We start from the raw sequence: 58044 nt of genomic DNA, 5'->3' as shown, positions 1-58044 counted from the left end.
GCACTTAAATTTAATTTAATTAAATTATGTATAAATCATAATATGTGTGTGTGTGTGTGTGTGTGTGTGTGTGTAATATATAAGGTGTCTATAATAACTATGAGCAGATACAAAGCATATAACAAAAAAGTTGTGTCTTTGCCCATCAAATGAGATTATATAATATATAACTATAAACGCTACACATATTAAAGAGCCAATTGGCTTGGTGGCAAAATGACTTGTTGATACTCCTACGGTGATCTACACGTTGTGGGTCTACTGGTAGAGGCGCAAGCCTAGCGCTTGACCGTATCCGGTTCGTATTGAACCATTCGGTTTTCAGCGAGTTTGACTGTCGTTCATTATTAACGGTCTAAATAACAAACCGAACCGACTGGACCATCGATTTACCGATTTTTTGATCGAACCGATCAGTCCGATCTGATTTTGATAACTATGATAGTAGGTTTTGGGGATTGGAAAAGTGGTGTTGTAGAATAAATTAGAATTTAAAATTAAATTAGATTACAAGGAGTTTAGAAATTTTAAATAATTTTTTAGCGTTAAAATAATTTTGTCAGCAAAAATCAATTTTTATGGATATAACGTCAATTTTATTTCTTATGGGTAGATTTCTTTTGTTTGGTGATAAATTAGAACAAATTATAAAAATTTAATTTATTCTCATTTTTTTATTTAAAAATTTGAGATAAAAAATATAATAATAAAAATATAATTATAAAAAATTAATAAAAAAATAAAAAAATAAAAAATAAATTATATCCTTTATTAATATTTCTGTATCTTTTCTGTTAAAAAAAATATAAAATATATTAATTTAATGTCATAAGACATGATCTTGGTTATGTGTCCATATAAACATTAGCAATCTTGGTTATCCTTCTTCATATTTTTATAATGCTTTTATCTAAGCAAATATATATGTAGAATGCCAATGAGTAATAACTTAAATAATATAGTCTCTTCATCCTTATTTAGAAGTCTCGATTTGAGTCTTACTCCTAATTTTAAGAAAAAAAAATTTAGATGAAGAATGACTATCTATTTATGTATTAAAGTTTTTTCAAATACATATCCAATAAATGAAGACGACGACGTTATCTTGTTCTGGATGTTGTAGTTTTGAAAAAAAATTTCTTTGTAAGAAACATTTTTTTAAAGAGTTGTCCATTATTTTTTATTTATGATATATACTGTATTTTTAAATAGAAGGAATTAGCGACTTAACAAGCACGTTTCATCCACTTTTTCTATTGTATTTAAAATTGATTAATTTAATAAATTTTGAAATTTTAAATTTGAATAATATAATAGAGTAGTTAATGATAATATGAAAATAATAAAATTAAAATAAACATATATCACTTATCTACAAATAATGATAATATGAAAATGTGTTTAATTAAAATAAACATATATCACCTATCTACAAATAACAAAATTCATAAAATAGTTATCACAATAGTATTTTATCTTCTTCTATCTAACTCAAAGTAAAAAAAATAAATATAAAAATACGATAGTTTATAAAAGATGAGCTATATTCAAAAGTCATATATATTTATTTTTGTTTAAAGGCCTTTTTTTTAAAGTGGTAAGCCAAAGTACGATTTGTATTTGAAAAATCTTTCATGTGCCTACAAAAAGTGTAAAGAAGAAAAATAATTATGTCTTTTTTTTGGGGGGATTATAGATAAAACTATAAGTAAAAACGTTAAGATAAACCTAAAGTAATTTCTAAATTTGTACCAAGTAAAAATCTTTCACAATTTCTCATACATCTTCTTATCAATAAATTCTTGAGCCTTGAAGAACTACAAAATTTAGAAATTAATAAATATATCATATGTTAATACAAATTTCATTATATTTGAATGACAATTTAACAAAAAAATAATAAAAACTGTAAAATTGAAATTTCTTGTTTGACATTGAATTTCCTACACATGCACAACAAAAGAAGCCATTAAACCCTCTGTAGAGCATTCAAATATATCATATTACCTCTATTTTGTGTATTTTATTAATCTAATGATAGGTACTTACAATGTTGTTCTTTACTAACATGAGTTGGTTTGCTCTTGTGAGTTTGTTACTGGAAAAAGAAAAAAGTTTAATTATTATCACTGGTATAAATTTATGTTTTGCAACCTTATTCAACATGGAAAACAATCTCTGTTGCAATCTTAAAGCAACCTTTTAACATTTTAGGCATCAACTTTTTCCCTTTATATAATAAGAGGAGGAGGAGGAGGAGGAGGAGGAGAAGAAGGAGAAGAAGAAGAATGAGAATGAGAAGGAGAAGAAGGAGAAGGAGAAGAAGAAATAGAAGAAGAATGAGAAGGAGAAGGAGAAGGAGAAGGAGAAGAAGAAGAAGAAGAAGGAGAAGAATGAGAAGGAGAAGAATGAGAAGGAGAAGAAGAAGGAGGAGAAGAAGGAGGAGAAGGAGGAGAAGGAGAAGGAGAAGAAGGAGAAGGAGAAGAAGAAGAAGAAGAAGAAGAAGAAGAAGAAGAAGAAGAAGGAGAAGCAGAAGAAGGAGAAGGAGAAGGAGAAGGAGAAGAAGCAGAAGGAGAAGAAGAAGAAGAAGAAGAAGAAGAAGAAGAAGGAGAAGGAGAAGGAGAAGGAGAAGGAGAAGGAGAAGGAGAAGGAGAAGGAGAAGGAGAAGCAGAAGAAGGAGAAGGAGAAGGAGAAGATAGAAAGGGATAGATAATAGGCATATATATAACATTCTGATTACGATGATTGCATTACCTTGTATGTTTTTTAGAGCAGTATTTTCTTTTTTATCATCTTCCATAATTGAGTCTTGTCTATTTTAACTGTACCTCCCCAACCAATAGAATAAATTTGAAGGGGATGAACCTATTAGATAATATATGATTATGATTACTAACATAGAAATAGAAGTATGTATATTTAATATAATTTTCACAGTAATTAATTAAAAAAATTACTTTATTGTCTATCGGTTCAATTGATGCAATTGATTGTTCATCTTTCCATGCACTCCAGAGACTTTGGAATCCTTCTTCCTGTAGTTGATATTTGTTCATGTATTTCTAGTATATCTCAGTTAATGATAATTACTACGTACCTGTTGTGTAAAACAGATATTCAAGTTCGTTTTCCTTATCTCTTGGCATATATTGATGAGCACCTTTGAAATCAATTTATCTATTAAAATAATATAAGTCATTAGTCGTTAATAAATTAAAGTTTGTACACAAAAATATCTATATCAATGAAAAAGATTTAAAGATTAAAATTATATAAAGACTGAATTGTACCAAGAAGTAACTACACACACATTTACTAAGAACATAAATTACTTGTGGTAAAGGTAACAATATTTCTTTGAAAACCACATTTTTGGTAAATTCTCCACTTATTCCATCTATCTTTCCTTCTTTGACTAAAACTTTTGCAGTTGACTGAGAAACACGTCGAGACAGAGCAACATATAATTGGCCATGGATAAACACATGTTTAGGGAGATAGATCCCTACTTTAGGAATGGTCTGTCCTTGTGATTTGTTTATTGTTATTTCAAAACTCAACCTTACAGGAAATTGCTTCCTGATAAGTATAAAAGGTAGTCCTGAATTCTCTGTTGTTTTGTGTTTTATCCGAGGCAAGAAAGCTCTTTTGCCACAGTGATGGTTGGTTAAAATTTTTACATCCAACATGTTTTGAAAAGTTCCATGACATATTAATCTTGTACCATTGCATAAGCTGGCCTTAGGGTCTATATTTCTCAATAACATCAAAGGTGCACCTTTTTTTACCTTGAACACATGAGGTGGCAACCCACCTGTAGAAATTGTGTTAAAGGTATTCTTGTTTATATAAATTATTAGCATCTCCTTCTACCTCATCAAATGATACTAAATTTCATTCTTCTCTTGGAAATTGGTTGATAATTATATCATTAAGCTGTTGTACGTCGTGATTTTTTGGCGTCAATATTTCCCTTTCTACCATGTAAGAAGCGTCCTACATGAGATTATAAGTTTGGAAATATTTCTTCTATTAACTTGTGTAATGATGTTTCACTTTCCCACGAAATTGCCATATTTGCTTGTATTCATACAAAATCTTCATGTATGGTAGGCTCAATTCCATCACCAATGCGCATAAGATACTCAGAAAAACATGATCATTAGAATATCGCATATTTTGTCGCAAATGGATAATTTGAGTGGAAGCCCATAAATGAGACTTAACTATAGAAGCCAAAATCATTTGTGACTTACTACCTTTCAGCATGACAGGTAGTACTTGGCCGAAATCTCCTTCCATCACCATCACTTTTTCTCTAAATGGCATATCATTTGATAATATGTCTCTCAAAGTGTGGTATAATGATTGCACCGATTCTTTATTTGTCGTTGGTGCTTCATCCCAAATTATTGTCATTATTTGTCTAATCAGCTTTGAAAGATCTGATTGTTTGCTTATGTTGCAAATGGATGATGGTTCTGCATTAATTGGGATCTTAAAACCTAGAATGAGCTGCTCGACCCCCAGGCAATAATGTTGCAGCTATTCCTGATGATACAATTACCAAGACAATATGACCTTTATTTCTTAATTCTGCAATTATAGCTCTGTAAAGAAATGTTTTGCCTACTCCTCCCGGCCCATCAACAAAGAACAATCCACTTTATCTTCAATCAATTATATTCATAATGCACTTGAAAGCTTTAGATTGGTCATTGTTCAATCTTTCTGTGGAACACAGGTCTTCCCTGGGTACTTCGACGGACAGTTCTTCTTGGATAACTTTGGGTATCAAGTTATCATTGTCAGTTTTAGGAGTTAGAGCTGGCAAATCGTATTGTGTAATCTGTTTTCCGTGCTGAAGGAGGATATCATTTATATCCTTGTGTAGCCAATTTATTAACAATAAGGCTGTTGTAGTGCTGGTTGACAGATAATCATCCACCATATATGCAAAAAATTCATCCCATAAGCTTCTTATATCTGTAGGCTCACAAAATATTAAGATGGTTGCAAACAACCTTCGTAAAGCACATGGCAATTGTAAAACAGTAGCCTCAACCAAACACGCACGGATGCTATTGTCACTCTATAACAATCCTCGGTGTTGAGCAGATTTCTTGAAGGACGAATATTGGACCCCATTCACTATTAGCAAGTTATCCCAACTGGTTGGTCCTCTGCCATTAAATAATAGAATACGCAAATAGAAATTTTCTCCTTCTGAAGGTGATACAATATAAATTCCACCGATAGATCTCCTCTGTGTCTTGTGTCGATGCCATTCCTTTTCCTTGTTGTGCCAAGTATAATACTCTGGAATTTTTCTATACAGAAGATGCCTAGATTGTTGCTCCTCCTTACAATTTAAGGAAAAGAATTCAGTAAGCATTGTTCTAGAGAAATAATGATCATTAAGTATTTAAGGAATGGTTTGGTGATCATAGAAGCTCACTTAATGTTGATTTGGCAAATGAATTTGTAACCTTTCCACAGATGGATACATGTGGTAAAGGTTAAACTTAAATATTTTCCAACATGCCTCTGGAGCGGTGATCCATCTTGCATCAATAAACTGTTGGACCTCGTCAACATGAGAACCTTTGTGAACTTCCATTGCAATCCAGTTTGGACCCTTGTAGCAATACTTGTAGAGATATTTTATACTCTTGATGCTACTACATATCTCAACATTAATATGGCAAACATACTTTAGTAGTAGCCAAGGGTTGTATGAAACTACCCATCTATTGTCAACGGTTACATTTTGGTTAATCGGTACTGGAGTGTCAAATCGTCGCTTATATTGCGGATATGAGTTGTCACCTCTTCGTGTCTCTGCTGTGAACTCTTTTGGGTAGTTTTATTTACATTGGCCATTTTTTATGCAGGGTGAAGATTGATCAAGTGTTTTGCAAGGATCATGGATCATATGTTTTAGCACTGCATCATGTAGGTGTGGTTCTACTTCTTTAGATGGTATCTCTCCACGTACCAAACTATTATAATGCTCCGAGTCAATTAACTGGTCAGTGTTTTCTAAGATTAGCAACATATGTACATGAAGCAATCCTCTTTTTTAAAACTCAGTGACATAAATATAACTCTTCACCTTTTCCAAGATACCCTTAGTAATTACATCCTCTTTTAGCTGTTCGAATTTGGCTCGAAAAATTCTAGTTGTTAGATTTGGACAATCTTGTGGAGTTTGAACTGGGTTGAGTTCTGAATTTATTTCAGTCCAAGATGGATTGCATGTCATTGTGAGGAAAATATCTGGCTTGCCTCTTTAAGAACAATAGCCATTCCATATTCATATTGTTGGGTCATGTCTCGACGGCTACGAATGAACGACAATGGTAATATTGTTCTTTTTCTTTCAACATTTTCTAAAGACAAATATAGAGAGAAATATTGTTATTTTTAATAATTATTTTGGATAATTCATAATGATTTACGAAGTAGCCAATAGATCCAACAATATTTACCTACATTGGTTTTTCCTGTGTGCAAGGCATCTTGTAAGCCTTGGTATAATTCAGTCCGTAATTTCTTTTGTCTAGTTCGAATCCATCTTAACTTTTCGGTTTAAATTCACATAGTTATCTACAACATATTATTGTAGAAGTTGCCCTGCTTGCAATATGCTGGAATGATCATTGAGGCGGATTTACAAAATTTTAAGATTTTGGAAAAAAGGTTAGATACATTGAACAATTTTTTAGCAGAATTTTCAGGAGTCTATACTGCACAGGTAATGGGGATTTGTACCTGGAGCATATAACTATAATATGCTTCGACATGAAACTTTGCCACCACTTTGACTTCGAGTATTGATATCCCATCTATGAGCTCCAAATGAAAAAGAAGAGGATATTGCAGTGGATCATAATAACCAACAAATTCTTGAATCCTTCGTAGGCTATCAGCATAAGTTTGTACCTTAATATCTCATCCACGAATCATTGTTTCAACGTCATTACCAACAATTATAGCTACTACCTGCGATGCAGTTGGAAGACTATATTATGGCTAATTAGCAAGTCGCTCTCTAATGACCAAACTAAACTCATGTACATTTGACCGCTGTGCAAGCAAGCGAAACACGTGGAGAAAAGGATTATACCTGTAAACCCCACGAAATAAATAAATAATTAGCCAATAAATTAATTATTATTCAAAGGAATTAGGAAAATTAATTTTTATAATTTAAAGGAGTAGAAATATTAGAATATAAATTTTGACACTAATTTTAAAGATTTTGTCCCAAAATCGGGCCAACAGGCCGAACCGGTTGGACCGAGCCCAAACCGGCCCAAAGCCCAACCTATAAAACCTATAAAATGAGCAATCCCCATTTTCATTTCCGTAAATATGTTGAGGAAGAGAGTGAGTTATGTGAAAACTCTAACCCTCACCACCGTTAACTTCCGTCGTCCGTAACTTTCAATCCGAAGCTCTGATTGATGAGCCGTCAGCGACTACGTGTTCGTCTTGGAATTTTCTTCAATTCTTTTGGAACAAAGTGGTAAGAAATTGGTGTTTCTCTTCCAATTCTTCCTCTCCCTAATCTCGTGATTTTAGGTTTTGGTTATTGAGATATTGAATGATTTTGTTGGTTTAGGTGAACTCTAACAGCGAATAATCACTGGGTTTTGTCCAATAGATCTATGGATAAGGTAAGAAATTGTTAAACCCTTGGGAATCATTGAATTAGTGAACTTTATGATGATTATAGTGATATTGTGTGAAATAGATTGTGTTTTGGTTGATTTGGAGTTCAATTGGGGCTGATTGGAACGAAATCCGAGTAATTAGGTTTGAAGAATTGACGTTTGGAGGCTAGGAGCTTGTGAAAGGAGAGGTTTTTGAGATGTTTCAAGCTTAGAGAGGAATCGGCTAAGGTATGGTTTTGGTTTCTCGTAGTTAATGTTTAATGTCATGTGAAAACTTAGGCTAGAAAACCTTAAGATAGAAATGAACTGAATGAATTATTGATGGATTGTGAAAATGGTATATGATATGTGATTTGATTTTGTGAATGGTTTGTTATTAGAGTTGGTTGATATTTTTTTAGAAAATATTTAATATTGGGATTATTTTGGTGTTGAAATAATTTGATACCGAAAATGATTTGAATGACTGAGAGGTGCTTAGTTTGGTTGTCGAGACCCTTGAAGGGTAGCAAAAGTATGAGTTTTAGAGGAGGTGCTATCGAAGTTTTTATGGAAATTGGAGGTTTTGTTTGAAGTTGTTATTTAGAAATATTTGGGTTTAAGGATTTTAGGATTTGAGTTTGAGTTATTAAGAAAACGAGTACGTTTTGAGTTTAATTTACTTAGAAGGGAATGAATTAAGTTTTGAGTATGAATTTTTTATGAATGATGATGATATTGAGACTATTTGTTGACCCTCTGTCACAAGATGACCAGGCACTTTAACTCTCCGGGTTCCCCCATGGGCATGCATATATATATTGAATATTATATTTGAGCTTGGATTTTGACTCCATGGAATTTTATTAAGCTTGGAATTTGACTCCATGAAATATTATAATATTGCGCTTGGAGTTTGAGTCCATAGATATTATTTTGAGCTTGGGGATGCACGCACATAGGGACTGTCTAATGGTTAACTACCAGGACATGTCGGGTTGGCTGTATAACCGACAGATGAGACTCATCAGCCGTAGAACAGGCATACATCATTTGCATTTGTTTGTTTTGTTTGAGTGTGTATTGTTTTGGTTTGCTTAACTGCTTAACTCTGCTTATCTACTATTTGTTCTACCTGCTGTAATTGCTCCTCTATCTGTGTTTTCCTTGCTTGAATTATATGTGTATATTTTTTGAGAGACCCCTCTTGGTGGAGGTGGGGGGGGTTGTCCCACCGGTGATTCGGAGGATTGGAGGAGACAGAATGTGAAGTGTTAAGTTAAAGTTAGATTTAGAACTTGAATACTTTAGATAACTTACCTAATTTGCTGGTTTAGTTGGATCTTTAAGCTGAAATCTGAGTGTCAGAGTTCTAGGAATGCCTCTGACTTTCTCGGGTTCTTTTATATTAACTATGTGGGAACCTTTACCATATTGAAAACCCCCGATTCTCATTCCATATATATTCTATTATTTTTCAGATGCAGGTCGAGAGGGGCCTCACTGAGCATTTGGAGTTTCCTGTGCAAGCGAAGTTTGGTTATTTTAGGATGTTGTATTTTGTATTTACGCTATGTATATATGTTTATAGAATCTCCACATGTGTATTTTGTATTTTGTCCCTCTTAGAGATTGACTTGGAGATACAGGTGTACATTTTATTGGAGTTTTATTTTGGATTGTATATAAATATATAATTATATACTCTGGCCGGCCTTAGCTTCGCAGGTCGAGTCTGGAGCTTGATATCTGTGTTTTGGAACTCTGATATGTATATTACATTTTCATCTTTCTTTGACCTTGTCCATTCTGTTTATCCTCATACGTACGAGTGTGATATGATTTTCTATTTTTGATTTTTGATTAGCTTATTCTTCAAGGCTCCTCGTTATAAAACTATTTTCAACTATATTTATATAACTCTTCTTTTAGAGGTCGTAATACCTCGCCACCTCTGCTTTACGGCTTAAGCTTAAGGCTCTGTGTGGTAGGGTGTTACATTATGGTATCAAAGTAGTTCGTTCCTGTAGAGCCTGAGGGATGGACTGATTATGCTTTTGGGCATACTCTGGGTGTGTGTATATGCTAATTAGGATATCTAATTGATACACACACACAGAGTATGCCCAAAAGCATAATCAGTCCATCTCTCAGGCTCTACAGGAACGAACTGCTTTGATAATATATATATATATATGACATTGATAAACCACTATTTTATGGTTTATCTTATGCTCAATTGAGTGGTTTATATCAATCCTTTACTCACTTATTCATATGATTTGCATGAGTTTACATTTTTCCTTCCTGATTTTGTGCTATGATTAAAAACATGCTTCTTTGGCCTTATATTTGCTAATATTAATCCTCTCTTATTACCATTCGATGCCGTGATATGTGTGTTAAGTGACTTCAGGGATTACAGGGCAGGAATGGCTTAGAGGATGGAAAGGAAGCATGCAAAAGTGGAAAGGAATACAAGAAACTAAAGGAACTGCTAAAGCTGTCCAGCCTGACATCTTGGTACTAAATCGATCATAACTTGAGCTACAAAGGTCCAAATGACGCGGTTCTAGTTGCGTTGGAAAGCTAACATCTGGAGCTTCGCAACGATATATAATTTGTCATAGCTTCCCCGAACGCGTGGATCACGCGGACGCGTGACCTGGCAAAAACCCGATCCACACTAACGCGTGGACGACGCTTCCGCGTGACTTTGCAGCGACCTATACGTAGAGCAATTTCTGGGCTATTTTTGACCTAGTTTTTGGCCCAGAAAACACAGATTAGAGGCTATAAAGTGGAAGAATCAATCTATTCATAAAAAAAAATAATTCATACAACTTTCATATTCATAATTTTTGGTTTAGATGTAGCTTTTAGAGGGAGAGGCTCTCTCCTCTCTCTTAGGATTTAGGATTAGGATTAGGATTTAGGATTTCTATTATGATTAGGCTACTTCTCTTCAATCACAGGTTCAATGTTTCTTTAATTTATTTTCTACTTTTATTTATTCTATTACTTTAATTGTTATTTATCTTTTCAATTTGGTTTATGAACTCCATGTTAGGATTGATTTTCTTAATTAATACATATTGAGGTATTTCAGATTTATGATTGCTTTCTTTAATTTATATTATTGATGCTTCTAATTAATCCAAATTATTTTCATTCGAGTAGATTTTCTTCCCTTTTGGCTTTGGTTGAGTAATTGGTGACACTTGAGTTATCAAACTCAGCAATTGATTGGAAATTGGGATTGTTGATTGATTTGGATCCCTCTAAAGCTAGTCTTTCCATAGGAGTTGACTAGGACTTGAGCAAAATCCAATTTTCATCACACCTGATATGGATAACTAGGATAGGATTTCCAGTTCTCATACCTTGCCAAGAGATTTTCTAATTATTAATTTATTTTTCTTGTCGTTTAAATTACTTGTTCCTTATTTCAAAAAACCCAAATAAAAATACACTTTTTCTCATAACCAATAATAAATCATATCCCTGCAATTCCTTGAGAAGACGACCCGAGGTTTAAATACTTCGGTTATAAATTTTATTGGGTTTTGTTACTTGTGACAACCAAACTTTTGTACGAAAGGATTCTCTGTTGGTTTAGAAGCTATACTTACAACGCGATTACATTTTTTATAAAAATTCTATACTGACAAAAATCTAATCGTCAAAATGGCGTGGTTGCTGTGGAATTGCAAACATGTGCTTCATTATTCGTTATTGTAAATATTTTTCTTGTTTGTTTTCTTTGCTTTGATCTAAAAATTCTAAGTTTGGTATCGTTTTATTATTTTTCTCTTTCCTCATTAAATTCAAAAATATCTTTTCTCTTTATTTTAATTGATTTTTTCCAAAATTACAAAAAAAAATTCAGATTTTTATTTTAAAATTTTTATCTTATCTTATCTTAGTTTTAAATTTTAAAATTCAAATCTTTTTCAAAAATCATATCTTTTTCAAAATCTTATCTTATCTTATTTCAAAATCAAATTTCAAATTTCAATATTTAAATTCCAAAATTCAAAATTTAAATTTCAAAATTTAAATTTAAAATTTTAAAAATCAAACCTTTTCAAAATTTAAACCTTTTTCAAATTTTTATCTTATATTGTTGTCAATGTTTCTAGTTTTAGGAGTTTATTTTCATTAATTTTTTTTATTTTTTGTTTTTATTTTCTTTAGCTACTATGAATTCTCACCCCTCTAGCTTTAAGTTTGGTTCCAATGTTGTTGTAAGGAATGGAAACTATAATGAAAATAGGCATCAAGGTTGGAAGAATCAAAGATGGGAACAGCCACAAGGATTTCATCAACCCTCTTGGTAGTAACCCCCTCCAATGCGCTATAACCAACAACCATTCTGTGATGTATACCAAGACAATAGTTATGGTGGACCCTTTCGTGACAAACCACCTCCACCAAATTAGTATGGTCAAGAGCCATTCCAGGGAGCGTACCAAGATGATGATATATGGTGGACCCCCTTGTAGTTACCAACAAGGCCCACCATATGCTTATGAACCGCCTCCCTAACATACCTTTGAACCACCATACTCACAAGCCCCCTACAACCAAACACCTCCATATGACCCTAACCCATATCCACCATACCAACCACCTTATGAGCCATACTTAGAACCACCACCTCAATATACACCATGTCCATATCCATCAATCCAAGAGCACTATGATCCTACTTATAATAGCCGAGCGCAACAAGAAACGAAGGATCGTCTTATGGAAACAACGGATCGACTTCATGCAACTCTTCATCAACTGGTGCAAGCGATAAACCGACTAGCCTCCTGACGTTCAGACACTCAAGGAACCCCCATGGCTTCATGTGGAGAATCTACTGAAGAACATAGTATGAAGGAGACACTAGAAACTCCGGTGGACAGTGAGCAGCATGGCCTTGTATTAGAACAATTGGAGGAAGCTATAATCATTGAAGAGGAAGAAGTGGTCGAAGACTTAGGAGATGCGGAACGTCCATGGGAAAGCCCAGTCATAGAGCCCCCTTCTAAGGAGTTTGAATTTGATGTTGAGGAGGGTGTACAACCTCCAAAGCATATCATGGTTGAAGACTTTCAAGGGGATGATCAAGAGATGGATTCAATCATTGATGAATTATTATCTACATTTGAATCCTCTCCCATTGGACTGACATGGAGATTAAAGAAGAAGAAGCACAACCTCCCATTCCCTTGGTGAACAATGAAGAAGAGATCGAATTGGAAAAAAGCTACCAAGAGGAAGAGGTTGATATTGAAGAAGCTTGCAAAGAGGTGGAAGCTGTCAAAGAGGAGCCCAAGGGAATGGAGCTGAAAATCACCTTGCCAAGGTTGTTGGAGACCTCTCCCCCAAAGCCATCACCATCCATCCCTTCATTCAAGTGGGTAAATCTCTCATCTCTAAGCTTAATTAGCTCACTTGAATATGCTTTGCTTAAGACGGATGGGCAACTTAGATCTCTTTGTGGCTTTAAGAGTAAGAGAGAGATGATTAGTGGTTGGCAACACCATCCTAGGTTCGTTATGGTTGGAAGCTCAAGACCTGATTGCAAGGGTTGGCATAATTCTCAATTAATTGGGTCTAGGAGGATGTTTGGGTGCCTAAATGAGAATTCTAAGGCTGAACCACTCAGATAGAATCATCATGATCCACTTGAAGACGGGTGTAAAAACAAGATTTGGGATCCAGGCATACATGAGGATCAAATTTGGGAGCTCAAAGCTTGTGAAGAACTCCATCAAGGCTTGAGGAATTCACTTGGTATTGATAGAGCTTATTGGAGGTCCAAGCATTGGTGAAAGTTTCAAGACGAGTTCAAGCACAAGCCACCATGACAAGGAGCTCACCAAATGTCCAACTTAAGGACTATAACTAAAAGTGCTAGGTGGGAGACAACCCACCATGGTATAATCGTTCCTTTTTTATTCTTAATCTTATTTTATTTTTACTAGTGTTCATTCATAATTTCTGCATATTCACCTGCGTTCTGCATTTGAATCTGCATAGTTCATAAAAAAAAAAAACAAGCACGCCCACGCGAACGCGTGGCCTACGCGTCCGCGTCATTTTGAAAAAGAGCCTCCCACGCATATGCGTCACCCATGCGACCCCGTGGCCCTACAAAATCGACGTAAAGAGGTGTATGGCAGTGAGTTATGATGGAGTTGGGCTGGAATGGTGCTGGAAGCACCAGCCCTACCACGCGAACGCGTGCCCCACGCGTCCGCGTCAGTATACAAAAAGAGGCCATTCACGCGTGCGCGTTACCCACGCGCACACGTCACCCAAAAATTTGGCAATATGCGCACGAAACAGAAAGTTGTGCGTACGCGAGGCTACACTCGCACCAATAGCACAAATCAGGCCACGCGACCGTGTGACCCACGCGTCCGTGTCGCCTGAAAAATATCACACACCACGCGATCATGTGACCCACGCGTCCGCGTCGCCTGCGTTGCAAGCCTATCCAGATCAGTGCCAGAAATCTTATATTTTCTTCCCCAAATCCTAATTTTTCTTTTCCCCCCTTCTTTTTTCTTCTTCCTTCTTTCTTCTTTATTCTTTTTCCCTTTTTACTTTCTCCCTCCTTCTTTATCGTCATCATCAAGGTTGTTTCTTTTCTTCTTCCCCTCTTTACTTTTCCATTATTATTTTTATTTATGTTTTCTTCTTCTTTTTCTTTTTACTTTCATTATATATGTTTTCCTTTTCTTTCTTTTCTTTTCTTTTTATTCTTTTAATTGGTGTTAGAAATTTAATTGTGAGTTATTGTGAAATTGTTTGACAATTAATATTACTTCTTAAAGGGTTGCTTGCATGTTCAATTTAATAGTTTCCATAACATCTTTACCATGCATGCTATGTGTTTGTGAAAAAGCCCGTATGGCATTGTACATTATTTTAATATTACTCTATTCTACTACTCTGATGCCTGTTTTTCACAAAACCCCTTTTTATATTTTATTGATTAAATATAATTGTCGATACAAACAGATTGTTAGTTTAAGAGACTTGATAATCAAATTGGGCATTTAATGCTTGATCTATGCTACTCATGCCTTTTCCAGCATGCCAATAAACATCTTGCATTTAATTGCCATCACATGCACTTGCGATATTTCCATGGATGAACTTTTCACATGTAGTCATGACCATGTGTTAACGACATCCTTCTTTACTGTGCATTGATTATCACCTATACTATCCTCTCCCTTACTCGAACCCTTAGCTTTACATGTTACTGTCTTTTTCCCTTTTCAGGATGGCCACCAAGAAGGGTAAAGAGAAAGCTACTCCCAAACAACCGGTAAGGAAAGGAACAAAAAGAGGACTAGCTGCGGAGCCACCCGTCCACTTGTACATCTCTGCATGCACCGAGGACGGTGCAATCTTTAAGTGTGGGGAGGTCGATACCGATCTCCATGGGTTCGTTATTTCCTTCTCAACACCAATGTTTTATTTTCTTTGTTTGTTCATTATTGCATTTGCATGTTTGATTGCATATTTGTTTGATTTTGTGCCTATTTTACCACTTGGTTAAAGTAATATTTTTCTTTTTCATGAAACTTTTTATAGCATTTCACTAATTTGAATTAAACTTTCCAAAAAATTTCTTTGAAGAAATATTATACTGGAACATGGTTTAGAGCTCGAAAACACAAAACCTATGAGATTTTGAGCCTATTTGATTAGTTGCATTTTATCAACCAATATTTTGTTTTTGGTGTGTGTTTTTCTCTCTAAAATTGTGATCTTTGTCTTGCTTGATTCTATATTTCCATTGTTTAATGTATGCATGCACTTATGTGATTGAGGCCTTGTTTCACTAAGCTTACATACCCATATGGCCTTAACCTTTCATTATCCTTTGCAAACCAATTTGAGCCTATTTTACCCCTTTTATTCTTTACTTTAACACATCATTAACTCTAAGCGGAAAAATAATAATGTCCTTAATTTGAATCCTTGGTTAGCTTAGACTAGTGAGAGTGTTCATGATTTAAGTGTGGAGAAGTTAGATTTGGAAACATTTGGTTTAAGAATTGGGTGTTATATATCTTTATGAAAATGTGAAAGAAATGTTTAGGACATGTTCATGCATTCAATAATTTAATCGTATGCATTGAAAAAAAACAAAAAATCAAAAGAAAAAAATATATATATATAATAAAAAATAAAAGAAAACAAGAAAAGAAAAAAAAGAAAAGAAAAAGAGCAAATAAATAAAAGGGGACAAAATGCCCCAAAGTAAGTGGTGAAAGCAATGCATATGTACTGTACTTGAAATTAGAATGCATGAATATGTGGAAAACATGGTTAATGGATAGTTAGATGTGGTATTATGATTACATGGATTGTCTAAAGTTAGGTGGAAAGTTTAAGTTAATTAAGGATTCAGATTTTAGTCCACTTGGCCAAATACAATCCTACCTTGAACCTAATCCCATTACAACCCTTAAAAGACCTCTTGATATGTGTATCTGTGCGTTAAATTTTTGTTGATTGTTAGATGAAGAGCAACCCCTTAGAAAGCAAGGTTAGTAGAGAATTGACAGAGTCGAACCTTAAACACTTGAGTGATTAGAGTGTATAAACTTCCGGTGAGGGTTCGATGCTCGATTCTTTGTTCTTGGCTTTCATAAGCTATTTTCTTCTGCAAGTTTACTTGTACTTTATTTTGTGATTTGAATTAGTGAAATCCAGTTCATATTTGTTCTTAAAAGATTTGTTTATTTTAACCAAGTAGCTAGAAACATCTTAGCATATAGTTGCATTCATATAGATAGGTTGCATTTCATGCATTTTATCATTCCTCTTCACTCCTTTATAGCTTCTCTTGAGATTAGCATGAGGACATGCTAATGTTTAAGTGTGGAGAGATTGATAAACCACTATTTTATGGTTTATCTTATGCTCAATTGAGTGGTTTATATCAATCCTTTACTCACTTATTCATATGAATTTCCTGAGTTTACATTTTTCCTTCCTGATTTTGTGCTAGGATTGAAAACATGCTTCTTTGGCCTTATATTTGCTAATATTAATCCTCTCTTATTACCATTTGATGCCGTGATATGTGCGTTAAGTGATTTCAGGGATTACAGGGCAGGAATGGCTTAGAGGATGGAAAGGAAGCATGCAAAAGTGGAAAGGAATACAAGAAACTAAAGGAACTGCTAAAGCTGTCCAGCCTGACCTCTTGGTACTAAATCGACCATAACCTGAGCTACAGAGGTCCAAATGACGCGGTTCTAATTGCGTTAGAAAGCTAATGTCCGGGACTTCACAGCGATATATAATTTTCCATATCTGCCTCGAATACAGGTGACACAAACGCGTGAATCATGCGGACGCATGACCTGGCAAAAACCCAATCCCCCTAACGCGTGGACGACGTTTCCGTGTGACTTTGCAACAACCTGTACATACCAGAAATTCCTAGCGATTTCTGGGCTGTTTTTGACTCAGTTTTCAGCCCAGAAAACACATATTAGAGGCTATAAAGTGGGGGAATCAATCTATTCATAGAAAAACAAATTCATACAACTTTCATATTCATAATTTTAGGTTTAGATGTAGCTTTTAGAGGGAGAGGCTCTCTCCTCTCTCTTAGGATTTAGGATTAGGATTAGGATTTAGGATTTCTATTATGATTAGGCTACTTCTCTTCAATCACAGGTTCAATGTTCCTTTAATTTATTTTCTACTTTTATTTATTCTATTACTTTAATTGTTATTTATCTTTTCAATCTGGTTTATGAACTCCATGTTAGGATTGATTTTCTTAATTAATACATATTGAGGTATTTCAGATTTATGATTGCTTTCTTTAATTTATATTATTGATGCTTCTAATTAATAGAAATTATTTTCATTCGAGTAGATTTTCTTCCCTTTTGGCTTTGGCTGAGTAATTGGTGACACTTGAGTTATCAAACTCAGCAGTTGATTAGAAATTGAAATTGCTGATTGATTTGGATCCCTCTAAAGCTAGTCTTTCCATAGGAGTTGACTAGGACTTGAGGAATCAAGTTAATTAGTCCACTTGACTTTCCTTTATTTAGTAAGGGTTAACTAAGTGGGAGCAAAATCCAATTCTCATCACACCTGATAACGATAACTAGGATAGGATTTCCAGTTCTCATACCTTGCTAAGAGATTTTCTAATTATTAATTTATTTTTCTTGTCATTTAAATTACTTGTTCCTTATTTCAAAAAACCCAAATAAAAATACGCTTTTTCTCATAACCAATAATAAATCATACTTCCCTGCAATTCCTTGAGAAGACGACCCGAGGTTTAAATACTTCGGTTATAAATTTTATTGGGTTTTGTTACTTGTGACAACCAAACTTTTGTACGAAAGGATTCTCTGTTGGTTTAGAAACTATACTTACAACGCGATTACATTTTTTATAAAAATTCTATACTAACAGAAATCTAATTGTCAGGCATACTTGTTTATGGGCATGCATTTGGGACTTTGAAGCATTAGACTCGAGATATTGAGACTGATCACCTTAATATCATTTGTTTGATGTGAACAGGAACCAAATGATGACTCGTGGACGCGAACGCGGTAGAGGCAGAGGTCGGAATATTAATGCGGAACCTGAAATAACTATGAATGACCCTGTAAACTTTACAAATGCTCTGGAGAATATGGCGGCTGCTATGCAGGCAACAGCTGAGGCCGTTGGTCAGCAAGTTAATAACGGAAACGGGGGTAATGGCGAAAATGGGCCGATGACTTTAGCAACTTTTCTGAAGATAAAACCACCAACTTTTAGAGGAACCACAAATCCAACAGAAGCTGAAAATTGGTTTCAGGCGATAGAACGAGCTTTACAAGCACAACAAGTACTTGAAGATCAGTGTGTTGAGTTTGCTACTTATCAGCTGATGGGTGAAGCTCAGTATTGGTGGCAGGGGACCCGATGCCTTCTACAGCGAGATAATGTTGCAATCCCTTGGAATGTATTCCAATCAGAGTTTCATAAGAAGTATTTCCCAAACTCAGTAAGAACGGCGAAAGAGCTTGAGTTGTTACAGCTGAAGCAAGGTCCTATGTCAGTGGCAGAGTACACCAATCGATTTGAAAAATTGTGTCAGTTCTCTAGGATTTTTCAGGGTGCTCCGGGGGATTTTGAAGAATGGAAATGCATAAAATATGAAGGTGGTCTGCGGAGTGACATTCTGAGTACAGTAGGCCCGATGGAGATCAGAGTTTTCTCTGAACTGGTAAACAAGACCCGAGTTACGGAAGATTGTGCGAGAAAGGCTACAATGGACAAGGGTGATCACCGAGCTTTTGTTAGGAGAGATCAACAGAGGAACTTTGTGCCTAGAGGATAGAATTTCAAGCCAGGCGGTTATGTCCCACACCAACATCTGGGACAGAATAACTTTCGAAGATTCAATAATAACAACAATCAGGGAAGAGAGAAAGGAAAGCAAGCTCAGATTCCACGGAATAACTTGACATGTAGGAGATGTGGGGCATATCATCCGAACACTCCGTGCAGAGCTGGACTAGGTGTATGCTACTATTGTGGTGGAACCAGGCATCTGTCTTGGAACTGTCCGAACAAGAAGAGATATGATGTTGGGAGAGCATAACAACCAGGGCAAGTGTCCACTACATCTGCTGTGGGTGACGAGGGATCCGAGACATTGATTAGAGGTAACTGTGAAGTAGCTAGTAAGGTTTTAAATGCTTTAATTGATTCGGGAGCAACACATTCATTCATTGCGTTTGAGAAGGCTAATGAATTAGGGTTGAGAATAGTAGTCTTGGGTTATGATTTGAAGGTGCATAATGCCACTCACGAAGCCATTGTGACTAGGTTAGGTTGTCCACAAGTTTCGTACCGAGTTAAATAGCGAGACTTTGTCCATGATTTGATTTGTCTGCCGATGACCGGTCTTGACTTCATCTTGGGATTGGATTGGTTGTCCAAGAACCGCGTCTTGTTAAACTGTTCTGAAAAGAAGTTATATTTTATGTCGGAAGGGTCAGAAGGACCGGTGGTGGCGAAGGATTATTATTTGAACTCTGTAGTTGTGAACTGTAGTGGGTGTGAATGCGAGGGCGTTGTTCTGTTGGCGGCAAATGTGTCAGGTGAGGAGCAAACCTTAGAACAAATTCCGGTTGTATGTGAATTCCCTTAAGTGTTTCTGAACGACATTCCTGAATTTCCTTCTTCTCGAGAAATCGAGTTTGCAATTGAGTTGGTTCCTGGAGTAGGACCAATTTCAATTATACCTTACCGAATGTCACCTTTAGATCTGGCTGAACTTAAAGCTCAGCTGGAGGAGTTAATGAGTAAGAACTTCATTCGTCCGAGCGTTTCTGCGTGGGGAGCACTAGTATTGTTGGTGAAAAAAAAGGACAGAAGTATGCGGCTATGCATAGATTACAGACAACTGAACAAAGTAACTGTAAAGAATAAATACCCATTGCTGAGAATTGATGATCTGATGGACCAATTGCAAGGAGCTAGTGTCTTTTCCAAGATCGACTTAAGGTCTGGTTATCACCAAATAAGAGTGAGATATGAAGATATCCTGAAAACCACTTTTAGAACTCAATATGATCACTATGAATACATTGTGATGTCATTTGGGTTAACCAATGCTCCTGCTGTGTTCATGGACTATATGAACCGGATATTTCGTCCTTTCTTGGATAGATTCGTCATAGTCTTCATTGACAATATTCTAATCTACTCTAAGACTGAGGAAGAGCACGTGGAACACTTGTGGATTGTATTGCGAAATTTAAAAGAGAGGAAATTGTACGCTAAACTTTCTAAATGTGAATTTTGGAAGAATGAGATGAAATTTCTGGGTCATGTAGTGAGTAAGCAGGGAATAACGGTGGATCCTTCTAAGGTTGAGGCAGTAATGGATTGGGGACGACCAACATTAGTGGCAGAGATTAGAAGCTTCTTAGGTTTGGCAGGATATTATCGGAGGTTTATCAAAGGCTTTTCACAAATTGCATTGCCTTTGACAAAGTTAACTCGAAAGGATGCGCCATTTGTCTGGACATCAGAGTGTGAGGAGAGCTTTCAAGCCTTGAAGCAGAAACTGACTACCGTGCCTGTGCTTGTATTACCTAAACCTAATGAGCCTTTTGAGGTGTATTATGATGCTTCTTTAAAAGGCCTGGGGTGTGTGTTGATGCAACACCAGAACGTGATAGGTTACGCATCGCGTCAGCTGACACCTCATGAGATGAATTACCAAACTCATGACTTGGAATTAGTGGCAGTTGTATTTACATTGAAGATTTGGAGGAATTACTTATACGGAGTGAAGTTTTGAGTCTTCTCTGATCACATGAGTCTCAAGTATCTCTTTGATCAAAAGGAGCTCAACATGCGGCAAAGGAGCTAGATAGAGTTACTGAAGGATTACGACTTTGAGTTAAGTTACCACCCAGGGAAGGTGAACATTGTAGTGGATGCCTTAAGTCGGAAGTCGTTGATGGTCGCTTGGATGATGATTAAGGAAGAGGAGTTGGTAAGCAAGTTTGGGGATTTTAAACTGGGTGTCAGAGAATTTAATAGGAGTGTATGCCTGAACCAACTGCAGATCTCTAGTGACTTCAAGTCCGAAATTTTAAAAGCTCAACAAGACAATCAGGAGTTACAGAAGGTGTTGCCGGCAATAGAGAAAGGAAAGCGATGGGGTGTTTCGTGGGACGGAGATGGAATACAGAGGTACAAAGGTAGGATTTGCGTACCGAATGTTGGGAATTTGCGGCAAGATATCTTGATAGAGGCGCATAGCAGTGGATTCTCTATCCACCCGGGAAGTACCAAGATGTACCATGATCTGAAGACAATGTTCTGATAGTCAGGAATGAAGAATGATGTGGCGTTGCATGTTTCAAAATGTTTGACTTGTCATAAAGTAAAGATTGAACACCAGAGACCGTCCAAGACATTACAACCTTTAGAAATTCCACAATGGAAGTGGGAAAGCATCGCTATGGATTTTGTGTCGGGTTTGCCAAGAACTCGAACTAGATTTGACGCGGTTTGGGTGATTGTGGATCGGTTGATAAAGTCTGCACATTTTTTGCTTATCTGAATGAGTTATAACTTAGATGAGTTAGCCTGTTTATATATTAAAGAGATTGTAAGATTGTATGGTGTGCCTACAACCATAGCTTCTGATAGAGATCCTCATTTCACTTTAAGATTCTGAGGAGCATTTTAGAAAGCATTTGGAACTCAATTGAGCTTAAGTACCGTGTATCATCCTCAAACCGATGGCCATGGAGAGGACAACCCTAGAAGATATGTTGAGGAGTTATGTTTTGGACCAACTGGCGAGTTGGGATCAGTATATGTCGCTAGTGGAGTTTGCATACAACAATAGTTACCATGCGAGCATCGGAGTGGCTCCATATAAGGCTCTGTATGGGAGAAGGTGCCAATCTCCGCTATGTTTGTATGAATCTGGGGAAATAAGTTTGTTAGGGCCTAAGTTAATAGCTAAATCCACCGAACAGATTAAGAAAATCCGAAGCCGAATGCTTACTGCTCAGTGTCGCCGGAAGAGCTACGCCGATCAAAAACGGAAACCGTTAGAATTTGACGAAGGAGATCATGTATTCCTAAGAGTTACTCCAACAACATGAGTGGGGAGAGCGATCAATGCAAAGAAATTGAATCCTCGTTATATCGGTCCGTTTCAGATCCTAAAAAGAATCGGGCCGGTGGCATATTGAATAGCTCTACCACCGCATCTTTCGAACCCGTACGACGTGTTTCACATGTCGAAGCTTCGGAAATACACTTCTGATGCTAGCCACATTTTAGAACCTGAATCAATTCAATTGAAAAAAGATCTGACCTTTCAAGTGTCTCCGGTTCGAATTGACAATACTAGTAATAAGCGATTACGCGGAAAGGAAGTCTCATTAATAAAGGTTCCAACTTCCATGGAGTCGAGCTGGAATTGAGGAACACATTTGGGAACTTGAGTCAAAAATGAGAAAAGACTACCCGCACCTATTTTCAGGTAACTGAATATGAATTTTGGAGGCAAAATTCTTAATTAGGTGGGTAGGATGTAAACCCCACAAAATAAATAAATAATTAGCCAATAAATTAAATATTATTCAAAGGAATTAGGAAAATTAAATTTTATAATTTAAAGGAGTATAAATATTAAAAATATGAATTTTGACACTAATTTTAAAGATTTTGGCCCAAAACTGGGCCAACGGGCCAAACCGGTTAGATCGGGCCCAAACCGGCCAAAAGCCCAAGCTATACAACCTCTAAAATGAGCCATCCCCATTTTCATTTCCCTAAATAAGTTGAGGAAGAGAGTGAGTTACGTGAAAACCCTAATCTTCACCACCGTTAACTTCCGTCGTCAGTGACTACGTGTTCGTCTCGGAATTCTCTTCAATTCTCTCAGAACAAAGTGGTAAAATATTGGTGTTTTTCTTCCAGTTCTTCTTCTCCCTAATTTCGTGATTTTAGGGTTTGGGTATTGAGGAATTGAATGATTTTGTTGGTTTAGGTGAACTCTAGCAGCGGATAATCACTGGGTTTTGTCCAATAGATCCATGGATAAGTTAAGAAACTGTTAAACACTTGTGAATCACTGAATTAGTGAACTCTATGATGATTATAGTGATATTGTGTGAAATAGACTGTGTTCTGGTTGATTTGGAGTTCAACTGGGGCAGTTTGGAACGAAATCCGAGTAATTAGGTTTGAAGAATTGACGTTTGGAGGCTTGGAGCTTATGAAAGAAGATGTTTTTGAGGTGTTCCGAGCTTAGAGAGGAATTGGCTAAGGTATGGTTTTAGTTTCTCATAGTTAATATTTAATGTCACATGAAAACTTAGGTTAGAAGACCTTAAGATAGGAATGAACTGAATCAATTAATGATGGATTGTGAAAATGGTATATGATGTGTGATTTAATTTTGTGAATGGTTTGTTATTAGAGTTGGTTGTTTTTTTTAGAAAATATTTAATATTGGGATTAGTTTGGTGTTGAAATAATTTGATACTAAAAATAATTTGAATGATTGAGAGGTGTTTAGTTTGGTGGTTGGGACCCTTGAAGGGTGGCAAAATTTCTAAGTTATAGAGGAGGTGCTGTCAAAGTTTTTATGGAAATTGGAGGTTTTGTTTGAGGTTGTTATTTAGAAATATTTGGGTTTAAGGATTTTATGATTTGATTTTGAGTTATTAAGAAAACGAGTATGTTTTGAGTTTAATTTATTTAGAAGAGAACGAATTAAGTTTTGAGTTTGGATTTTTTATGAATGATGATGATATTGAGACTATTTGTTGACCTTCTGTCACAAGATGTGACCGGGCACTTTAACTTTCCAGGTTCCCCCATGGGCATGCATATATATATGGATATTAAATATTATTATTGAGCTTGGAGTTTGACTCCCTGGAATATTATTGCGCGCACAGAGGGACTGTCCAATGGTTAACTACCAGGACATGTCGGGTTGGCTTTATAACCGACAGATGAGACTCATCAACCGTAGGACAGGCATACATTATATGCATTTGTTTGTTTTTTTTGAGTGTGCATTGTTTTGGTTTGCTTAACTGCTTAACTCTGCTTATCAGCTATTTGTTCTACCTGCTGTAATTGCTCCTCTATCTGTATTTTCCTTGCTTGAATTGTATGTGTATGTTTTCTAAGAGACTCCTCTTGACGGATGTGTGAGGGGGGGGGGGTTGTTCCACCGGTGATTTGGAGGATTGGAGGAGACAGAAAGTGAAGTGTTAGGTTAAAGTTAGATTTAGAACATGAATACTTTAGATAACTTACCTAATTTTCTGGTTTAGTTGGATCTTTAAACTGAAATCTGAGTGTCGGAGTTCTAGGAATGCCTGTGACATTCTCAGGGCCTTTTATGTTAACTATGTGGGCACCTTTACCATACTGATCACCCTTGGTTCTCATTCCATATATATTCTGTTATTTTTCAGATGTAGATCGAGAGGCGCCTCGCTGAGTGATGAGAGGACTACTCCCGGTCTAGAATTTCACTAAATATAGATTCTCATTGCAAGCATAGTCTAGACTAACAAACAATCCCCAATCAAAGTTTAATTCAAATCAAATATAAACCAAGATCAAGAGTACTTCAACCTCAGGTCGTCTCCCTAGGAATTCAAATGGAATGTTACGCTTTAGGTTGTTAAAAAGGACAAAAAGAGGTTGTGTGATCAAAGAACAAAAGATTAAAGGAACTTAAGGAATAAAAGAACAAAGCAATAATCAAAATTGGAATTCATGCAAGTAAGAAGGAAATGAGATCAAAACTAGCGAAAATGCTATAAATGCAATGAAAGCCTTGACTTGGGAATGAGAGTTTAAGAATCCTATCATTGCCATAACCACAACTAGGGTAGTCATCATGAGTCAATCTCGCCTAGTTAACCCCAAACATCGAGGAGTAAGTCAAGCAACCATAATTGACCTTAATCCATAAGTCCTAACCAACTTACCAAACTAGTTGATAAAAGGCTAGCATCAATGGAGACAAGAGTCAACCAACTACCCAAGAATTACCACTAAATATCGAACATTATGACTCTAGTATCCTAGGAACTCAAATCACAAGCCAAGGTGGGAAAATCTACTCAAAATTTAAAGTTGACATTTTCACAAACACCTTGTGTGCGTGAAAGTAAAACATGGAAAATTGCAAGGTAAAATGTAAAACTATAACTAACTATCAACAAAACCAAATGTAACAAGCAATCAAACATAAAGGAAGCAAGAAACATAAAATTCATTGATCAAAACTTCAAGAAACACAAAATTACAAATATGAACAAAGTAACTTGAACCAAAGAAAGTGAAAGTAGAAGTGCTATAATTAAAGATGAAATTGAGAGTACTTACAATTAAAAGAGCAAAATCCAAAATCAAAGCTTGCTATAAAATTCTACAATGGAAATGGAAATGAAACCCTAATGTGTTGATATGTGTTGATATCCCCTTCATATAGCACTTCAATTCAGCCTTCAAGCCTTCCAAAATGGGCCAAAAGCCTCAAAAATTTGCGTAGCACATGTTTCATTAATGAAATCACGTGCAGGGATCTGTGCGGACGCACAGATATATGCGTCTGCACACTTGGCTAAACGTCGACCTGTGCGTACGCACAGGTGGTCGTGTGCACACACACTTCGCTATGTGTGCTTTTCCTTGTTTTCTTCATGCTTCCCCTTGTACATGCTTTCTTCCACTTTTGACTATCCATTCTTGCCTCCAAGGCCTGAAATCACTCAGCACACATGTCATGGCATCAAATGGAATAAAAGTGGAATTAAATTGTTCATTTCAAGCACAAAATTGCATGTTTTCACATTTAGGGTCAAATTGGGGACAAAACACAAAAGTATGCTATTTTTGTGCTTAAGTGTGAGTTCATGTGCTAGAATCCATCCAAATTAAGTCAAAATATACCATTAAATATGGACTCATCAATTCCCCCACACTTAAACAATAGCATGTCCTCATGCTAAACCAACAAGGAGAATGATCAAAAAGGGATAATCAACTTATTAAATGCAACTACCTATATGCATGCAAGTATGTACATACTATCTATACCTATATATCTATCTATAGTATCTATATTAAATTGGTGAAAACAAACAATCAAATTTCCAAGCAAGTATAGATAAATAGGGCTAAGCAAGGAAATATTCCAATGCAACCAAAATCTAAAGAATTGATTCGACTCATCAAAATGAAGCAACTTGCAAGAATATATGGTAAGAGGTATGGAAACATAGAGTTGAGTAATTGAACCCTCGCTAGGTGTGTGTGCACTCTAATCACTCGGTGTCTAAGGGTCAATTCACTCAAATCTCCTCTAATCATGTTTTCAAGGATTTACTTTTCATCTAACAATCAACAACAAGTGATGCATGAATGCAATTACCATGAGGACTTATTAGGGTTGTAACGGGGTTAGGGTAAAGGTGGGATAGATATGGCTAAGTAGACTAAAATGATTGAATCCTTGATTAGTTTAAGTATCCCACTCAACCTATACCAACCAAAGCAAAATAGTATACAATCCTAACCTTCCATCATTTCTTTTTCACAAACACTCATGTACGATTTATTATTCACATCTCATATGCATTTCTTATTCATTTTCCTTCACTTAGGGGTAAATTTCATCCCCTTTTTAGGATGATTTTTTTTAAAGTAAAATGCATATGGTTTTAGTAGTTCATACATGATTGTTCCTATTTTCCAAAATTTTCAATGAAATACCCAAAAATACACAATTTCATTTACTACCAATGTTTCCCAAAATTCTTCCACACTTAAATGAAACACACTCCTTCAACCTAAGCTAATCAAGGATACAATCCAAGGTAAATCATGGTTTTCCGCTTAAGGTTGTGATGTGCTAATGTCAAGAACAAGAAGGTAAATAAGGCTCAAAAAGGGTTAACAATGGTAGATGCAAAGGGTAAGCTATATGGGCAAAGTAAGCTTTTATCAAAGATGGCCTCAATCATGCTCAATGCAATTCAAAACATCAATCATTGGAAATAGAGAATCAAGCAAAATCAAGACTACAATCATAGAAGAGATATATCGCACAATGAATAAAATTAGTGGTTAAAATGTGTAACCACTCAATATAGCTCAAAAACTCACAAGGTATTTGTTCTTTACTCTTCTATGTTCCAAAAAGAAATCTTTCAAGCAAGTTTGAAAACAGTTTTCTCAATCAATTCAATAGAATTTCCTTGAAACAAAATTCTTGGAAAATTTGTTTTTTTTCACCAAACTTATTTCCTATATGTATGTAAGTTGTGACGGATGCAAATTTTTCAAAATTTCCTAGTTCTTCCCTAATTTTCAACAAGCAAAAAGTAACATGAACAATTAGGATCAAGATAACTTAGGCATATGCTATTCACATCATCCAATCACAATCCATATCTATACTATATACTAAGCAGAACAAGCTCAAAATATATACATATATATACCATAATTAGAATGCAACACTAAAGATAACTAGGAGCAAGCTAATATATATATATATATATAAAAGTACTAAACAGTAGTGCATAAGTCAAATTATATAAATATCCACAAAAGCATAATAAAACTGAAAATAAACTAAACGACAAGTGTTAAGGAGAGAATGTTTATACCCAAAATATCATAGATCCTCCCCCACACTTAAATCATGCACGATCCTCCGTGCTCAAAATAAACAACGGGGGATCAACCGTGAGAAGCTCCACCGTCTGATGGTGGTGGGTGGTGATGACGGTGATACACGATGATGGCCCGGGATGTCACTGGGGCGGTGTCAACTGCCGGCTCCTCAAATGCCTAGTCAGCTGGCTCTGCTGCCATCTCTACTATCAGCTTGGCTCCAGCTGCCGGCTCCTCAACTCGCTGAACAACTGCCTCCTCAACCATGGGCTCCGCCGGTCTCTGTTTAGGGGTCTCAACTACCTAGCCAACTTTAGCTGCTGGCTCCTCTGATGCTGGCTCCTCGGTCTCAGCCTCTGGTGTATCTGGAGGAGGTGGCCCAGGGTCTCTACCCTCAAACTTTGCCACTATCCACTGGAAGAGGCAGGCGTTGCGGCGCTCATAGTGGTGGACGGCCTGAAGGATCTCCCGGCACAACTCATATGGTGTCTAGGGTCGGGGTGTGGGTGCGGGAGCTGTAAGAGGTGCTGAAGGCTCTGTTGCTGATGATGGAGGCTCAGTGGTCTTCCTCTTCTTCTGTGGCAGTCCATCATAGTTGCCGTATGGCAGGAATGGCTGTTTACTGATGTAGACAGACGTCCGGTCTGTTGGGTGTCTCTCCACTCCAGATAAAGCGGCTAATTTAGTGATCAACGATGGGAAGGGAATGTTGTATTTCTGTTGTTGGTTCACCTTCCACATCGACTCTCTGATAAGGGGAAGAATAGAGATCCTCTTCCCCTCCAGAATAGCCCAAAGCAAAACCGCCACACGGACTCTAATGTGCGTGGCATGCGTGCTCGGTAGAATGTTGTCGGTAATGATCTGTTGCCAGATCCTTGCCTCAAGGTTTAGGTCAGTGCACGCAATGCTCAATGGAGCCGCATCCTCCCCTCTACTATACTCCCATCTGGCCTCAGGCAGGCCAATCTTTTTCAAGACCACATCCAAAAAAGCTTTCCCGTTGTCACGTCCTTTACTATTTGAGGATAGGCGTCACGAGCCGGAGGAATATGCAGAATATCTAAGAGGGCCTCTAAAGCAGTATCAGAGGTATCCAGTGTGACACCTCTTAGAAAAATAGTTGGGGCATCCCTCTTTAGGAAATTTTCATAGAATTCCTTAACCTGGTGGTCATTGACTTCCACCGGATCGAATTCTATGAATTTCCAATGGTAAAAGTTTAATCTGTTAAGGATCTGATCCGCATATTTCTCAGGCAAGTTCAACTTTCTCTTGTAGTGAAAGGCTCGCTTTTCTAGTTTTTTGTACTATTCTTGGGCTTCAACATTAATGAATGTGTCTGGTTGGTCACTCGGAGGCACAGGAGGAGGACGAGTCAAAGGATTAGCTTTCTTCTTTCCTTTGCGGGCCATCCTGGAAAAGACAAAAATAGAGTACAGCTCAGAAAAAATAGATGAAAATCACAGAAAGAAAAAGAATATAATTAAACAATTCAAGTAAGATCCAATAAGATAAACAAACACTCAATTGAGGAAGAACATGTATAAAACAACCAAATGCTCAAAAAGAGTGTATTCTCCCACAATCAAGCAACCTAAATAACATAAAAGAGAATGAACAACAATTGAGGCATATATATGACTTAGGTGTACTATGCAAGTGAATTGATTTGGAAGGAATTGATTATTACAATTGTGCATTGGGATTTGGACGAATTTGCAAAAGTTGGCACAAAAGGCAATAATCAAAGCAATAGTAAAAGCGTGCACTTATTCATGTTGAAAACATAAGAAATGATCACATGTACATAATTTCTTGTCCAAAGCAATACCCGACTGAGAAACAGATTGCATTGCTCAAAAACATAAAGGAACAAGTGGCTATGTATATGGTGATGTTAAAAACTCATGAATAAGCATTTGATCAATTCACTCAAAAGGCAATGTATGTACTGCTGCCCATAGCACCAACAGATTTCAAAATTTATGAGTTTAAGGCTCGTTTGGTGTTTAAGCAAAAAGAAATGAGTAGGCGGTACATAACTCAGCAAGTTAACAGGCTAAAGGGGGATATGCACAGAGCAATTAATCACCAAACAAAGGAAACACAGGTAAAAATTCAAGCTCAAATTGGTGTTTAAGCATAAATAATATAGAGTGCATACACAATTCCATCTCAGGCGGCGTTCAAAATCAACAGAAAATTGCACTATATGAAAATAAAATGCCAAATGAAAGCAAAATCCAAGGTCTATGCTGATCAGACAAAGAAATCAGACAAAAACAATTTCATTCAAGCAACATCTCAAGCATGGTATGTGCAGAAGTCAAAAATAGCATGGTCAATTCGGTTTAACAGTATTCAGAGGTCATGCAAAGTAGCATTCACATTTCAATATAGCAGTTAACCAACCAAGCAAAATCGAAAACAATAAATCTAGTATCAACATTCAATCCAGAAAACCAGAAATCAACTAACCTAATGCCACCTAGTTACTAGAATAGAAATTAAAAGCAGTTAAAGAAAGAAAAGAAAACAAAATCAGGGGCAGGGAACATGGGAGTAAAACCTGCATTGCAGAAGAAGAAGAAGAAGAGAGGAAAAAAAGAGAGGGGCATGGAGGCGCTGTCGCGGCGGCACAGAAACTCGCCGATGATGGTGGCTACTCGCCGGACTGAAGGATGCGGATAGGGCTTGCTGAGCACAGACTAGGGGTCTTGCACACAGAAGAAGGGAAATGGAGTAATGTGGAAGAAGGAAAGGGACAAGGAAGAGAGAGGGATGGGCAGCGATGGTGGTCACCGGCGGTGAAGCGGTCGGATGGAGGTGGTGGTCGAAGGTTGGGTTGCTGGGCTGAGAGGCTGGGGTAGGGTTCAGAGAAAAGAAGAGGATGAAAGAAAAGGTTAGGATGGGGTTTGTGGAAACTAAAGCGTGAGTCCCCTTTTCGAATTAACGTTCAAAAAATGACCTGTGTAGACGCACATAAGGAGGAAAGGGGGATATGCGCGCGCACAGCAGCGTGCGGGCACTGCAGTCAGAAGATATATCACAGCTTGTGCGAACTCACAAAGGGTAGTGCGGGCGCACAGAAGGGGAAATAAGGGTGGCGTTCAGACGCACAAAGGATGCGTGTGCCACGACCAGAGGGGTCGTCAAGAGCTGTGCGGGCGCACATGCCCATGCGCGCGCACAGGTGGCCCTTTTTTTTTGAAAGTATGATCAGGGTGATATGTGCGGTCGCACAAGGGGAAAAGAAGGTGGGATACGCACGCACAAGCCGTGCGCGTGCCGTGAACAGAGGGAGTGTTTAGGGGCGTGCATGTGCACACTGCTGTGCGAACGTACATGACTCTGTTCCTGCAACAAAAATTTTTCTTCCAAGGCATTAAATTTGATGTCCAAAATAGGTTTTCAAGTCCCAAAACATCATAAAACTCCCAAAAACACATTATTTCACTAAAATTACCTAACAACCTTCAAAGTAAAGCAAACCAACCATGCAAAATAACCAATTATTCACGAAACAAAAGCTAAAAGAGAGAAAGTTAGAAGAATATTACCATGGTGGGCTGTCTCTAGTGCACGAAATTGTGATCATCAATGGCGCCAACAACTTGGTACGCACAATTGTAATCTCAACTCTTTGTCACAACTCCGCACAACTAACCAGCAAGTGTACTGGGTCGTCCAAGTAATAAACCTTATGTGAGTAAGGGTCGATCCCACGGAGATTGTCGGCTTGAAGCAAGATATGGTCATCTTGTAAATCTCAGTCAGGCGGATTCAAATGGTTATGGAGAATTGATAATTAAAAGATGAATAAAATAAGATAGAGATACTTATGTAATTCATTGGTGAGAATTTCAGATAAGCATATGAAGAAGCTTTGTTCCTCCTGAACTTCTGCTTTCCTATTGTCTTCATCCAATCATTCATACTCCTTTCCATGGCAAGCTCTATGTTGGGTTTTACCGTTGTCAATGGCTACTTCCCGTCGTCTCAGTGAAAATGGTCCAAATGCGCTGTCACCGCACGGCTAATCATATGTCGGTTCTCGATCATGTTGGAATAGGATCCATTGATCCTTTTGTGTCTGTCACTACGCCCAACACTCGCGAGTTTGAAGCTCGTCACAGTCATCCCTTCCCAGATCCTACTCGAAATACCACAGACAAGGTTTAGACTTTCCAGATCTCAAGAATGGCCGCCTTCTAGCCTATACCACGAAGGTTTTAATCTTAGATTAGAAACCCAAGAGATACACATTCAAGCTTGTTTGCATGTAGAACGGAAGTGGTTGTCAGGCACGCGTTCATAGGTGAGAATAATGATGAGTGTAATGGATCATCACATTCATCAAGTTGAAGAACGAGTTTATATCTTAGAGAAGAAGTAGGCGTGAATTGAATAGAAAACAGTAGTACTTTGCATTAATTCATGAAGAACAGCAGAGCTCCACACCTTAATCTATGGGGTGTAGAAACTCCACAGTTGAAAATACATAAGAACAAAAGGTCTAGGCATGGCCGTCAGGCCAGCCTTAAACGTGAACATATAAGTTCCAAAGATGAAAAGTATTCTCAGATCTAAACTATGAAAATACAATAGCAAAAGGTCCTATTTATAGAAAACTAGTAACCTAGGGTTTACAGAAATGAGTAATTGATGCAGAAATCCACTTCTGGGCCCACCTGGTGTGCGTTTGGGCTGAGCATTGAAGCTTTCACACGTAGAGACTTTTCTTGGAGTTAAACACCAGTTTTTGTGCCAGTTTGGGCGTTTAACTCCAGCTTTTATGCCAGTTCTGGCGTTTTGATGCCAGAATTTCTATGCTAACTTAAAATGCCAGTTTAGGCCATCAAATCTCGGAAAAAGTAGAAACTGCTATATATTTCTAGAAAGCCCAAGATGTCTACTTTCCAACGCAATTGAGAGCGTGCCAATTGGGCTTCTGTAGCTCCAGAAAATCCACTTCGAGTGTAGGGAGGTCAGAATCCAACAGCATCTGCAGTCCTTTTTCAGCCTCTGAATTAGATTTTTGCTCAGGTCCCTCAATTTCAGCCAAAAAATACCTGAAATCACAGAAAAACATACAAACTCATAGTAAAGTCCAGAAATATAATTTTTATTTAAAAACTAATAAAAATATAATAAAAATTAACTAAAACATACTAAAAATAATGCCAAAAAGCGTATAAATTATCCGCTCATCACAACATCAAACTTAAATTGTTGCTTGTCCCCAAGAAACTGAAAATTAAATAGGATAAAAAGAAGAGAATATATAATGAATTCCAAAAACATCTATAAAGATCAGTCTTAATTAGATGAGCGAGGCTATTAGCTTTTTGCTTCTAAACAGTTTTGGCATCTCACTTTATCCTTTGAAGTTTAGAATGATTGGCATCTATAGGAACTCAGAATTTAGATAGAGTTATTGATTCTCCTAGTTCAGTATGTTGATTCTTGAACACAGTTACTTTATGAGTCTTGGCCGTGACCCTAAGCATCTTGTTGTCCAGTATTACCACCGGATACATAAATGCCACAGACACATAACTGGGTGAACCTTTTCAGATTGTGACTCAGCTTTGCTAGAGTCCCCAATTAGAGGTGTCCAGAGCTTTCACTTGACACCTTCACGCCACAAGCACATGGTTAGGGACAGCCTGGTTTAGCCGCTTAGGCTAGGATTTTATTCCTTTAGGCCCTCCTATCCACTGATGATCGAAGCCTTGGATCCTTTTTATTTTACCCTTGCCTTTTGGTTTAAAGGGCTATTGGCTTTTTCTTCTTGCTTTTTTTTCTTTTTTTCTTTTATTTTTTTTGCCATTTTTTTTCTGGAAGCTTTTCACTGCTTTTTCTTGCTTCAAGAATCAATTTTATGATTTTTCAGATTATCAATAGCATTTTTCCTTTTTCATCATTCTTTCAAGAGCCAACAATTTTAACATTCATGAACAACAAATTAAAAAATATGCACTGTTCAAGCATTCATTCAGAAAAACAAAAAGTATTGCCACTACATCAAAATAATTAATCTGTTTTAAAATTCGAAATTCATGTACTTCTTTTTCTTTTTGCAATTAAAAATACTTTTCATTTTAAGAAAGGTGATGGATTCATAGGACATTCGTAGCTTTAAGGCATAGACACTTAGACACTAGTGATCATGTAATAAGACACAAACATAAATAAAACATAAAGCATAATTTTCAAAAAAACAGAAAAATAAGAACAAGGAAATTAAAGAATGGGTCCACCTTTGTTGCTCCTCCCTCATGACTCTTTGGTCTTCTCTAATTTCATGGAGGAGGATGGAATGCTCTTAGTGCTCCACCCTTAGTTGTCCCATGTTGGAACTTAATTCTCCTAGGGATGTGTTGATTTGCTCCCAATAGTTTTGTGGAGGAAAATGCATCCCTTGAGGTATCTCAGGGATTTCATGACGAAGAATTTCCTCATGCTCTTGTCCATGAGCAGGCTCTCTTGTTTGCTCCATCCTTTTCTTAGTGATGGGCTTGTCCTCATCAATGAGGATGTCTTCCTCTATGTCAATTCCAGCTGAATTGCAGAGGTGACAAATGAGATGAAGGAAGGCTAACCCTGCCAAAGTAGAGGACTTGTCCGCCACCTTGTAGAGTTCTAGGGATATAACCTCATGAACTTCTACTTCCTCTCCAATCATGATGCTATGGATCATGATAGCCCGGTCTATAGTAACTTCAGACCGGTTGCTAGTAGGAATGATTGAGCGTTGGATGAACTCCAACCATCCCCTAGCCACGGGCTTGAGGTCATGCCTTCTTAGTTGAACCAGCTTCCCTCTTGAATCTCTCTTCCATTGAGCGCCCTCTTCACAAATGTCTATGAGGACTTGGTCTAACCTTTGATCAAAGTTGACCCTTCTAGTGTAGGGGCGTGCATCTCCTTGCATCATGGGCAAGTTGAATGCCAACCTTACATTTTCCGTACTAAAATCTAAGCATTTCCCCTGGACCATTGTAAGCCAATTCTTTGGGTCCGGGTTCACACTTTGATCATGGTTCTTGGTGATCCATGCATTGGCATAAAACTCTTGAACCATTAAGATTCCGACTTGCTGAATGGGGTTGGTGAGAACTTCCCAACCTCTTCTTCGAATCTCATGTCGGATCTCCGAATATTCACCCTTTTTGAGTTTGAAAGGGACCTCAGGGATCACCTTCTTCTTGGCCACAACTTCATAGAAGTGGTCTTGATGGATCTTTGAGATGAATCTCTCTATCTCGCATGACTCAGAGGCGGAAGCTTTTGCCTTTCCTTTCCTCTTTCTAGAGGTTTCTCCGGCCTTAGGTGCCATAAATGATTATGGAAAAACACAAAGCTTTAGCTTTTACCACACCAAACTTAGAAGGTTTGCTCGTCCTCGAGCAAAAGAAGAAAGAAAAGAGTAGAAGAAGAAAATGGAGGAGATGGAGGGGGTTTTGTGGTTTGGCCAAGGGGGAGAAGTAGTGTGTATGATATGTGAAAATGAATGATTGGGTTTATATAGGAATGGAAAGAGTTGTAGGGTTCAGCCATGTATGGGTGGGTTTGGGAGGGAAAGTGGTTTGAATTTGAATGGTGAGGTAGGTGGGTATCTATGGTGGATAAATGTGGATTGGTGAAGAGATTATGGAGAAGAGGGTAGGATTTGATAGGTGAGGGGTTTTTGGGGAAGAGGTACTGAGGTGATTGGTGAAGGGTATTTGGGGAAGGGTGTTATGGGAAGGTGTGAAGAAAAGAGAGAGAGAAGAGGTAGGTGGGGATCCTATGGGGTCCACAGATCCTGAGGTGTCAAGGATTTCTCATCCCTTCACCATGTTGGCATGTAAACGCCCCCTTGATTGCCAATCCTAGCGTTAAACGCCAGGTTGCTGCCCATTTCTGGCATTTAACGCCAGCTTTTCTCCCATTTCTGGTGTTTAAACGCCAGCTCTATGCCCATTTCTAGCATTAAACGCCAGTTTGGTGCCCATTTCTGGCATTAAACGCCCAGAATGGTGCCAGACTGGGCGTTTAACGCCCATTCTGCTACCTTTACTGGCGTTTAAATGCCAGTAAACTTCGCCTCTAGGGTGTGCTATTTTTAAAACTATTTTTCATTCTGTTTTTGCTTTTTCAGTTATTTTTGTAACTTCACATGATCATCAACCTACAGAAAACATAATATAACAATGGAAAATAAATAGATATGATTAAATAAAATTGGGTTGCCTCCCAACAAGAGCTTCTTTAATGTCAATAGCTTGACAGTGGGCTCTCACGGAGCTTCACAGATACTCAGAGCATGATGATGGCCTCCCAACACCAAACTTAGAGTTTGAATGTGGGGGCTCTCTTTGACTCTGCATTGAGAGAAGCTTTTCATGCTTCCTCTCCATGACTACAGAGGGAAATCCTTAAGCTTTAAACACAAGGGAGTCCTCATTCACTTGAAGGATCAATTCTCCTCTGTCAACATCATTCACAGCTTTTGTGGTGGCTAGGAAGAGTCTGCCAAGGATGATGGATTCATCCATACACTTCCCAATGTCTAGGATTATGAAATCAGCAGGGATGTAGTGACCTTCAACCCTTACCAAGACGTCCTCTATAAGTCCATAAGCCTGTTTCCTTGAATTGTCTGCCATCTCCAGTGAGATTCTTATAGCTTGTACCTCAAGGATCCCTAGCTTCTCCATTACAGAGAGAGGCATGAGGTTTATACTTGACCCTAGGTCACACAGAGCCTTCTCAAAGGTCATGGTACCTATGGTACAAGGTATTGAGAACTTTCCAGGATCCTGTCTCTTCTGAGGTAATCTCTGCCTAGTCAAGTCATCCAGTTCTTTGGTGAGAAAGAGGGGTTCATCCTCCCAAGTCTCATTACTAAATAACTTGACATTTAGCTTCACGATTGCTCCAAGGTACTTAGCAACTTGCTCTTCAGTAACATCTTCATCCTCTTCAGAGAAAGAATACTCATCAGAGTTCATGAATGGTAGAACTGAATTCAATGGAACCTCTATGGTCTCTGTATGAGCCTCAGATTCCCATGGTTCCGCATTAGGGAACTCCTTGGAGGCCAGTGGACGTCCATTGAGGTCTTCCTCAGTGGAAATCACTGCCTTTCCCTCCTCTATGCATTCGGCCATGTGGGACATGTTTATGGCCTTGCATTCTCTCTTTGGGCTCTCTTCTGTATTGCTTGGGAGAGTACTAGGAGGGAGTTCAGTAATTTTCTTACTCAGCTGACCCACTTGTGCCTCCAAATTTCTAATAGAGGACCTTGTTTCAGTCATGAAACTTTGAGTAGTCTTAGATAGATCAGAGACTACAGTTGCTAAGTCAGAGTGGCCCTGCTTAGAATTCTCTGTCTGTTGCTGAGAAGATGATGGAAAAGGCTTGCTATTGCTAAACTATTTCTTCCACCATTACTGTTGTTGAAGCCTTGTTGAGGCCTCTGTTGGTCCTTCCATGAGAGATTTGGGTGATTTCTCCATGAAGGATTATAGGTGTTTCCATAGGGTTCTCCCATGCAATTCACCTCTTCCATTGCTGGGTTCTCAAGATCATAAGCTTCTCCTTCAGATGAAGCTTCTTTGGTACTGCCTGTTGCTGCTTGCATGCCAGACAGACTCTGAGAAATCATATTGACTTGCTTAGTCAATATTTTGTTCTAAGCCAATATGGCATTCAGAGTATCAATCTCAAGAACTCCTTTCTTCTGATTTGTCCCATTATTCACAGGGTTCTTTTCAGAAGTGTACATGAATTGGTTATTTGCAACCATCTCAATGAGTTCCTGAGCTTCTGCAGGCGTCTTCTTCAGATGAAGAGATCCTCCAGCAGAGCTGTCCAATGACATCTTGGACAGTTCAGACAGACCATCATAGAAGATACCTATGATGCTCCATTCATAAAGCATGTCAGAAGGAGACCTTCTGATCAATTGCTTGTATCTTTCCCAAGCTTCATAGAGGGATTCACCTTCCTTCTGTCTGAAGGTCTGGACTTCCACTCTAAGCTTACTCAATTTTTGAGGTGGAAAGAATTTGGCCAGAAAAGCACTGACCAGTTTTTCCCAAGAGTTCAGGCTTTCCTTAGGTTGTGAATCCAACCATATCCTAGCTCTATCTCTTACAGCAAAGGGAAAAAGCATAAGCCTGTAGACCTCGGGATCAACCCCATTGGTCTTTCTAGTATCACAGATTTGCAAGAATTCAGCTAAGAACTGATGAGGATCTTCCAATGAAAGTCCATGAAACTTGCAATTTTATTGCATTAGAGAAACTAATTGAGGCTTCAGCTCAAAGTTGTTTGCTCCAATGCAGGGATAGAGATGCTTCTCCCATAGAAGTCGGGAGTAGGTGCAGTAAAGTCACCAAGCACCTTCCTTGCATTGTTAACATTGTTGTTGTTTTTGGCTGCCATGGCTTCTTCTTGTTTGAAAATTTCTGTTAGATCCTCTCCAGAGAGTTGTGCTTTAGCTTCTCTTAGCTTTCTCTTCAAGGTCCTTTCAGGTTCAGGATCAGCTTCAACAAGAATGCCTTTGTCCTTGCTCCTTCTCAAATGAAAGAGAGGAGAAGAAAGTATGGAATCCTCTATGTCACAGTATAGAGATTCCTTGAGATGTCAGAGAAAAAGAAGAATAGAAGGAGGAGGTAGAGATGAGAGAATTCGAACTTATAGAAAAAGGGAGTCCGAATTGCACATTGAGGAGGAGGGTTAGCCCCTTAAATAGAAGAGGGTGAGGATGGGGGAAAGAATTTTCGAAATTAATTTTAAAAAGATTTTGAAATAATTAAAAGAAATTTTGAAAAATTGGTTGATGATTTTCGAAAATTAAAATTGAGGAAGTAGTTAAGTGATTTTGAAAAAGATTTTGAAATTAGAAATCAGAAAGATATGATTGAAAATCAATTTTGAAAAGGATGTGGTTGAGAAGATATGATTGAGAAACTATGATTTTAAAAAGATATGATTGACAAACAATTAAAAATATTTGTTTTTTTAAAATTAATGACTTGGCTAACAAGAAATTTAAAAGATATGATTCTAAAATTCAAATATTGAACCTTTCTTAACAAGGAGGAAATTTTTGAATCAAATCACTAATTGTTAGCAAGGATTTTCGAAAATAGTAAAAAAAATGGAAAGGATTTGATTTTGAAAAGATATGATCTGAAAAAGATTTTATTTTGAAAAATTATGAAAATTTGAAAAAGATTTGAATTGAAAACAAAATCTTCCCTCTTGTGCCATCCTGACGTTAAACGCCCAGAATGGTATCCATTCTGGCGTTTAACGCCCAGCCAGGGTACCTGGCTGGCGTTTAAACGCCAGTTTTCCTTCCTTACTGGGCGTTTTGAACGCCCAGCTTTTTCTCTGTAATTCCTCTGCTGTATGTTCTAAATCTTCAATTCTCTGTATTATTAACTTGAAAAGACATAATTTTGAAAAAAAAAATTTTGAATTTTTAATGATGAGAAATAATCAAAATGCAACTAATCATGAAAACTAAGATCAAACAAACAATGCATGCAAGACACCAAACTTAGAAATTTTCATATTAGAGACACTAACAAATTGAGAATGGATATGAGAAACATCAAAACACACAAAACAAGAGAATTTAAAGATCAGAGCAAGGAAATCATCAAGAACAACTTGAATATTAATGAAGAACATAATTCATACATTCGAAAAATGCAGGGAATTAAATAGAACATGCAGGACACCAAACTTAAAAATAAACACTAGACTCAAACAAGAAGCACAAAAATTTTTGGTTTTTATGATTTTATAAAGTTTTTTTGTATTTTTTTCGAAAATTAGTTTAAAAAAGAAAATAAGGAATTCAAAGTTCTTAATGAGAATTCCAGGAATCATGCAATGTTAGTCTAAAACTCCGGTCTAGGAATTAGACATGGCTTACTAGCCAGCCAAGCTTTCAGTGAAAGCTTCGGTCCAAAATACTAGACATGGCCAATGACCAGCCAAGCTTTAGCAGATCATTACATTCAACAGCAAGATTGATAGAAATCAACAAGCTCTTGTGATGATAAGTTGAAACCTTGGTCCAAAAGATTAGACATGGCTTTACAGCCAGCCAGACTTCAACAGATCATCATGAAACTTTAGAATTCATTCTTAAAAACTCTAAAGAACAGAATAGAAAAAAAAATTTTTTCAAAATTAAAAGAATAACAAGCTTAAAAATAAAATAAAATTACCTAATCTGAGCAACAAGATGAACCGTCAGTTGTCCAAACTCGAACAATCCCCGGCAACGGCGCCAAAAACTTGGTGCACGAAATTGTGATCATCAATGGCACCAACAACTTGGTACGCACAATTGTAATCCCAACTCTTTGTCACAACTCCGCACAACTAACCAGCAAGTGTACTGGGTCGTCCAAGTAATAAACCTTACGTGGGTAAGGGTCGATCCCACGGAGATTGTCGGCTTGAAGCAAGCTATGGTCATCTTGTAAATATCAGTCAGGCGGATTCAAATGGTTATGGAGAATTGATAATTAAAAGATGAATAAAATAAGATAGAGATACTTATGTAATTCATTGGTGAGAATTTCAGATAAGTGTATGAAGATGCTTTGTTCCTCCTAAACTTCTGCTTTCCTATTGTCTTCATCCAATCATTCATACTCCTTTCCATGGCAAGCTCTATGTTGGGTTTCACTGTTGTCAATGGCTACCTCCCGTCCTCTCAGTGAAAATGGTCCAAATGCGCTATCACCGCACGGCTAATCATCTGTCGATTCTCGATCATGTTGGAATAAGATCCATTGATCCTTTTGCGTCTGTCACTATGCCCAACACTCGCGAGTTTGAAGATCGTCACAGTCATCCCTTCCCAGATCCTACTCGGAATACCACAGACAAGGTTTAGACTTTCCGGATCTCAGGAATGGCCGCCAATAATTCTAGCCTATACCATGAAGGTTTTAATCTTAGATTAGAAACCCAAGAGATACACATTCAAGCTTGTTTGCATGTAGAACAGAAGTGGTTGTCAGGCACGCATTCATAGGTGAGAATAATGATGAGTGTCACGGATCATCACATTCATCAAGTTGAAGAACGAGTATATATCTTAGAGAAGAAGTAGGCGTGAATTGAATAGAAAACAGTAGTACTTTGCATTAATTCATGAAGAACAGCAGAGCTCCACACCTTAATCTATGTTGTGTAGAAACTCCACCGTTGAAAATACATAAGAACAAAAGGTCTAGGCATGGCCGTCAGGCCAGCCTTAAACGTGAACATATAAGTTCCAAAGGTGAAAAGTATTTTCAGATCTAAAGTATGAAAATACAATAGCAAAAGGTCCTATTTATAGAAAACTAGTAACCTAGGGTTTACAGGAATGAGTAATTGATGCAGAAATCCACTTCCGGGCCGACTTGGTGTGCGTTTGGGCTTAGCATTGAAGCTTTCACATGTAGAGACTTTTCTTGGAGTTAAATGCCAGCTTTTGTGCCAGTTTGGACGTTTAACTCCAGCTTTTATGCCAGTTCTGGCGTTTTGACGCCAGAATTTCTATGCTGACTTGGAATGCCGGTTTGGGCCATCAAATCTCGGGCAAAGTATGGACTATTAAATATTGATGGAAAGCCCATGATGTCTAATTTCCAACGCAATTGAGAGCGCGCCAATTGGGTTTCTGTAGCTCCCAAAATCCACTTCGAGTGCAGGGAGGTCAGAATCCAACAGCATCTGCAGTCCTTTTTCAGCCTCTAAATCAGATTTTTGCTCAGGTCCCTCAATTTCAGCCAGAAAATACCTGAAATCATAGAAAAATACACAAACTCATAGTAAAGTCCAGAAATGTGATTTTTATTTAAAAACTAATAAAAATTAACTAAAACATACTAAAAACACACTAAAAATAATGCCAAAAAGCGTATAAATTATCCGCTCATCAGTCTCCCACCTAGCCCTTTGGTTTAAAGTCCTTAAGTTGGACTTGGTGAGGAGATCCTTATTAGGGCGGCTTATGTTTCCACTCCTCCTTGAATCTCCAACCAAGTTTGCTATTGATTTGACCTCCCGGATCCCAAATGAATTGAATCAAACTCTTAAGAGACTTCAAGCTAGCAACTAGAATCCATAAGTGTCGATTCTTGAAATTAATGCCTGGATCCCATGCTTGAGTTCCTCTATCACCATTGACATACTTGTGCACTCTTCGGAATCCACTAATTTGACTCTTGCACCAAAATTGAGCTCCAAATGTTAAGTTGGCTCCTTTGATGAACTTTCCATTTCTTTGCCAATTAACATTCTTCTCTCCATAATCCACTACTCCAAGAAGGGTTTGAAGTTGACAATCCGTTTCCAAGATGGCATATTGATGTGGGTCTATATAGCTTGTTGGAGAAGTCTTCACCCACTCAATTCGCTCTTGCACAACTATCTTTACTTCTCGGTAGCTAAGATCTTCCTCAACTTCCTCTAAACCTTCCTATTCATCACTCAAGTCAAAAATTAGAGGTTGTGTGAAGACCACATCAACATCTCCTTCCAATTCCAATAAGGGAGGCTTATGAAGGTCATTGGCGGGGTTGACCAAGTTGGACAAAAAATCTTGAATGATGGAATCCTATTGATCACTTCCTACCAACTCTTCATTTATCTCCTCTTGTGCTTCATGTTGCGACTTGATATTTTCCACTTGATTTTGCAATTCTTCGCTCACTCCACACTTTTCACTTGTTTCTACACATTCATCCACTAGAATTTCTTGGTCATGGCAAGAACGCAATGAAGCTAACCGGTTAAGAGTTTCCGCTACTGTAGACATGACTTGCTCTTTTTTCTTCCGGAACTCTTGTTGTTCTTGGATGAGCATGAAAAGTAATTCTTGTGTGGCTTGATCCATATGTGAAGATAAAGATGGAGGTGATGAAGGTTGACAATCAAACTCATGAGGATAAGGGTTTTGTATGTAGTGAGGTGATGGTGTATAGAATTGGTGACTAGAAAAGTAAGTGTTTGGGTTCCATTGGGGTGCATTATGGTGACGGTGTGAAAAAGTCATAAAGAGAATACAAACAAAAATTTACTAACAAAAGCAAATAAACAACCAAAAGTGCTATTTACACTATTAATATATTCACAACAACTAAAAGATATAACACCGTTTGCATGGTTCCTCGACAACGGTGCCAAAAACTTGATGAGAGGACTACTGTTGGTCTAGAATTTCACTAAATATGGATTCTCGTTGCAAGCATAGTCTAGACCAACAAACAATCCCCAATCAAAGTTTAATTCAAATCAAATATAAACCGAGATCAAGAGTACTTCAACCTCAGGTCGTCTCCCTAGGAATTCAAATGGAATGTTACGCTTTAGGTTGTTAAAAAGGACAAAAAGAGGTTGTGTGATCAAAGAACAAAAGATTAAAGGAACTTAAGGAATAAAAGAACAAAGCAATAATCAAAATTGGAATTCATGCAAGTAAGAAGGAAATGAGATCAAAACTAGCGAAAAATCTATAAATGCAATGAAAGCCTTGACTTGGGAATGAGAGTCTAAGAATCCTATCATTGCCATAACCACAACTAGGGTAGTCATCATGAGTCAATCTCGCCTAGTTAAACCCAAATATCGAGGAGTAAGTCAAGCAAGCATAATTGACCTTAATCCATAAGTCCTAACTAACTTACCAAACTAGTTGATAAAAGGCTAGCGTCAATGGAGACAAGAGTCAACTAACTACCCAAGAATTACCACTAAATATCGAACATTATGACTCTAGTATCCTAGGAACTCAAACCACAAGCCAAGGTGGGAAAATCTACTCAAAATCTAAAGTTGGCATTTTCACAAACACCTTGTGTGCGTGAAAGTAAAACATGGAAAATTGCAAGGTAAAATGTAAAACTATAACTAACTATCAACAAAACCAAATGTAAACAAGCAATCAAACATAAAGGAAGCAAGAAACATAAAATTCATTGATCAAAACTTCAAGAAACACAAAATTACAAATATGAACAAAGTAACTTGAACTAAAGAAAGTGAAAGTAGAAGTGCTATAATTAAAGATGAAATTGAGAGTACTTACAATTAAAGGAGCAAAATCCAAAATCAAAGCTTGCTATAAAATTCTACAATGGAAATGGAAATGAAACCCTAAGAGAGAAATGCTACACTACTCCTACTCCTACTCCTAATTACTATGAAAAACTATCTAATTGAGCTCTCTACTCTAATAAAGCCTAATGTGTTGATATGTGTTGATATCTGATAAACCACTATTTTATGGTTTATCTTGTACTCAATTGAGTGGTTTTTATCTACTCTTTACCCACTTATTCATACTATTTGCATGGTTTTATATTTCCTTCCTAATTATGTGTTTTGATTGAAAACATGCTTCTTTGATCTTATATTTGCTTATTATTAATCATCTCTTATTACCATTAGATGCCTTGATATGTGTGTTAAGTGTTTTTAGATATTATAAGGCAGGAATGGCTTGGAGGATGGGAAGAAAGCATGCAAAAGTGGAAGGAATGCAAGAAGTTGGAGAAATTGCTAAGCTGTCCAGCCTGACCTCTCTGCACTCAAACGGCTATAACTTTTGCTACAGAGGTCCAAACGATGAGATTCTAGTTGCGTTGGAAAGCTAACGTCCGGGGCTTCGATTTGATATATAATATGCTATAGTTCCCCTGACGCTAGACGATGCGACCGGGTGATCCATGCGGCCGCGTCGCAGTGACGGAAATCAGCGCATTAAAATTCGAAACCAGCGAATTCTGGACTGTTTCTGACCCAGTTTGCGGCCCAAAAAATACAGATTAGAGGCTATAAAGTGGGGGACTGCATCCATTCAAAGGGAGGCTCTCATATTCACAATTTTAGGAGTAGATGTAGTTTTTAGAGAGAGAAGTTCTCTCCTCTCTCTTAGGATTAGGATTTAGGATTTCTCTTAGTTTTTAAGAGTGACTCTCGATCCAGGTTCAATATTCCTTTTTCTTCATATTTCTCTTTTACTTTCAGATACTCTAATACTTTTATTCTCATTTAATTTATGTTGCCCAATTGGCTTATGAACTTTTCATGATTAAGACTTGGATGTTCTATTTATTATAATTCGAGGTATTTCAGATTCAAGATTTCTTTCTTTTATTTATGTTACTGTTGCTTCCCATCTGAAGGCATTTTTATTCCAGTAAATTTACTTTTCCTCTTTTGGTCTTGGTTAAGGAATCAGTAACTCAAGAGTTATCCAACTCAATAGCATAATTGTTATCTTGCCAATTGGTTTGAACTTCAATAATCCCAAACTTTTCTTAGGAAATAAATAGGATTCGAAGATCAAACCAATTTGTCCCTTGACCTTCCTTTGCTTTAGTAAAGGTTAACTAAGTGGAATTAAGATTCAACTTTTATTACTATTGATAAGGATAATTAATCTGGACCTCTAATTTCTAATACCTTGCCAAGAGTTTATTTTTATTATTACTATTTTATTTCCTCTGCCATTTACTATTGTTGCTTCTTATCTTATACATTAATAGAACTTGTCATATAACATATTCCCACCTTACTTCCTAATAAATCCCAATTTACAAACTTATAACCAATAATAAGAACATAATTCCCTGAAATTCCTTGAGAAGACGACCCGAGGTTTGAATACTCGGTTATCAATTTCAAAGGGGTTTGTTACTTGTGACAACCAAAACGTTTGTACGAAGGGATTTTTGTCGGTTTAGAGACTATATCTACAACGCGACTGTTTTTTATGACATTCTTTACTGGCAAAAAATCCTAAACGTCAAAATGGCGCCGTTGCCAGGGAATTGCAAACGTGTGCCTTATTATTGGTTATTGTAAATATTTTATTTTTGCTTGTTTTTATTTTTATTTTTACTTTTGCTTTTTTCTTAAGTTAAGAGGTTATTTATTTTTATTTAGTTATTAAAAAAAATTTCAAAAATTTGTTCTTATTGTTCATCTTGATCTTCAAGTTGTTTTTCACGTTCATCTTGACCTTCAAGCTGTTCTTAGTTGTTTTCTTCATTTTGATCTAAAAAATTTGAAATTTGGTGTCATATTATTGTTTTTCTCTTTCCTCATTAAATTTAAAAATATTTTAAATTAATTTTTTTTGAAAAAAAAAATATTTCAGTTTTTTATTTTTTAATTTTTATCTTATCTTATCTTATTTCAAAAATCAAATTTCAAAATTTTCAAAATTTAAATTTAAAAAATTTTCAAATTTCAAAATTTAATTTTTAAATTCAAAATTTAAATAACCTTTTAATTTAAATTTATTTTTATTTTCATTTTTATTTTGCTACTATGAACTCTCACCCCTTTGGCTATGAGTCTGGTTACAATTATGTTGCAGGAAGAAGAAATTACAATGAGAACAGGCATCAAGGTTGGAACAATCAAAGATGGGAGGAGCCACAAGGATTTGATCAACCCTCATGGCAACAACCACCCCCAATGGACTATCAATAACCACCATCATATGCCTATGAACCTCCTCAACACAACTTGGGACCACCATACTCACAAGCCCCTTTACACCATTCACCTCCATATGACCCTAACCCATATCCACCATACCAACCACCTTATGAGCCAAATGAACCCTCCTATCCACTCCAAACCTCCATGGAGAAAGCACTTGCTGATCTAAACTCTACTATACAAGCTCTCTTCGCCCAAATCAGACCACCAAATACCTTCAACAATCAACCCTCAAGCTCTAGTGCACTTCCTTGTCAACCACAGAATAATCTCTCCATCCCATCACCACCATCCATGGAAGAGCACCCACATCCATCAATCCAAGAGCAAGATGATCCCAATTATGCTATTGATATGGAACAGGAAAGAAGGAATCATCTTCGCGAATCCATACTTCATAAAGAGCTAGAGGAGGCCCTACGGGTAAGGGTAGGAGAGACCCTTGAAGATGAAAGAATAGTTGAAAGGAGTTGTCATAGAAAGAAAAACATCGAGTATGAGTACGATTTTATACTTAAACAATTGGACAAAGCAGCAATTATTAAAAAGGAAGAAGTTGTTGCAGACTTAAGAGATGTTGTACCTCTATTGGAAAGTCTAGTCACAGAGCCTCCTTCCACGGTGTTTGATGTTGATGTTGAGAAGAGCATACAACCTCCAAGGCAAATCATGGTTGAAGATTTTGTAGAGGTTGATCAAGAGGTAGAAGATGTCAAAGAAGAGCACAAGGGAGTGGAGCTTAAAATTACATTTCCAAACTTGTTAGAGACCCCTCCCCCTAAGTTGCCATCATCCTTCACAATATTCAAGTGGGTAAAATTCATATCCCATAGCTTTCTAATCCCACTTGAATATGGGCTACTGGAGACGGATGGTCAACTTAGAGCTCTTTGTGGCATTAAGAGTAAGAGGAAGATGGCCAGTGGTAAGAATTGTCCTGCAAGGTTCATCATGGTTGGAAGCTTTAAGTTCAAACGCAAGGGTTGGTATAAAGCTCAACTGAATGGGTCTAGGAAGTTGTTTGGTTGCTGCAGTGAGAATTCAGATCACCTTTCACCCGGCTGGAAAAGTGCAGATCGAGACAAGAACGGGTGTAAAAGTAAAGTTTGGGATCCTGGAATCTGTTCTGACATTTGTCACCCCCGGGAGCTTAAGAATCTGTTTGAAGCTTCTTAAAGGCTTTACATGCTTAGTTTGGGACCCCGGAGGCTACTGGAAATACAAACATTGGTGGGGATTCTTGGATCAGTACAAGCACAAGCCACCATAGCAGGAATCTCATCAAATGTCCAACTTAAGGACTATAACTAAAAGTGCTAGGTGGGAGACAACCCACTATGGTATGATCGTTCCCTTTTCATTACTTAGTTTTATTTATTTTTGAATTTTATTTTATTTTGTTATATTGAACCTGGAATTTTGCATCACATTCATATTAACACTGCATTCTATATTTTTTAGATTACAAAAAAAAAAAGCGAGCACGCGACGCGACCGCATTAGCGACGCGTCCGCGTCGCAAGGAGAGGGGAGAAAAATAAAAACGAATAAAGAGTTACGCAGGAGCAGCGTCAAATTCGTGCCAATGGCACAAATCAACCCACGTGACCGCGTCGCTGACGCGACCGCGTCATATGGGAATAATGGCCTCCCACGCGACTGCGTCACCCACGCGGCCGCGTGACCTGAAATCGGCGTAAAAAGGGTGCATGGCCGAAAGTTGTGCTGGAGTTGGGCTGGACTCGTGCTGGCAGCCCAAGCCCTCCCACGCGAACGCGTCCGCGTCATATTGGAAATAAGGCCACCTGCGCGATCGCGTCGACCACGCGACCGCGTCACCCAGGATTTTGGCAATACTAAGTTTTGAACAGAGAGTTGTGCGACCGCGAGGCTGCACTCGCGCCACTAGCACAAATCAAGTCACGCAATCGCGTGCCCCACGCGTCCGCATCGCCTAACCTTATTGCGCACCATGCGACCGCATCACCCACGCGACCACGTCGCCGGCGTCGCACAACCTATCCAGATTAGTGCCAATTTTCTTATCTTTTCTTCTCTGAATCCTTATTCTCTTATCTTTTCTTATTTCTTTCTTCTTCCTCTCTTATTTTCTCTCACTCCCATTCTATTTTATTTAATTTATTTGCATACTTTCATTCATTGCATATTTTTATTTTTTTAAATTTATTAATTTTGGTGTTCAAAAGTTCTTATTCAACTGTTCATCTTTTCTTGAATTACTTTGGTGCTTAATAACTTGTTTTACACTGTGGGATGATATTAATTATCTGCCAATACCAATCTTTTATAATACTTGCACTTCATTTGCATTGCCACGAACTTACATTGTCTTTCATTACCCACTCTCTCCTCCCATTGTTGCAAATTTTTGCACTCTTGATCTGCCATGTACTTCTATTGTTTTCTCACTTGCATGTTGTAGCTACCATGTAATTGAGACCCTCACTTTTGGCATTAACCAACCCATGTTTTGGTTGCATTTTTCAACCAATATTTTATTTTTAGTGTGTTTTTTCTCTCTAAAATTGTGATCTTTGTCTTGCTTAATTCTATATTTTCATGGTTTGATGTATGCATACACTTACATGATTGAGGCCTTTGTTCACTGAGCTTACATACCCATATGGCCTTAACCCTTCATTATCCCTTGCAAACCAATTTTGAGCCTATTTTACCCCTTTGTTCTTTACTTTAGCACATCATTAACTCTAAGCGAAAAAACAATAATGTCCTTAATTTGAATCCTTAGTTAGCTTAGACTAGTGAGAGTGCTTATGATTTAAGTGTGGGAAATTGGGTTTGGAAATATTTGGTTTGAGAATTGAGTATGTTAGAATTTTCTAAAAATGTGAAAGAAATGTTTGGGACATGTTCATGCATTCAATAAATTAATCATATGCATTGAGAAAAAAAAAAGAAAAAAAATATATATATATAAAAAAAAGGAGAAAAAAGAGAGAGAAAAAGAAAAGAAAAAGAGCAAATAAGTAAAAGGGGACAAAAATGCCCCAAAATATGTGGTGAAAGCAATGCATATGAGTTGTACTTGAAATTAGAATGCATGAATATGTGAAAAACATGGTTGATGGATAGTTGGATGTTGTATTATGATTACATGGACTGTTTAAGTTAGGTGAAAAGTTTAAGTTAATTAAGGATTCAGAGTTTAGTCCACTTGGCCAAATACAATCCTACCTTGACCCTAACCCCATTACAACCCTTAAAAGACCTCTTGATATGTGTATCTGTGCATTAAATTTATGTTGATTGTTAGATGAAGAGCAAGCCTTAGAAAGCAAGGTTAGTAGAGAATTGAGAGATCGAACCTTAAACACCTGAGTGATTAGAGTGTATACACTACCAGTAAGGGTTCGATGCTCAATTCCTTGTTCCCTGCTTTCATGAGCTATTTTCTTCTTGCAAGTCTATTTGTACTTCATTTTCATGATTTGAATTAGTGAAATCCAGTTCATATTTCCTCTTGAAAGATTTGTTTATTTTTAACTAAGTTGGTAGAAACATCTTAGCATGTAGTTGCATTCATAGGTTGCATTTCATGCATTCTACCATTCCTCTTCATTCCTTTATAGTTTCTCTTGAGCTTAGCATGAGGACATGCTAATGTTTAAGTGTGGGGAGGTTGATAAACTACTATTTTATGGTTTATCTTGTACTCAATTGAGTGGTTTTTATCTACTCTTTACCCACTTATTCATACTATTTGCATGGTTTTATATTTCCTTCCTAATTATGTGTTTTGATTGAAAACATGCTTCTTTGATCTTATATTTGCTTATTATTAATCCTCTCTTATTACCATTAGATGCCTTGATATGTGTGTTAAGTGTTTTTAGATATTATAAGGCAGGAATGGCTTGGAGGATGGGAAGAAAGCATGCAAAAGTGGAAGGAATGCAAGAAGTTGGAGAAATTGCTAAGCTGTCCAGCCTGACCTCTCTGCACTCAAACGGCTATAACTTTTGCTACAGAGATCCAAACGACGCGGTTCTAGTTGCGTTGGAAAGCCAACGTCCGGGGCTTCGATTTGATATATAATATGCTATGGTTCCCCTGACGCTAGACGACGCGACCACGTGATCCATGCGGCCGCATCGCAGTGACGGAAATCAGCGCATTAAAATTCGAAACCAGCGAATTCTGGACTGTTTCTGACCCAGTTTGCGGCCCGGAAAAAACAGATTAGAGGCTATAAAGTGGGAGACTGCATCCATTCAAAGGGAGGCTCTCATATTCACAATTTTAGGAGTAGATGTAGTTTTTAGAGAGAGAGGTTCTCTCCTCTCTCTTAGGATTAGGATTTAGGATTTCTCTTAGTTTTTAAGAGTGACTCTCGATCCAGGTTCAATATTCCTTTTTCTTCATATTTCTCTTTTACTTTCAAATACTCTAATACTTTTATTCTCATTTAATTTATGTTACCCAATTGGCTTATGAACTTTTCATGATTAAGACTTGGATGTTCTATTTATTATAATTCGAGGTATTTCAGATTCAAGATTTCTTTCTTTTATTTATGTTACTGTTGCTTCCCATCTGAAGGCATTTTTATTCCAGTAAATTTACTTTTCCTCTTTTGGTCTTGGTTAAGGAATCAGTAACTCAGGAGTTATCCAACTCAATAGCATAATTGTTATCTTGCCAATTGGTTTGAACTTCAATAATCCCAAACTTTTCTTAGGAAATAAATAGGATTCGAAGATCAAACCAATTTGTCCCTTGACCTTCCTTTGCTTTAGTAAAGGTTAACTAAGTGGAATTAAGATTAAACTTTCATTACTATTGATAAGGATAATTAATCTGGACCTCCAATTTCTAATACCTTGCCAAGAGTTTATTTTTATTATTATTATTTTATTTCCTCTGCCATTTACTATTGTTGCTTCTTATCTTATACATTAATAGAACTTGTCATATAACATATTCCCACCTTACTTCCTAATAAACCCCAATTTACAAACTCATAACCAATAATTAGAACATACTTCCCTGCAATTCCTTGAGAAGATGACCCGAGGTTTGAATACTCGGTTATCAATTTCAAAGGGGTTTGTTACTTGTGACAACCAAAACGTTTGTACGAAGGGATTTTTGTCGGTTTAGAGACTATATCTACAACGCGACTGTTTTTATGACATTCTTTACTGGCAAAAAATCCTAAACGTCAATATCCCCTTCATATAGCACTTCAATTCAGCCTTCAAGCCTTCCAAAATGGGCCAAAAGCCTCCAAAATTCGCGTAGCACATGTTTCATTAATGAAATCACGTGCAGGGACTTGTGTGGACGCACAGATGTGTGCATCCGCACACTTGGCTGAACATCGACCTGTGCGTACGCACAGGTGGTCGTGCGTACGCACACTTCGCTGTGTATGCTTTTCCTTGTTTTCTTTATGCTTTCTCCCTTGTATATGCTTTCTTCCACTTTTGACTATCCATTCTTGCCTCCAAGGCCTAAAATCACTCAGCACACATGTCATGGCATCAAATGGAATAAAAGTAGAATTAAATTGCTCATTTCAAGCACAAAATCGCATGTTTTCACATTTAGGATCAAATTGGGGACAAAACACAAAAGTATGCTATTTTGGTGCTTAAGTGTGAGTTCATGTGCTAGAATCCATCCAAATTGAGTCAAAATATACCATCAAATATGGACTCATTATTGAGCAGTTGGAGTTTCTTGTGCAAGTGATGTTTGGTTATTTTGGGATGTTGTATTTTGTATTTGTGCTATGTATATATGTTTATAGAATCTTCACATGTGTATTTTGTATTTTGTCCCTCCTAGAGATTGACTTATAGATAAAGGTGTATATTTTATAGTTTGAGTTTTATTTTGGGTTGTATATAAATATATAATTATATACTCTGCCCGACCTTAGCTTCGCAAGTCGAGTCTGGAGCTTGATATCTGTGTTTTGGAACTCTGATATGTATATTACGTTTTCAGCTTTCTTTGACCTTGTCCATTCTATTTACGCTCATACGTACTAGTGTGATACGATTTTCTGTTTTTGCTTTTTGATTAGCTTATTCTTCAAGGCTCCTTGTTATAAAACTATTTTCAACTATATTTATATAAGTCTTTTCTTTTAGAGGTCGTAATACCTCGCCACCTCTGCTTTACAACTTAAGCGTAAGGCTCTGTGTGGTAGGGTGTTACAATATCGGTGTAGCAATTGTTGTAAATTGAGAATTAATATTTCATGTTGTTGTGTGTTCTCCAGCATCCTATTCTGCAACTCCTGCTCAGTATCATATATGTACATTTGCAAAAAATGTTATTGCATGCCCTGATTCGGATAAAATCCTCCTATACTGTGATATATTGAGCCTTGAGCACGAAATGTATATATACCATGACCTGTTATAGCCAGTTGTTTGTCTATGTGCACACCACACGAAGTGTAGGAAAATACATGATTGTATCCACTAATATGTTTTCTAAAATAGTTTCCTTCTGCAAAAGGATCTAGAAAGATTTCAAGCAATTCCTGAGGAGCATTTACTCAGGGAAGAGAGACTTTCCCCCATTACAGCACATTTCGAATGTTTCATGGTGAAATAGATATGCGCTATAGTAATGACATGTCCTTGAGATTGGTAGCGGAGTTCGAAGTTATTGTATCCTCTTGAAAATTTTGAGCACAATTGTGCGATGCTCGAACATTTTTTTGAATTTCTGTACTCGTATTAAATTTATATATATGGTTACATTCATAATAGAAAATGATAAATTTTGTAACAACTTAAAAGAATAGTACTTTGTTGATTATAAAAATAAAGAATGACTTTTATTACAATGATCATAAAAGAGATAAGTAACTATCAAATATATTTAAATGATGTGTGAAAATATTTCGTTTTAACTTTGTTATACTATATAATATTGTGATGTTGTTTGACTTTATTTTTTTTTTAATTTTGTTATTTAGAAGTATTTAACAATTTTAATTATAAAATATTTTATTTTATTCTTTATAAAAAAAATTTTATTCATTGACTCTAAATTATTTAAATTTACTAAAATATCCCTAATAACAAAATTTTTAATTAAAATTATTATTGACTCTAAATTTTTAAATTTATTAAAATAACCCTAGTATTACATATGTTTAATTAAAATTGACACAAAATACGTATTTAAATTTTCAAAAATTTCATAATTCATAATTCGTCTCAATCAATAATTGAACTTATATAAAATAAATCTCAACGGTTCTAACCACATATGTATTAAAAAGCTTTACTCTTATCCAAATTAAAGTTACAAAGAAGTCTCAAAAGTTAAAGTTACATGCACAACTCTTGTACAAGAACACAAACACATCAATAAAGTGAAATCAATGTTACAATAGACAACTTCATACATAGAAAAATCAAGCAGGCAATAACTCTCATCTTCTGTTTGGGATCCATTCTGTCAAAAAAAGAACAAAACATTAAAATATTTAGTTATAAGACATTCAAATTTTGTAAATCAATTCAAGTATACAATACATATTATTAATCAAAACCAAGCTAGTAGATATAAACAATCAACCATATAAAATAACATAGTATTTAACGATACTTATAAAAAAAAACAGAGTATCTAACACACCTAAAACTTGAGATTCACCTTGATAATAACATGGTATGATTTCAATGAATGGGTGAATTCAATATTTTAAAGTAGATTCTTTTTGTGCTATATAAACAAATTAGGATAGAAAATTACGTTGAAGCTATGTGTATAATTGATGTCCTTGCAGATTTGGAGAGATGAGATGCAACAGGTTTATCTAGGCAAACCCGTCATTCCTGAAGTAGTGGACAGATAGATAATATGCCAGAGGCACATAGCATTTGTATTTGGCTCTTTCTCACTTGCTCCATAGAATGATTGAACCTGTTGCCCTTAGCCCACATTACCCATCCAGCAATCCAGCATAAGGTTTTAGGCTTTTGGCACGCACAAACTTAGGCCGAAGGCATTTTGGTTCGAAGAGTTTGGACCTGAGACAGAGTATATATGTATCCCACATGATGTCCTAGCTGCGCCATGGATAAAATCAATTTGGTGCTGTAAAAGTGCTTTTACTTTTGTTCATTTAAGTGCCCTATAAATTAAATTCCAAGTTATTTGGCCTTGGCCATAAAGATAGCAGTGCAGTGCAACAAGAACATTATGCCGGTGCTAATATCATAAGTTCCTAAGCTACAACTACTTCATTTCAACCAACATAAAATCAAACAAGATCCTTAATATGTAACAAGATAAGAAATGAAATTAAATGCTTTGTAAGTTATATAAGAAGCTTCTAAATGAGAAAAGAGGTGAACTCAATCCTCCATTGACATCAAAAGTAATAAATGCAAAATTCAAACCTTCAATACTTATATAACATAAAATGTAATAGATCAAGTTATATTATACACAAGAAAACAGATTAATATTTGTTATAGTTATAAAGAAAAACGAACCAGGAAAGATGAAGCCTTAAACAGAGGAGGCAGTAGAGCAACAAACCCAGTGGAGATGAGGAAGATTGAGCAGTCTTTTCAAGCCAAATTAATCATGTAAAAATATATTTTTGTCAGATTTAAACCAAATTAAACATGTAAAAATATGTCACAAGCTAAACTCTTTATTGAGGCAAATCATCAAACACGTTGTTTGCATGCAACATAGTCACAGAGAGTATATAAGAAATCAAGAAAATAACTAATCAAATTAGCAGTCTATTTTAGAAAAATAGTGTAATATGATGTAGAAAGCATAAAAAAATCAAAAGAAGTATTAGCCCTAATCAACATGTCTTTTGCACTAGTCAATCACAAAAGAAGAAAGAATATAATCAATGAGGTCAGAGCTCTTGTTCTGTGTTTTTTATTCAGGGGACTTCGCTTCAACTATATGATTGGCAATTCAGTTAAGTTCATACAAACTCAGGGAAAAAAATCAATGATCACCATTTCATCTCAAAGACTATTATTGCATGATATCAATTTCTGATTTAGTTACTCTCTCATGCAAATCAGTCCGATTTCTACTTATCAGTAACTAATCATAGGACAACTAGAAAGCCATACAGTGCTAACAGTTTAAAATTCTTACCTGAAGAAGAAGATTCTGTGCTTGAAAAAGATGAACAAGGTTGCACAACTCGAACAGATGCGAGGAGGGAGATGACACGAACAGTAAGCGCAACTCGAACAGACGCATAGGCAGAGACGCGCGAGCAACGGATCTCAAACGGAGGAGAGAGGCCAGACGCGACCACACAACGCGAAGGATCTAAACAGAGTCGCGACGATGGTGGCAAAAATGCAGTACTGGTGAACCGAGGTGAACTGTGATGATGACACGAACGCGAACGATTTTCTTCTAGAATAAGGATCGTGGTGGTCATGCAAATCGAAATCGGCGGCGAGGCGGTGCCAACGCCGGTGGAGCCTCCATGAATTTGAAGAAAAGCCTCGCTAGGGAGTTGTTTTCATGGAGGAGTGTTTCTGCTAGGGTTTCGTTTTGTTTGAAATGAATTGGGAAAAATCTGAAAAGAAGGGTTGGAGTGAAATTAACAAGGGTGTTTTGGTCTTTTCACTTTATTATACACATTCCATTCCCATTGGAATTAAAGATAACCAGGGGGGAGATGGGAACGAAATGGGTGGGATTTTGATTCCAGGGAATAAAACATACCTAGGAATAATTTTTTAAATCTTGAACCAAACATGGGAATAAGATATTCCCATCTCAAAATTCCTGGGAATATACTTATATTCCCTTCAACCACACACACCCTATATGTTTTTGTCAAGATTGCGAGAACCGGAACGGTCAATGAATCGGTAAAGTGACTGGTTCAATGGTTTAAAGGTTCAACCAGAATTCAACCGGTTTAACTAAATATATAAAAAATTATTAAAAATTTAATATATAATTTTAAATATTTAAATTTAATAATTTTTAGATTAATAAAATTTAAAATTTTAAAATTTTATATAATAATTTATTTATAGTTAAAAATTAACAAATTACTTCAAACATCAAATTTTATAACTAACAAAAATTAAAATAGACAAATATAAAAAATCAAAATTCAGAAAATCAGCATATTCACATTAGAATTTTCAAAAATTCTATACTCCATCACAACACATCAACAACTCAGAATAAGAAAGAACAAGAAGCAGAATCACCAAATTAGAAAAATCAGCATAAACTCATAAACAATTCAAAATCAGAATCATAGCATAAAGTCATAAACAACTCAACCAGAAAAAATTTCAAGATAAACAATGTAGTGAAGCAATGCATCTGAGCACCATCAAATGAGAATAAAAAAATCAGCAACAAACAAGTGAAGCAACTTAGAAATCATAATAAATAAAATTAACAAATAATCAGTGACTCGTTCCACACACAACAGAGGAAACAAATCAAAAACTAAAGTGAAAGAGGGAAGAAATCAGTGAAAATAAAGAAGACCACAAAGATGTTGAGGGACGGCGAAGATTGAAGAACTCACAGCGATGGCGAAGAGCCCACAGCGGCACGGGTATGTTCGCACTTCGCACAAAGTGGTGCTCGACACAGACACAGAGAGAGAAAAATTTCTCGGAGACAGGGCGTCTTTGACGATGAGAAAGAGGCGGCCGACGATGGGGAGGAGAGAGAAGAGTGTCGGCGTCTAAGACTGAGAGTGAGATAGATTGGGGCATTTTGTCATTTTGGTGAAACTGAGAGTGAGAAAGAAGAGGGAAGAGAGAAGCAGAGATGCTCGGAAAGCCATGCACAGCAACCTCAGACACAGTTTCACTGCCTCCTTCCTCCGCCGCTGCCGTGCTCCGACAAGCACTCCACTCATTCTTCCGCTGCTCTCCAAAGATGCCACCTTTGAATTAGGGATTTTGGGGAGTTCTGAGCGTGAGAGAGAAGGGAAAGGGGATTGGGGGCATTTGGGGGTTGCCTGTTTTGGTTTTGTTCCTTTTTTTTTAAATTAAACCAAAACGGCGCCATTTGGTGTTGAAGGGGAGACCAGACTTTAAAAAAATCGGCCAGTTCATCCAGTTCACCTGTTTGGCCAGTTTTTTCACCAATTTTTTCAGGCTAGTTTTAGGTATTGACCAGATTGGCTAACTGACCGGTTCTCGATTAATCCGGTCGAACCGGCCAGTTCGGTTTTCAAACCCTTGGTTTTTATTTATATGTTAACATTGTGTCTGTTATAGACTATTTTTTTAGATGAAATAGTCAATACAATATATTTGTATCTGAAATACATAAAAGTTTTTTTAAGAATACTATCTTTATATATCATAATTTTTTTGGTATAAAGTTCTCAGTTGCATCTATTATTTTATAGCATTTTTTAGTTAATTATCTTATATAGGTTATAACAATTTTTGCTTTTGCTTGAATTTTTTAGTTTGTATGTTTTGTTTCATATTTTTAAATGTTTAGATATTACTGATCGAAATAATACAATGCATGATGATAATATTAGTTCGTATTTTATTTGTTCTATTACTTCTAATAATTTTAATTTTGTATGCTTTCGCCTAGATTTATCATTTTAATTTTTTTATTT

The 58044-nt window shown here is 36.8% G+C and overlaps 2 protein-coding genes across 8 annotated transcripts; one reads left to right on the top strand and one right to left on the bottom strand.

The window, feature by feature from the left end:
- On the top strand, positions 18313-19044 carry LOC107633242. Its single transcript, XM_016336882.1, has one exon. It carries the CDS (start codon positions 18313-18315, stop codon positions 19042-19044), a length of 732 nt encoding a protein of 243 aa, XP_016192368.1.
- Positions 53670-56266, bottom strand: LOC107634477. 7 transcript variants are annotated; one of them, XR_002359451.1, is made up of 3 exons: positions 55569-55983; positions 54189-54533; positions 53670-53888 (listed from the first exon to the last, which is right to left on the bottom strand). XR_002359451.1 is itself a non-coding variant. In XM_016337956.2 (2 exons), exons 1-2 carry the CDS (start codon positions 55861-55863, stop codon positions 53866-53868), a joined length of 318 nt encoding a protein of 105 aa, XP_016193442.1. In that variant the 5' UTR covers positions 55864-56233; the 3' UTR covers positions 53670-53865. The 7 variants fall into 7 exon arrangements, 1 of the variants encoding a protein (XP_016193442.1); XR_001618928.2 differs by having other exon boundaries at positions 54189-54505; positions 55569-55982; XR_002359450.1 differs by lacking the exon at positions 55569-55983 and adding an exon at positions 54935-55028.

This window comes from Arachis ipaensis, chromosome B03 (genome assembly GCF_000816755.2).
Source record: "Arachis ipaensis cultivar K30076 chromosome B03, Araip1.1, whole genome shotgun sequence".
Lineage (NCBI taxonomy): Eukaryota > Viridiplantae > Streptophyta > Magnoliopsida > Fabales > Fabaceae > Arachis > Arachis ipaensis.
The sequence above is the reverse complement of the archived record's forward strand: the minus strand, read 5'-3'. Positions and strand labels throughout refer to the sequence as shown.

Excerpts from the sequence above, each read along its gene's own strand:
- LOC107633242 (XM_016336882.1), top strand. The coding sequence starts at position 18,313 with ATGAATGACCCTGTAAACTTTACAAATGCTCTGGAGAATATGGCGGCT.
- LOC107634477 (XM_016337956.2), bottom strand. The coding sequence starts at position 55,863 with ATGACCACCACGATCCTTATTCTAGAAGAAAATCGTTCGCGTTCGTGT. Across the intron at positions 53,889-55,568 it reads CACAGAATCTTCTTCTTCAG|AATGGATCCCAAACAGAAGA; the intron begins GTAAGAATTTTA and ends TTTTTTTGACAG.